General features: G+C 38.6%; 3 protein-coding genes across 7 annotated transcripts; 2 read left to right on the top strand and 1 right to left on the bottom strand.

The window, feature by feature from the left end:
* The first annotated feature begins 22,822 nt into the window (after nt 1-22,822).
* Nucleotides 22,823-23,626, top strand: LOC108319135 (uncharacterized). The gene has a single exon (XM_017550166.1). It carries the CDS (start codon nt 22,823-22,825, stop codon nt 23,624-23,626), a length of 804 nt encoding a protein of 267 aa, XP_017405655.1.
* A 9,106-nt stretch (nt 23,627-32,732) lies between these two features.
* On the bottom strand, nt 32,733-71,676 carry LOC108319142 (peptidyl-prolyl cis-trans isomerase CYP59). 5 transcript variants are annotated; one of them, XR_001831242.2, is made up of 19 exons: nt 71,526-71,676; nt 71,379-71,445; nt 71,102-71,164; nt 70,917-71,001; nt 68,440-68,630; nt 67,590-67,694; nt 67,349-67,466; nt 67,194-67,244; nt 53,804-53,895; nt 53,595-53,694; nt 42,158-42,280; nt 42,004-42,081; nt 41,824-41,870; nt 41,672-41,727; nt 35,759-35,799; nt 35,342-35,444; nt 33,981-34,113; nt 33,061-33,893; nt 32,733-32,927 (listed from the first exon to the last, which is right to left on the bottom strand). XR_001831242.2 is itself a non-coding variant. In XM_017550173.2 (18 exons), the coding sequence occupies exons 5-18, from the start codon at nt 68,535-68,537 to the stop codon at nt 33,116-33,118; spliced, it is 1,923 nt and encodes a 640-aa protein (XP_017405662.1). In that variant the 5' UTR covers nt 68,538-68,630; nt 70,917-71,001; nt 71,102-71,164; nt 71,379-71,445; nt 71,526-71,676; the 3' UTR covers nt 32,948-33,115. The 5 variants fall into 5 exon arrangements, 4 of the variants coding, with proteins under 4 accessions (XP_017405662.1, XP_017405663.1, XP_017405664.1 ...); XM_017550173.2 differs by lacking the exon at nt 32,733-32,927 and having other exon boundaries at nt 32,948-33,893; XM_017550174.2 differs by lacking the exon at nt 32,733-32,927 and having other exon boundaries at nt 32,948-33,893; nt 71,384-71,445.
* LOC128196444 (uncharacterized) lies at nt 47,296-48,704 on the top strand. The gene is made up of 2 exons (XM_052877267.1): nt 47,296-48,065; nt 48,302-48,704. Exons 1-2 carry the CDS (start codon nt 47,537-47,539, stop codon nt 48,337-48,339), a joined length of 567 nt encoding a protein of 188 aa, XP_052733227.1. The 5' UTR covers nt 47,296-47,536; the 3' UTR covers nt 48,340-48,704.
* Nucleotides 71,677-72,089: the final 413 nt, after the last annotated feature.

Raw genomic sequence — 72,089 nt, 5'->3', positions numbered from 1 at the left:
TTAAAGGTTGCTTTTAGTATCAATTTTAAGGATGAAAATAACAGTTTTTCAACTGTTATCCAGTGTGGCGGAGAAAGAAACAACAAGGGAGATTTGGGAAGCCCTCATAAAATTATATGAGGTGAAGTCTCTTCACACAAGAATATTCTTGAAGAAGAAACTCTACACTCTTCGGATGAGTGAGTCTACAACGGTGACGGACCACATCAACCATCTGAACACTCTGTTTGCCCAACTATCAGCGGCAGATTTCAACATAGTTGAAAATGAACGCGCGGAGCTTCTACTGCAGAGTTTACCAGACTCGTATGATCAACTCATCATCAATATTATGAATAATAATACTAAAGGTTGTCTACACTTTGAGGATGTTGTCGAAGCAATTCTTGAAGAAGAATCTAGGCAGAGGAACAAAGAAGACATACTGGAAAGTTCAAAGGAAACACAAGCTTTGATGATGATGAGAGGAAGATCAACGAAATATGGGTCTAGTAGGAGTCAGTCCCATGATAGATCTCAAAGTAAGAAGCATCTCAAATGCTACAATTGTGGCAAAAGGGGGCATGTTGATGAACAAATTTATGAACACCAAAATATGATGTCACAACCTTGTTTTACAATCGGCAAGTATGACCGAATCGTTTCAAGTAATAAAACTCGGTAAGACCAAGTATCATTTTCCCAAAGGACTCACGGCCTAGTTAAGTTATGTGATTTGTTGATTAGCTAAGACTTAAGGACGAAATAAGTTGAATTTAATATGCAAAACAGAAAATAAACATGTATGCATGAATGTGATCAATGGCTAAAGCAAAATACAAATACATTCAATGGAATATATGGATGAGTATGTTGTTGGGGTTATCAATTTTATCTTATCCACTCTCATATACTTTAGGAATTCATCATTCTTTTCATCAATATTAATGCCACTCTCTAAATCACCTTGCAAGAAGGCCTATCCTTAATTACGAGTTCATACAATTCCTAGCATCCCTAATAATTAATTCTGAAGTGTAGAAGCTTAACGGCAACCAACCCTCATATTCCTATGTCTAGGCGATATTAATTTTGGGAGAAATTCCCCGGATCTAGATTTCCCCGTACGTTCCCATATCGACAAAATCAATAATCATGGAATTGAATGAGTTAAACAATGCAAGCTTTAAGCAAGGAGGAAAAACCCTAACTAATGCTGAAAGAAAGCATGTATCTTAAAATAAGATGTTAAAACACAAATTCCATATATGAGAGTTTCACAAGACTACATTGATTCCCCAACAACAATACAAGGTTTAGTTCACCATATTCATGGTGAAACTAGATGAACAATAATGAAAGAATGAAAGATAGAACCCTAGAAAGATGAGAAGCTAGCCTTAGCATCCAAGATCTTCCTCCAAGGGGTTGAAAGGTGTGTGTTTGCTTCGTCTCCAGCCAAAGATACAAACCCTAGGAAGACCTAAAGCATATATACTATTCGTAATATTACAGAAAAGTGGGCCTAAGCCCAAAAGACCACCGCTCAGCGGTAAGCTGCCGCTCAGCGGTACTAGCGCAACGTCAATTTTCCCCTCAGCTGCATTTTCACCCCTCAGCGGAGCCAACGGGTGTTCCTGAGTGCCGCTCAGCGGTAAACTGCCGCTGAGCGGTACTTGCGGCTTCTCCTTTTGGACTTTTTGAGTTCTTTTCTGATTCCATCTCTATCCTTCTTCACTTCTTTCACCAAATTCACCTTAAAACCTGCATAAAACACTAAAATCAAGCATAAACCTGTCCAGCTCTCTTATTTCTAAAAATATGAACAAAAGCATGATTCCAAGCTAGTTTCTACGTGTTAAAGGTTGCTTTTAGTATCAATTTTAAGGATGAAAATAACAGTTTTTCAACTGTTATCCAGTGTGGCGGAGAAAGAAACAACAAGGGAGATTTGGGAAGCCCTCATAAAATTATATGAGGTGAAGTCTCTTCACACAAGAATATTCTTGAAGAAGAAACTCTACACTCTTCGGATGAGTGAGTCTACAACGGTGACGGACCACATCAACCATCTGAACACTCTGTTTGCCCAACTATCAGCGGCAGATTTCAACATAGTTGAAAATGAACGCGCGGAGCTTCTACTGCAGAGTTTACCAGACTCGTATGATCAACTCATCATCAATATTATGAATAATAATACTAAAGGTTGTCTACACTTTGAGGATGTTGTCGAAGCAATTCTTGAAGAAGAATCTAGGCAGAGGAACAAAGAAGACATACTGGAAAGTTCAAAGGAAACACAAGCTTTGATGATGATGAGAGGAAGATCAACGAAATATGGGTATAGTAGGAGTCAGTCCCATGATAGATCTCAAAGTAAGAAGCATCTCAAATGCTACAATTGTGGCAAAAGGGGGCATGTTGATGAACAAATTTATGAACACCAAAATATGATGTCACAACCTTGTTTTACAATCGGCAAGTATGACCGAATCGTTTCAAGTAATAAAACTCGGTAAGACCAAGTATCATTTTCCCAAAGGACTCACGGCCTAGTTAAGTTATGTGATTTGTTGATTAGCTAAGACTTAAGGACGAAATAAGTTGAATTTAATATGCAAAACAGAAAATAAACATGTATGCATGAATGTGATCAATGGCTAAAGCAAAATACAAATACATTCAATGGAATATATGGATGAGTATGTTGTTGGGGTTATCAATTTTATCTTATCCACTCTCATATACTTTAGGAATTCATCATTCTTTTCATCAATATTAATGCCACTCTCTAAATCACCTTGCAAGAAGGCCTATCCTTAATTACGAGTTCATACAATTCCTAGCATCCCTAATAATTAGTTTATTTAGCACAGGAGCTTAAGGCAACGAATATACCTATTGGGAGAAATTCCCCAGATCTAGACTTCCCCGTACGTGTCCGTATCGACAAAACCAATAATCATGCATTGAATAAGTTAAACAAAGCAAGCATTAAGCAAAGAGGAAAAACCCTAACTAATGATGAAAGAAAGCATAAATCTTAGATTAAGATGCAAGCACAAATTCCATATATGAGTGCTTCAAAAGATTACATTGATTCCCCAACAAACATACAAGGTTTAGTTCACCATATTCATGGTAAACCTAGATGAACAATAATGAAAGAATGAAAGATAAAACCCTAAAAAGGTGAAGAGGTAGCCTGAGCATCCAAGATCCTCCTTCAAAGGGGTGGAAGAGAGCGTATTTGCTTCGTCCAAGCCAAAGATACAAACCCTAGGAAACCCTAAAGCGTATATATTATTCGTAAATTACAGAAAATTAGGCCCAAACCCAAAAATAGTGCCGCTCAGCGGTAAAGTACCGCTCAGCGGTGAGTGCGTGAGCTCGGTTCTTCCCCTCAGCGGCTATTTTGCCCCTCAGCGGACCTCCCGTGGGCTTCTGAGTGCCGCTCAGCAGTAAACTACCGCTGAGCGGTAGTTGCAGCTTCTCCATTTGCACTTTTTAATGTCTTTTCTGATTCCATCTCTCTCCTTCTTCACTTCTTTCACTAAATTCACCTTAAAACCTGCACAAAAACACTGAAATCAAGCATAAACCTGTCCAGCTCTCTTATTTCCTAAAATATGAGTAAAAGCATGATTTTAAGCTAGTTTCTAAGGATAAAGGTTGCTTTTAGTATCAATTTTAAGCATGAAAATAACAGTTTTTCAACTTTTATCACAACCCCAAACTTAAAACTTTGCTTGTCCTCAAGCAAACAAGATGTAACTCAATCTTCAACCAATGCATATGATGGTTCACTCATTCAAAAATCTTCTTTTTAAGATAAGTAAAAACTTCAATCAAACTTATGAGCAAGATTTCAATGAAGATGTGCACATGCTTTAGTGTTCACAAAGTTATTTAAATTCCAACAAATGTTATTTTTCATGAATGATCAATCAATTAAGCATGGATGTTCATGTGCTCATGGAATATTTCCTCACTAGGTAAAGTGTTTCACTCACACAAGTGTATAAGAGGTAATCACTCATTCACTCCACTATCACAATGTCACATGAATCAACTTTGCCTTTTATTTAACCACAATCAAAAACATTCACAAGCATGCATCATAACAAGGACTTTTCAATGGCTTATAACGTGGCTGGGCTAATAAGAAAATTGGTTTTTCTGGATAACAAAATCCTTGAGTTAAGAGAATCATAACAACACAATTATTCTTATTTTTCCCAACTTTCCTTTGCATTGAGCTTTGCTTCTTCTTTTCTTTTCTTTCTCTTTTTCTTTTCTTTTCACATTCTTCTTTCTTAGCTCTTAGCTCAATGCTTTTTCCTTTTCTTTTTCATGCTTTCCCAACAACCCCAAACTTGAACATTTAACACTACCACACAAGATCTTCTTCTTAACTCAAGGTAAAGATTTTCAACAAGGGTTTTCAATTTATGTTCAAGGCTAAGGGTTCAAAGGATGGAACACAAAGTGTTCTCTTTTCGTGGGCTAACTTTATGAATTTGGCCAATAAAAAGGGTTCCAACAAATGGCCTTGATCATATGATGCAAAACAAGCAATTGATTCAATCATAGAAAACCTGGGCAAAATCATTCATGTTTCCAAAGTAATAACATTCAATCAATAACAACTCTGGAGCTCAAAACCTCACATATAAGCTCATTCACATTTGACATACACATCCTGCTCAATATCACAATCACAATATCTTGCATTTGTTCACAAAGCTTGTGAATCACCTGTATAAGCATTTTAATGTGCACATCTATCTCAACATCAATCAATCAATAATCATCATCAAGCATTACTTATCACACAATCACAGTTAATAGCAAACCATCATAACAAACCAGGTTTCCAATAGAGTACATCAAACCCTAATCTAAACAAAAACAAATAAGTTCAGAAAACTTAAACCAACAAAAGCATAAGCATATGATAGCATTCATCAGTAAATGCTATCTCAGCTCCTCATCAATCTGAGTTGTCCTCTGTATCTTCCTCTTCTTCCTCATCTTCAAACGCATCATCATCATCAGCTTCATCTTCTTCCATCTCTCTAGCTGAAGCTTCAGCTGCTTCAGCTCCTCCTCCTTGCACTGGCTCCTCTGGCCAAGCTACCACATTATGGAATTCATCCATAGTCCACCTATGGGCTGGAGGTGTGTCATACATCCCCACAATCATCTCAGTAGTAGCCACCTGCCCTTTGTGAATGGACTGCAACTGAGCACCTATAAGAGACATGTACATGTCCCTCATCTGGAATGGTTCTGCTTCATGTGTCTCAGCAGATGTCTGGCTCTGTGCTGGCCCTCTCTCTCTACGAGCACGGCGTGGTGGAACTGGCTGAGCTGCCTCCTCACCTCCACAGTATTGTCTTTAATAAGCCTCATCAATGGCTTTTCTTGGCCTTTCAAATGGTGGAACAGAAGTGTCCACCCCAGCTAGCTTGCAAAGGTGAGTAATCAAGGAGGGATGTCCCAGGGGTGCTTTGTTGTTTGAGGTATTGGCGCACACACTAATCTCATCAGCTATCACCTGCCCAATGTTAACATTTAAGTTTCTGATAGCACAGTAGATGAATAGTGCCCTGCTGAGAGTAATATCCGACACATGTGAACATGGCTGAATGTTGGCATGAGAAAATACTTAGCAAGAGGAGTCAAATCCGTCCTCCTAATGTTAACCACTGAGCCAGATCTATTCCTTTGGAAGTGTCCTCCAGGTATGCATAGTACTCTCTCCACATCCTCATAATCAGCACCTTCCTCCATACAGAGAGCAAACTGGCACTGCTCACCAGCCCACACAGTGTCCAGGAAGTTATTGATAGAATCAGGATCATACCTGATAGCATGGCCTCTGACATATCCCAGATAGTTTTCAGCTGGATAGTCACCAATCTTCTTTGCGTTGGTGTAGAACTCTTTTACCACAGCTATGTTGGCAGGTGCAGGATAGGTGGCTAGCTTTCCCCAGTCATTCCCTAACACTTGCTCTCCAAATTGAGGAGCAAAGTTAGGTATCATTCCAACTTTTCTTTCCATCAGAAGTCTCCTGTCCTGAACCACCCTAAAGTGCTTCTCATGTTTCCTAGAGAGGAACCTGCTAGAGTGGGGTTGCTCTGGTTCCTTTTCCTTTCTCTTGGTTGCCATGGTTTTCAATCTCTTTCCTGAAGAGGATGCCATTCCTGCATTCAAACACAAATACAAAACCACAGAACATGATGATAATCATTAGTAAAACATAGAACACTACTCCTTTCGAAGCTAAACCACCGCTGAGGGCCAGAATTTCCCCTCAGCGCCACCAGTGCCATAGTCCAAAACGCAAAAATTCAAGAATACTCAGGTCTGGCAGAGTGCCGCTCAGCGGCAGTTTACCCCTGAGCGGTAACTCTGCAGAGTTTTGAAAAATCTCTTTTAAAGCTGTCCTAACTCCACCCAAATGCAATTTTCAGTTTTCCAGTTCATAATCATGCAGTTTAATCGGTTCAAACATCAAATATATCATCAAATCATGCATAGAAATCAAAACCCCTAAATAATCATGCTTTGACAATCACATTTAAAATCAAGAACCCTAGAATGAACAAAGTGCATTTTACTTACTTGGGTGGAGATACTAGATGCAATGAGAATGCTTCCAAGCTAAAATGCTCTCTTCCAACCCCAAACTTTGATGGCACACTAGTGAAAAAGTGAGTGGAAGAGAAGTTTTATTAAAAAGGGAAGAGTGAAAAGATATGGAAAACCTTGGAGAAGGTATGTGGGAGTGCTTGTGCAGAGAAGAGCCTGAAAGAATGAACAATTACACAGCTTAGGGTTTAAAAATACCCTAATGGGCTCGGGTTCCGCTAAGGGGAAACTAAAGCCCATCTGCGAGAGTACCGCTCAACGGTAAGTTGCCGCACAACGGCACTTTCGTGAAGTGCTCTTCTCCTTCTTTTCTTAACCTACGTGCCTCCTAGACATGCCCCTCACTGGTTCCCTGCAATTCAATGCTTAAAATACTTATGCAAACCCTATTATGCAACTAAAATGAAACAAACAAAAACAATCAATCAAATGGGTTGCCTCCCAGGTAGCGCTTGTTTAACGTCACGAGCCTGACCCAAAATCCACCAACACCCATCAGTAGGTGTTACAAACTTACCAGCACCCATCAGTTGGTGCAAAATTTTCTCACCAACACCCATCAGTAGGTGTTACAACTTAGCATCCTTCAGTAGATGCTATATCCAACTAGCATCCTTCAGTAGATGCTATGTCCAGCAAAATAATTACACAATAATGTTCAACAGATTTAAAAATTACAAACCAAAGTAAAATTTAAAAGTTCTAAAATCCACTGGGTTGCCTCCCAGCAAGCGCTCTTTTAACGTCATTAGCTTGACCCAGTAAAGCTCAAGTTCCTTCTTTATAGTTGATGTTGTCATCCCACCAACTCCTCAGCTGTTTCCTGTGAACTGTTTTGGTCCTTCTAGAATGTGGAGATTCTATCTCTATCATCTCCTTCTCCTTAAAGCCCTTCATAACCCACAATTTGTTTTTGATTCTCACAGGTGTACCAAGTTGGGGTCTTCTTTTCTCCCAGTCATCAGGAATTTCTCCTCCTCTTCCAATCTTTTCTTCCTTTTTCACCTGAAACAATAAACAATGGTTACCTGCAACCTTGGGATTTTCATCTTTATGGCTAGTCATGTGTGCATCTTGAAATGCAGCTTTATAACTAGCTTCTTCCTCCTTTGTTTGCGTCTCATCTTTAAAGACATCTACAACCACTATCTCCTCTCGGTCCTGGAGCACAACTATACCTTCATTTACATCAATGATAGCTCTGGCCGTTTTCATAAACGGTCTTCCAAGTATGATAGGTATCTTCTTTGTCTCCATCTTCATCACCACAAAGTCTGCCAAGAACTGAAGTTTGCCAACACAAACTATAATGTCCTCTGCAATCCCACATGGCTCCTTTGAAGATCCATCGGCCATTACTAGGTTAACCTTTACAGGTTTCACTTTGACACTGCCGATTTGCTCCAGTAAAGAGTAAGGTATCAAGTTAACACTTGAACCTAAATCAAGAAGAGCTTTTTTAATCTTTTTCTTCCCTATGGTACAAGGGATAGAAAAACTGCCTAGGTCTGTTGCTTTAGGAGGGAATGACTCTTTTTTAACAGTTATACACTCTTTTGCCTCATCATCTCTACGTCTCTTCTTTGTAGAGATTTCTTCATTAGATTTAGTGTAAACCGTAATCTGTTGCAGAATCTGTTCCCAAGGTGCATCATTATCCACCATGTTGAATAACTCTGTGAAGTCCAGTTGTTTCCCTTGATGGATTGGAAAAGGAAAAGTGCTATTGCTCTCTATTTCTCTTCTCTCTTTTGTATCTAACTCAACTTTCTCATCATCAACACTCTCTACCACCTTGCACTCTTCTTTGGGGTTAACCTCAGTATTAGCCCCAAAATTTCTACTTGGCCTTTCTTCCACCTGTTTGGTGATCTGCCCCATCTGAGTCTCCAAATTTTTGATAGCAGCTTCAATGCTCTTCTATGTAGACTCAGTCTTCTGTATGAAATTGTTGAGAGTTTCCTCCATCCTCATGGACCTTTCATTAAGCATAGATAATTGTTGCCATAAGGTAGGTTCCTGCTGTTGCTTATTATATTGACCAGCTTGCCCAGTTTGCCCTTGACCAATACTTGGGTGTGGTTTCCACCCCTGATTGTAGTTCCCTTGACGGTACGAAAACTGGTTGGCCATAAAGTTCACATCTTCCAATGCTTCTGTTGGAAAGGCACATTGACCATTGATATGGTCACCTCCACACAATTCGCACAACTGGGTTTGTACCTGTGCAGTAGTTTTCAACTCTTTGGGTAATTGTGCAAGAGTTTTAGTCAGAGTCTCCAGCTGTTGAGTTAGAATTTTGTTTTGAGCTAGCAGGGCATCATGTGTTTGTAATTGGAGGACTCCTTTTTGCATAGGAGCTCCTCTCTCACTCTGTAGCTCATTATCACTAGTAGCCATGTTTTCTATAATCTCTGTTGCTTCCTCTGGAGTTTTCCATTTAATATTGCCTCCTGTTGAGGCATCCAGCATCATCTTGGTTTGTGAACCAAGCCCTCCAAGGAAAGTTAAGACTACTTCCTGATCTTCAAAGCCATACGTGGGTGTTTTTCTTAGCAAGCTTTTGTATCTGTCCCATGCATGCCCCAGTGATTCTTCCATACCCTACTTAAATGAAGAAATCTCTTGCCTGCCTTTTGTCACCTTAGATTGTGGGAAGTACTTGTTTAAAAATTTTGTGACCATTGCTTCCCACTCTGTGAAACTTTCTTCTGGGAAAGAATTCAACCAAAGCTTAGCATTGCCTCCCAATGAGAAAGGAAACAAGCTAAGTTTGATAGCTTCGTCTGGCACCCCATTAATCTTGACTGTGTTGCAAATCTCATTGAAGGTAGTGAGGTGCTCATATGGGCTTTCATGAGATAACCCATTAAATTGGTTGCTTTTCACCAGTTGAATCAGTGCTGGTTTAACCTCCATATTAGCTGCATTGACTCTAGGTCTAGCTATACTGTTAAAGTGTTGAGGTTCAGTTATATTGGTGTAGTCAGCAAGAGTTCTTCTAACATTGTTGTTCTCCATATTTTCTGTGCTATGAACAGAACCTTGTGGTGATGGTTGCAACAAAATTTCCGGAGGAGGGAAAAGTTCTCTAGATGTTCGGATTCTTCTCCTCCGTCTACTCTCGTCTAAACCTTCAAGAAGAGGTTCTGCAGTTATCTTGCTCCTTGTTCGAATTGCCTCCTGCATGCACAAGAGAACAAAACTCTAGAATATTTGGTTAGTACAAAAAGATATAGGAGAAGATATAGGATTCAGAGAATAAAATAAAATAAAAATAAAAACAGAAAAAATAAAAACAGAAAATAAAATAAAATAAAATAAAATAAAAACCAAAAAATAAAAACAGAAAAATAAAAACAGAATTTCAAAATTAAAGTCAAAGATAATCAATAATCACACAAATTAACCAGTTAAACCACGAGTCCCCGGCAACGGCGCCAAAAACTTGATGAACAAATTTATGAACACCAAAATATGATGTCACAAACTTGTTTTACAATCGGCAAGTATGACCGAATCGTTTCAAGTAATAAAACTCGGTAAGACCAAGTATCGTTTTCCCAAAGGACTCACAGCCTAGTTTAGTTATGTGATTTGTTGATTAGCTAAGACTTAAGGACGAAATAAGTTGAATTTAATATGCAAAACAGAAAATAAACATGTATGCATGAATGTGATCAATGGCTAAAGCAAAATACAAATACTTTCAATGGAATATATGGATGAGTATGTTGTTGGGGTTATCAATTTCATCTTATTCACTCTCATATATTTAGGGAATTCAACATTCAATTCATCATTGTTAATGTCACTCTCTAAATTACCGTTCAAAGAAGGCTTCTCCCTAATTACGAGTTCATACGATTCCTAGCATCCCTAATAATTAGTTTATTTAGCACAGGAGCTTAAGGCAACCAATATACCTATTGGGAGAAATTCCCCAGATCTAGACTTCCTCGTACTTGTCCGTATCGACAAAACCAATAATCATGCATTGAATGAGTTAAACAAAGCAAGCATTAAGCAAAGAGGAAAAACCCTAACTAATGATGAAAGAAAGCATAAATCTTAGATTAAGATGCAAGAACAAATTCCATATATGAGAGCTTCAAAAGATTACATTGATTCCCCAACAAACATACAAGGTTTAGTTCACCATATTCATGGTGAACCTAGATGAACAATAATGAAAGAATGAAAGATAAAACCCTAAAAAGGTGAAGAGGTAGCCTGAGCATCCAAGATCCTCCTTCAAAGGGGTGGAAGAGAGAGTATTTGCTTCGTCCCAACCAAAGATACAAACCCTAGGAAACCCTAAAGCTTATATACTATTCGTAAATTACAGAAAATTAGGCCCAAGCCCAAAAATAGTGCTGCTCAGCGGTAAAGTACCGCTCAACGGTGAGTGCGTGAGCTCGGTTCTTCCCCTCAGCGGCCATTTTGCCCCTCAGCGAACCTCCCGTGAGCTTCTGAGTGCCGCTCAGCGGTAAACTGCCGCTGAGCGGTAGTTGCGACTTCTCCATTTGCACTTTTTAATGTCTTTTCTGATTCCATCTCTCTCCTTCTTCACTTCTTTCACTAAATTCACCTTAAAACCTGCACAAAAACACTGAAATCAAGCATAAACCTGTCCAGCTCTCTTATTTCTGAAAATATGAGTAAAAGCATGATTTTAAGCTAGTTTCTAAGGATAAAGGTTACTTTTAGTATCAATTTTAAGCATGAAAATAGCAGTTTTTCAACTGTTATCACATGTCAAGAAAGAATGTTGGCACGAGAAGAGTGGAAGAAAGAACTCTGATGCATCAACCTCACAAGGTTGTATGGCAAATACATCAAAGGATGAAGATATTCTGTGAGAAAGAGGGGAGATATGGTAAGTCTTAAAAGCTCAGAAGATCATGACATGTGCTTATGGGAGATACGTTGTAGAAAGCTAATGCAATGGTTGCATTGACAAGTCAAGAAGAAACGGTGTTGACGTGACATCGTACTTGGACATATGTCAAAGTGAAGTTTGCAAGGCGGAACGTAATCTGTACTCGGGCTTAAGAAGGTTATTTTACCTTTATGCGAGCACTGTGTGATAAGCCAACAACATAAATCGAATTTTGCAAGTTTGACTACCAGAAAAGAAAACACAAGAAGACTTGGTTCATTCTGATGTAAGGGAATCACCGGAGTTATTCCTAGGAAGAGCAAAGTTTATTCCAAGAGTTTGTGGGTGTATTACATCAAGAGGAAGTCAAATGTGTTGTTATTACTAGTTCAAGAAAACCAAAGCACGAGTAGGGCTTGAAACTTGGAAAGAATGAAGTGCTTTGGCTATGCTAACAATGTGAAGGGGTATTGTCTGTGAGTTCCATCGCTCACAAGGTTATTGTTAAGCAAGAATGAAATGATGCTCCAACCAGAAGTCTTTGAATAGCAACAAAACTTGGTTTACAGGTTGAACAAATCTCTATACGATTTAAAGCAGGCGCCGAGGTGTTGGTATAAGAGATTTGATTCCTTTATCATTAGCCTCGGATACAACAAACTAAGTTCAGACCATTGTACATACTACAAGAGGTTTGAGGATAATGATTTATCATTTTGTTGTTGTATGTGGATGACATGTTGGTGGTAGGCCCCAACAAAGCTCTAATCCAAGAACTGAAGGCACAATTGGCTAGGGAGTTTGATATTAAAGAACTTGGAACCGGTAAACAAGATTTTAGGGATGCAAATTCACCGAGATAGAAAAAGATAGGAAGATTTGGCTTTCTCAGAAGTAAAACTTACTGAAAGTCTTGCGGCGCTTCAACATGCGAGAGTGCAAGCCAGTTTTACCCCATCTCCTATCAACTATCCTCAAGTATGAGTCCTAGTAATGAAGTGGAGAGGATGGAAAAGTCTCGAGTACCGTATGCATCGGTGGTGGACAACCTTATAATTGCTATGATGTGTATAAGACCAAACATTGCACAAGTAGTGGGAATGGTTAGTAGGTTCGTGGCAGGTTTAGGTGAAGAGCAGTGAAATATTGATCAGGTGTTGCATTGCGTTTCGGAGAATCAGAATTTAGTGTCAAAGGTTATTGGCAGATTTATGTAAATTCGATTCTACTGAAGTCTATCAGAAGAACAAGCAACACGAAGGCAAAAATGGTGTGAAGATTTGATTTGTTTCATCAAAATCTTCAAGTGGGAGATTGTGAGGAATGAAGTCCCACATTGGTGGGAACTTGTAAAGGGGTATGGCTTGGTGGCTATAAAGGAAACCCCTTGCCCCTTTTGTTAAACATCCCATTCTCTCCTATTCTCTCATTTCTTGTATTCTCATAATTTTGAGAAGTTTTGTATTGAAAGAGAGAGGTGCTGTAAATTTCTTCCACCAGTATAAAATTTCTATTTTTGCTTATTGTCAGTATTTTCTCTTCTCTATTTAAGTTGTGTGTGCTTGTGTTGTATGACTGATACCCAACATGGCTCTTGTTAAAGGTCCTATGTTAAGCTTAGATGGTCCTCCATCACTAGCGGTAAGGTGGTACAAGGAATGGAGGAATCTATATCATTCTGAAAAGTCTGAATCAAAATTTTGCATAGTCAAACAACATCGTAAAAAGGAATATGATGTGCACTGAAAGTATTCCAATTAGAATATTCAAGCATAAAAATGAACGTTCTCTTAGGAACAAAGACTCAACAATAGCTAAAATCTATTTAAATCTTATATAACAATTAATTGAACCTACACCCATAGTAACCAAGGTTATACCGAGGGGTGTGGTCAATAAAGAAACTAAATATACAACTATATCACCTTGAACAAATGGATCAGCGCCCCACTTAGGGTGCCCGGGCGTGCTGCGATACTAAAACTGGCTCTTAGCTTCACTTAGGGGGTAAGCAGACGTGGTTCATCAGGGAAAGTGGCGCTTAGCGCCCCAAAAGGGGAGCCCAAGCGTGGAGCGGCAAGCTTTGGTGTTGAGGGCCCCCAAAAGGGGGCTCAGGCATTGTGCATTCCTCCTTTCTGATGCTTTTCCAGGTCTTTCTGAGTTCCATCTCCTTGGCACTTCAGCTCTACTTCCCATATTATCTAATTTCCTGCCAAAACAAGGAAATTTAATCATAAAATCCTTAAGTTCAACCTCAACTCTCTTATTCACACAACTTAATAGAAAAACATGATTTCAAGCAAGTTTCTAAGTAGAAAAGGGTGCATTTAGTATCAAAATCACATAACTAGATAACGATATTTTCAACTGTTATTATAACCCCAAACTTAGAACTTTGCTTGTCCTCAAGCAAAACAAAATGTAACTCAGCTTTTATAAACAGTTACTACAATGGCTCATCATATTTCAAAACTTTTTCTTTCAGGACAAGTAATCACTTTTATCAGCTCATCATAAAGATGTCAGTCAAGATGTACATATGCCTTAATTCAATCAAACTCAATGTGATGCTCGTGTACTTCAACAGATGTTATCCTTAAGAATGATTAATCAACCAAGCAAAGATGAAATCATGAATTCAAAGAACTACTCCTCACTAAGGAAAGTGTTTCACTCAAGTACTCAAAAGTGTATCACTCAAGCACTCGAAAGTGTATCACTCAAACTCACAAGTGTATAGTGAGGTGTTGGTGTCTCTTTCACTCTATTATCACAATGTCACACAAATTAACTTTGCTTTTCATTTAACCACAATCAATCATACTCACAAGCAAGTTTTCATCATAAGGTCTTTTCTCGGCTTGTAGCTTGGTTGGGCTAAGAAGAAAATTGGTTTTTCTGGACAATAAAATCCTTGAGTTAAGAGAGACATCTATGATTTCATCATTCAAACATAACCTCTCTTTCCCAGAACCATCTTCACTTATTCCCAACTTTCCCTTGCATTGAGATTTTCTTTTCTTTCTTTTCATTTTTCCTTTCTTTTACTTTTTATTTTCATTTGTTCACTGCTTAGCTTAACGCTTTTTCTTTTGATCTCTTTTCTCAAATTTCCCAGCAACCCCAAACTTGAACCTTCATCAATACCTCACAAATGTTCTCAACTTAACTCAAGGCAAAGATTTTCAAACAAGGTTTTCAAAACATGCTTAAGGCTCAAGGTTCAAAGGTTAGAACAAATTGTTCTCTTTTCATTGGGCTAGAATCATGTGTAGGCTAAAAGAAGGGATAACAACAAATGGCCTTGATCATATGAAACCTGCAAGCAAGTAGTTCAATCATAGAAAATTTGGGCAAAATCATTCATGCTTTTAAAGTAATATCAATTATTCACAAAAAAAACTCTGAAGCCCAATCCTCAAACAGGTTACTTTCAAGTTCAAAATTCGGATAAACATCCTGCTCAGTATCTCAATCACATTTTATTCCATGCATCTGTTTCATACAAACTGTGAGCCATCACCTATATATAAGCACATCATGCATCACCTCAACATCAATCAATATAATAGAGCATCATAAAGCAATAATTATCACACAACAGATCATAATCAAACCATTATAGCACAGTTAATTCAAGCCAAGTACATACTACAATCAAAATAAAGCAATAAAAACAGAAGCAAAATATAGTTCAACAATAAAAACAATAAAAACAATAGACATAAAAATAAAAGAAATCTTGTTCCAAAGGCAAAATAGCATCCATTAGTAGACGCTATCATCTGAATCTTCTAGCATCCATCAGTAGACACCAACAATACACCCATCAATAATCTCATAGCATCCATCAGTAGATGCTTAATCACATAGCATCCAACAGTAGGTGCTATTATTGCTCATTCTTATCATAGCAACATCCATCAATAGATATTGTAGCAGCATCCATCAGTATATGCTATCATTCATCATCCTCATCATAACATCATCCATCAGTAAATATTGTTATCTGAGTCCTCCTAGCATCCATTAGTAGATGTTGTCATCACTGCCATCAGAAGCAACATATAACCTAAAAAAAACTCAAACACACAAAGAAAAATCAAATCCAAACCACACAAATAATCAAGAAAAAAGAAAAATCAGAAACTGGGTTGCCTCCTAGTAAGCGCTTCTTTAAAGTCATTAGCTAGACACCATCAAGCTCCCGTCACATCTTTAATCTTGGTGTTTTCGTGTCTTTCTCCACACCAACTTATCTTCAGCAGCTTCCTGTTCACCTTCTTGACTCTTCTTGAAATTGGAGATTCAATCTCTATCAGTCCATCAGCTTTAAGTTCTTTCACAACCAAAAATTTGTTGTTGAATCTCACTAGTATGCCTGGTTTGAGTTCTTCATGTTTGACCAAAGAGTCTTGATGAACACTTTTTCCTTTGCTGTCTTTTTCTTCTTCCTTCACTTGTGACAGGAAACAATTTTTAGCTTTCTTGCTTGGCTTAACAACTTTTGTACTAGTCCCTGGTGCATCTTCACATGCAGCTTCGAGACTAGTCTTCTTCACTTGGATCTGCTGCTCAACATTGAAGACGCTAAATATCACCTCCTCTTCTTGGTCTTTGAGTGCTATAGTTCCATCATCAATATTGTTGATAAGCTTGGCCATTTTCATGAATGGCCTTCCAAGAATAATAGGGATCTCATCTATACTATGCACCAATAATCCTCTTAATGAAACATGACTAGTTTTGGTCAAGAACTAGATTTAGTCTGCACTATTAGATGAATCAATACAAAAAATTCATGAGTAACTCATTTTCCCCTAATCTATTATATTGCATGTTATACTTGTTAAACTAATCTAAACAACATTCAGTCTTTAAAACTCATTTGCAAAAATATTTGTCAGATCATCTTACCCTCTATATTGTCTAAGTGTACAATACTCAAATGATATGCCCCAAACACTTTCACATATAAGGATTATTACACCCTATTTTTGTGTTATAATCTAGATTTACTCCTAGTTGATGTGAGATTTTCAATACACCTCTCATATTGAAAAATGAATATCTCAAGTGAGGAATTAGATATTAGTGAGTGATCTAACAAGAGTCTAATAATAATGACATAGTAACCCGAATAAACTTGATTAGGATAAACACTTAATGACGTTGATACATTTTCATCAAATTGGTTTATTCTAACTTAATAATGCAAAATTGACTTTTAAAATGATAATTACACCTAAATTATATATTATAATATGATCTTATTCTTATTCGATGTGAGATCTTCAACATACATAATTTTACTATATTCATGATTAGACACATTCATTCATGACAACTTATAACATAAATACAATTATTAATCTTCATCATCAAAATCTTGAAAAACCTTCTATAATCAACTTGATAATCACTAATAATTTGGATTGTGGTTCTACATGAGGAATTTTAGGCCCTTATGAAGAATGAAATTTATGATTTAATGGAATTGCCTTAAGGAACAAAGGTTGTAGGATGAAATTGGGTCTACAAAGAAAAAAGGTTGGAAATTTTAACTTGGAAATGTCTAATATTGAAGTTAAAATTTTTGGAGCATCTATTTGTGATGATGAATCTATCAAGTATAAGACTGATCTAGTGGGCAAAAGGTATAGAAAGAAAGGAATGTACTTAAATGACATCTTCTTACCTGTAGCCAGACACATGTTCATAGGGTTCTTCTTGCACTAATGACATTTATGAACATTGAGTTGGAGTAGATTGAAATGAAGACCGCCTTCCTCTTACCATTGCCAAAAGATTATATGTTAGGGTGATGGATGAAGATGTTTAATATAGTGAAACTTGAGTGCCAATATTCAGGGTTGGGTATAATTAACTTAAATACCTTATCTATATTGTTTTATACTTAAAAAACCTAAACTATTTTTACTAAAAACCAATTATATTATTTAGTAGTTCAGTTTAGAAAAAATGATCGTAGTAGATTTTCAGTGTAGTTAATTCTTGAACAGTGGCTTATGTTTCTTTTCAATTGGTTTCTCAGTCACAATTTTTTTTCAATCACCACCATCACCCATCACAATCCTTTCTCAATCACCACCATAGAAGGCTCTACCACTGTCGAAGGCTCTCCCTCGATGTTAAAGAGTTATATCTCTTTATTTTTCTTTCCAGCTAAAGGAGAAGTGTTCTCAGAACACCTAAAGATATGAATCTTTTTCCCTTTGCCTCTCAAAAGCGATAAATAAAATCGGAAAGCAATCAATTCACGTATGTGTTATTTAATGAAAAGGTGTTAGGAATTCTTGAATTGTAGCATCTAGTCTTTGAAATCCAACCACATTTTGGTGTAGTTGTAACCCAAAGGAAAGACCTCGTTATAGATTTTGGTGCCCTCTCATACAAGCAAAATGATAATATTTCTTTTATGTTATGTGACACTTTTTTTCCCATTCCACTGTACACTATCGATTAGATTAATCGTATTCATATTGCCATGTGGTTCCCATACATTGTTGATAGACTATCAGTTTATCAGAAGCTCCTCTGGAGTTGATAGTTTATAAAAAGGTTTTGGTCATCAGTGATAGTTAGGAGATGCCTCTGGGAAATAATAAGGTTTAAGATAATATAAAAGATTATGCTATGACAGTGTTATTGAGATTACAAACTTTATCTTCCCTATAGGACGAACTTCTAGCCGAAGTGATGAAAATAAATTCAATGCAATTCCTCTACTGTTCACTTTTGGATTTCCATAATAGACACCAATCTACAAAATTAAATAAAAAAAAATAATCATATTAACAAGAACTAGAGGTTTAAAAATATATAAACATTGAACTCCATTGATTGAGTAAGCAGTTGGAATAGTCATAATGAAATGTATGCGTTCATCCGAAAGAGAAGTTAGACTAATTAAGCACAAGTGCTTTATATCTTATTTGATTCAAAAATACAAGAGTACAACCAGCTTTAGATGTATTTCCAGACATCTAGTAATCCAATTTGTTGCATTCTGATTTCCCCTTGTGCATTTATATGAAAAAATGTAGTTAAAAAAATGCACTCCTTAAATTATAACCAGGAGTACATGAAATCAAGCAGTAGATGGATATTCTAATGATTTAGAATATGCAGGATCAAAAGCATGCTCTGCATCAACAAGCATCACATTGCCTCCCTAACTTCTGCACATCATAAAAAAAAAGCACATTGATCCAGATTTTTCTTTTATATTAAGTGATTCTTCATGATCAAGAGTTAATGATTTGAAAAACTCAAGACAGATAAGTTACCTGCACTTTTGCAGTGGCATGAAGATCTAAGGGTGGTTTTCCCATTACTTTTTGGTCCAAATATCTGGAAAAGAAAGCAGATAATATCAGCTTGACCCATGACATAACAAATAACTTAATAGTGTGTATGAATGGGAAATTTTAAGAAGGTAATACATTTGTATAGACAATTGAAGCTTCTTCCATTTCTGTTTCCCATTAATAGCAATGCTTGAAAATTTTAAATCTTAATTTCGGGTTATTACATGGATTTTATATTGCCAGAAACCGTAGAAACTCTCACACTAAATACTTTCGGAATTGATCATTTACCTTGTGTATCGATACGTCATCACTTGATAATAGTAAAGATGTGTGAACACATTTTACTAAACAAAAGTCTTATTATGAGAAGAAGGATAAATGCAATTATTAAGGTGATTTAATTAAATATTTAGTGGGATGAGAAATCATTTGACGATGAGAAATTATTTGACGATATGAAAAGAAAATTCTAATAGAGAAACATTCAAAAGGCAAAAACTTTCATTGTCAACTACAAAAGTTAATGTTGGTCCTTCACCAATTATTTCTAAATTTGACCAAAATTCATATAGAATGAAATTGGTAAAGAAGCTTGTGAAGTCTAAGTTTCCTTTTCAATTTGTGGAAAACGAAGACTTTCGTGACTTTGTATGGTTCTTTCAACCATGATTTGAAGTCTCATCCTGCACTACATTGAGGCATGAAATGTGGGAACTCTACGAAGAGAAAAAAGTAAAGATGAAAATCTTTCTAGCAAAGGAGTTTGAGAGGGTTTGCTTAACTACATACACATGGACTTCGATCCAAAACTTAAACTACATGAGTTTAACAGATCACTTTATTGATAATGATTGAAAACTTCAAACGAAAATTTTGAATTTTTCTCAGATAACGGGACATTTAGGAAGCTCATTACTAAACATTGTTGAGACTTGTTTGAATAATTGGTAGTTGAAACGAATCTTTAGTATCACCGTGGATAATGGTACAATAAATGATGTTGAGGTCGAGTACCTCAAAAGAAGGATATTATCGTGAAAGTAACCTTGCCAATCCTTTCAATAAATGAGAAAGGACCAAAGAACCTCAAACTTACTTTCTGGTTTTTCCTTAAAGCAACAGATATTGTCTATATATAAGGTTGCAACTTGACCAACACTTTATCTCCAACCTTAAACTCCACATCCATCCATTTATGATATGCATTTTTCTTCATTATTTATTGAGCTCGATGAATATTATGCTTAAGATGGTAGATAATGATCTCTCTCTACAACAATTGCTCTTGAACTGAAATCAAATTCGCTGGATCAGGCACATATTTGACTAGTTGCGGGAGGTCTCTTCCATATACATTCCTGAAAGGAGTCATGCCCATGCAATGGTGATAGAAAGTGTTATACCAGAATTCAGCCCAAGGCAAGAATTTGATCCACTTTTTAGGGTTTTGAAAAGTGAAGCATCTTAAATACATTTCCAAACACTTGTTCACAGTCTCAAATTGACATCAGATTACGGGTGGTAAGCAGTTGACATACTAAGTGTGCTACCACTCAACCCGAACAAATGTTGCCAAAATTGGCTAGTGAAAAAATTGTCCCTATCTGAGATTATAGTTTTTGGGAATCCATGTAGTTTAATCACCGTTGACACAAAATTCTCTGCCACCTGTCCAATGGTGTAATCTTTTTTCAAAGGAGAGAAATGGTCATACTTAGACACTCTATCAACTACTACCAAGATCACTGTAAAGCCATGAGATGGTGTAAGTCCAGTAATGAAATCCATACCTATGGCTTCCCAAAATTAGATCAGGAATTAGAAGTGGTTGTAATAACCCTGAGGGAAGAGTATTACAAGTCTTTGCTTGCCAACAAATCAAGCAATTTTGAACAAATTCTTTGACAACAGTATTCAACCCTTGCCACTAAAATTTAGAAGAAATTCTATCAAAAGTTCTGGAATAACCGAATGACCACATGTGGCAGAACTATGGAATGATCAGTTGGAATAACTAAACTACCAATGATCATGAAAAACAAAGTGTGGTCACAATGAGGTTTAGGAGGTTGGTTTTGCAAGCAAGCATCTATAATCTTTTTCAACTTGGAATAGACAAGTAATGCTTCTTTCAATAAGGCAATGAAGTGAAATTGAGGTTGGGATAGCGCCACATGAAAGGATCTAGAAACGGAATCAACAACAACATTATCTTTTCCCTGTTTGTATTCTATTGTGAAATCATACCCCAAAAGCTTGTGCAACCACTTTTGCTACTCCGGATTCTGATATGTTCTTATGATGAATTTATGATCCAGCAAATAATGCCTAAATTTAGCCACTGTTTCCGTAATGGCATAAAGGGCCAGTTATAGATGCATAACCTTTGATAAACCTTCTATAGTATCATGTAAGTCCCAAGAACCCCCTCAATTGCTTAAGATTTAGAGGAATAGGCTAGTTTATCACTGCTTGGATTTTGTCTTTCTCCATTGCCACAGCTTTGCCAGAAATAGTGTGACTGAAATATTCTATTTGTTGTAATTTGAATGAGCACTTGAACATTCTTGCAAACAACTAGTTCTGTTGTAATCATTTCAAAACCACTTCCAAATGTTGCAAGTGAGAAGACCACGAGGGACTATAGACAAGGATATCATAAAAAGAAAAACTAAGACAAATTTTTGGAGAATACCTTGGAATACTTCATTCATAAGGCTCTGAATGCAGGGGGATTAGACAATCCAAATGGCATAACAAGCTCCTAAATAAATCCTTGCGTTTTGGTTTGACATTGTGGGTAATATGTTCTGGGTTTGGGAATGTATTTTTCTTCATAGAGCTTAGCTAGGTTCCACCTGCGGGGACTGTTTCTACCATCTTTAGAAGTCTTTGACCTTAATTCAAGTTTAATTACCTTCCAAACAAATTTATTTGGTGTTAACATTGTTATTGGCTCAGCACAAATTTCTTTAACATGGTCACTTTTGTTTTGATTATCTAAATGCACTCATACAACATAATCTTCCTCTTTGACAACCTATTTTTACCACTTATATGGTTTTATAATTTACTTTGGTTCATAAATGTTGGGATCCTTGTTCAGGAAGTCACATTAATAATTTGTTTGATAATGATATAGTCACTCACGTATATATTAACAATATATTAACTCCAAACAAATTGTTTTGTGTACCAGTAGGGCCCGGACATCAGATAGGCCGGACGTCTACAGTGGACCAAACACGCTACTCTTTGGTTCGTCATCGAAGGTTCGACGCAATAAATCGGACGTCCATGCGTCCGAGATCACGCAACCTTACCTCGTCATCCGGATACACTAAAAGGTCGGCCGGACATGCCGTTTGCTACACATGCCGCTTATAGGGGTCGGCTGGTCCAAAAGCCGAACTTTAGGAGACCGGTCGGCCATATCGCTAATTAACCAGGTTTAAGGTAAGTTGAGGTTAAAAGCTATTGGGCTGAATTTGGGCCGTGATTAACTTTTCACTAATCCCAAGCCCATAGCGAAAACTATAAATACAGATCCAGAGTGAGTAGTAGATAGGTTGCATTTACTGCACATTTATTACTGTTCGATAGAAAAACGCCATTGCATCTCAACTGACTTTGACAACGGAGGACCGGACACACGAAGTACGAGCAGAGGAGGACGTGGAGACATTGGACGACACAGCCCCTCACATCCGAAACATTTGGCGCCCACCGTGGGGTCGTGTAGTTTTATAAACCCAATGGTGACCACGAGAAATATGAGCATGGATGACCCGATTGAGATGATCAGAGTTCTACAACAAAACATGGATGAGATGCAACAACGTATGAGAACGAGCTGGCGGCGGTTAAGGCTGATTGCGAGGCCCGGATAGCCCGGGAGATCGCGGGAAAGGACGGGGAGGACGAGCGGGCTAAGGAGAAAGGAAAGGCCGATGTGGAAGATCACATGGAACGCAACAGTGAACGGGACCAGACTTGGAGGCCGACAAAGTCCGAGGCCAAAGGAAGCAAGGCTAAATCAGTGCACGCGGAGAGCGCGACCGAGGATAGGCGGATGGTCGTGAAGCCGGAGCCTTCCTCCACACTATTGCTTCCCTTCGCCCAAAACATAATGGACGTTCAGATTTTGGAACAATTCATTGCACCGCAATTCAAAATGTATGACGGGACCACGAACCCCGAGGCCCAAATCAAAACGTTCTCAAACGCCATGGCGTTCAGAACAAGCAACGACGCTATTTGGTGTCGGGCGTTTTCGTTGTCTTTAGAAGACGAGGCACTGGAATGGTTTAACTCTCTACCCCCCAACTCCATAGAAAATTTCGCCAGCCTGACACGACTGTTCAACTGGCAATTCGCGGCCAAAAACACACAAGACCTGACCGTGTTCGAGTTGGTCACCCTCAAGCAGGGAAAGGAAGAAACGCTGAGAGCGTTCATGGACCGATACCAGAAGACCGTCCGGCGAGTGAAGGCGTTAAGCCCCGAGCTTGCCCTCCACTACATCCTCCCAACGCTTAAGCCGGGACCGTTTAAAGACAGCGTTTATCGACGGGCTCCCAAAACTATCGAAGAGTTGACAGAACGGGCGGCATACAAGATAAGGGTAGAGGAGATGAAATTGTCTTACAAGAAGGAGAGTCAGGAGCTTAGGGGGGAGAGGTCGGACGTTGGGAAGCCCGGTAGCTCGGCTGGAAAGTCGGGCGATCAAAGGCAGAAGGAACCAAGGCGGGGACCCCGTTTTCAATAGTATACCCCCCTGAACGCCCCTAGGGAGAAGATCCTCCGGGAGGCACTGAGCGCGGGGATTGGAGCCCGGAGTGTAGAAAGAGCTTAGGTCGCTGCTGTGGAAGAATAGGGACCTGTTCGCATGGACGGCGACCGACATGCTGGGGATACACCCCTCGATCATGTCCCATAAGTTGGCACTGTTCAAGGAGGCCCGTCCGGTGGCATAGAAGAAGCGGAGGATAGGAGAGGAGAAGAGGAAAGCCATTGAAGAGGAGGTCGGGAAGCTAAAGAAGGTAGGCTTCGTTAGAGAAGTCACCTACACCACTTGGCTAGCCAACGTGGTGATGGTAAAAAAGACTAGCGGGAAATGGCGTATGTGCACGGATTACACTGATCTGAACAAGGCCTGCCCAAAAGACTCTCATCTCCTACCAAGCATAGACGTGTTGCTAGACGACGCCTCCGGACATCGGATGCTAAGCTTCCTGGACGCATATTCTGGGTATAATCAGATATCGATGTATGGGCCTGACCGGGAGAAGACGACCTTCATCACTGAGAGGGCAAACTTCTACTACGAGGTGATGCCCTTCTGCCTAAAGAACGCCGGGCCTACTTGGCAGATGCATGGACGACATGGTCGTCCATTCGGCGGACGGTGGTGGCTACGTGAGGAACTTGGAGGAAGTTTTTCACCAAGTTAGGAAGTTCGGGATGCGCCTGAACCCAGCCAAATGCACATTCGGGGTAGTGGCCAGGAAATTCTTGGGCTTCATCTTTACGTCTAGAGGAATTGAAGCTAATCCCGACAAGTGTGAGGCAGTACTGCAGATGTAGAGCCCGACCACCCTTAAAGAAGTGCAAAGGCTCGTTGGACGCCTTACAACATTGTCACGGTTCATTCCAAAGTTAGTCGAACGAGTCAAACCCGTCCTACGGAAGATGAAGAAGGGAGCTGGCTCAGTATGGGACGCCGAGTGCAAACAAGCTTTTTAGGATGTCAAAACCATCTTGCTTAACCTGCCCGTGATGAACCGTCCTGTGCCAGGGGAGGACCTGCATGTCTTCCTGGGCATGTCAGAATCGGCCATCAACGTCGTGTTAACACAGGAACGGCCCCAACCAAGGCTGGTGTACTTTGTCAACCGCACCCTCCTGGACGCAGAAACCCGCTATCAATAAGTGAAAAAGGTAGCGCTTGCTTTACTAAACGCGTCAAGGCGTCTCCGACCATATTTCCAAAGCCATCAGGTCGTCGTCAGAACTGATTTCCCCATCTCAAAAATCCTTAGGAAACCAGACCTGGCGGGACGCATGGTGGCATGGGCAGTAGAACTGTCCGAGTTTAGCCTATGTTACGAACCGAGAGGGTTGGTCAAGGGCCAGCACCTAGCCGACTTCGCGGCCGAGTTACCTCCCACTAGCCGAGAGGAGTGGAATTTGTACGTGGATGGGGCGTCCGGCAGATCAATCAGTGGGGTCGGCATAGTGTTAGAAGGCCCCAACGGATTCCTATTGGAGCACTCCTTGATATTTAAGTTCAAGATCTCCAATAATCAAGCGGAATACGAAGCCTTGGTGGCCGGCCTAGAGTTGGCAAGAGACATGGGGGAAAAGAGAATCACTTGCCGGACGGACTCCTAACTGATCGTCGGCCAGATGAACGGTGACTTCCAGGTGAAGGAAGAACAGTTGATGCGATACTTCCATCGCACAACGGAATTGGCGAGAGCGTTCGACAAGGTTGACATCCAGCACATCCCGAGGGAAGAAAACACCCGAGCCGATATGTTGTCCAAGCTCAGCTCGGGAAAAGAAAAGGGACAGCTAACGACCATCGTACGTCAAGTGTTGTTTCAACCCTCAATCAAGTGCCTGGCCGTTTCAAATAAGGAGGAAGATTGGCGATCCGAAATTAGAGAGATAATGTCTTGGCAAGATGATGGACAACCCGTCAAGTCGTGCGAGGAAAGGAGGATCGCACTTTACCTAGTTGTGGGGGACAACCTGTACAGAAGAGGGTTCTCCACCCCCTTTCTCAAATGCTTAGGGAAGGAAGAAGCGCGTTACGTGATGGATGAACTCCACAATGGCATCTGTGGCTTTCATACCGGATGGAGGGCTCTAAAAGCCCGAGTGACAAGAGGAGGATACTATTGGCCGACCATGGAAGCAGACACGAAGACGTTTGTCCAAAGATGCCTCAGCTGCCAGGCACATGCCAATAACACCCCCCTGTACCCTCACACTTTGCATACGATCGTGTCGCCATGGTCGTTCGCCCAATGGGGAATGGACATTGTGGGACCGTTCCCCATTGGCCGAGCCCATAAGAAGTTCCTCCTGGTAGCCATAGACTACTTCATTAAGTGGGTGGAGGTCGAACCCTTAGCGACCATAACGGCCGCCCAGGTCCAGAAATTCTGCTGGAGGTTAGTATGCTGTTTCGGCCTCCCACAAACCATCATCACAAATAACGGCCGTCAATTCATCGACAACAAGCTAGCTGAATTCTTTAAAGGTTTGGGGATCAAACACGTCACCAGCTCTATAGAACATCCCCAGACTAACGGACAAGTAGAAGCGATGAACAAAACCGTGGTCGCCGAACTGAAGCGGCGGTTGGGGGAGAAAAAGGGAGCGTGGGTTGACGAGCTGCCTGAAGTGCTTTGGGCTTACCGATGCACGCCTCATGGGATGACCGGAGAAAATCCCTTTAACTTGACATATGGCACTAACGCCATGTTACCGGTCGAGCTGGGGGAGCCATCGTTGCGCCGACAGGTCGAGGACTTACAGCTGAACGACCAAGAGCTAAGAATCAAGCTGGACTCCCTAGACGAGTGTAGAAACCGAGCGGCCTTAAGAGCCGAAGCATGCAAGTGCATGGTGGAAAGGAAGTATAACTCCAAGGTGCGACCAAGGAGCTTTCAAGAGGGAGATCTGGTATGGAGGAAGGTTGGAGAAGCTCGTCGAGTTACTATGCACGGAAAACTGGCGGCAAAATGGGAAGGACCATTCCGGGTGGTCAAAGCACTAGCAATTGGGACATACAGGCTGCAACACTCGGATGGACGACCAATTCCCAACACTTGAAACGTCATGCATTTGAAGTTTCATTTCAGTTGAATTTTATTTGTTGAATTATCCAACTTGTATTCTTGTTTTCAATGATTAATTCAAATGACAGGACGTTCGCCTTATCTCATCCCTAGTCTCGTTGGACACAATGAAAGTACAAGTTGATGAACGAAGATTTCCCTCGGGAACCACTGTCAATTTGGCCGGACGATGAACGGAGAGTTCTTTTCGAAGAACCACTATCTTTGGTTTTCCAACTGGAGGTGCAAGGAGGCTTCCAAAACAATTTGACGCTGAGTCCTTTTGGTTTCAATTGTCTCAATCAAGCTCTTTTGTCTCATCTGATTCTAAGGAAGCAAATATTCAATACCCCTGTTTTAGATATGCTCACCGACTCATGGCTCATACGCTATTTGCTAGGGGTGACAATCATTCTGCAGTTCGAAAGTCAGAATTATTATTTTTGTGGGGTATGGTTAACGATGTTCCATTGGACTCAGGAGCTTGGTTGGCACGTCAGTTTCTCAAGGTAGGGAAAGCGTCATCTGGACAGATAGCAATTGGTGGGCTGATCACCATTATTGCTTTGCATCTCAACATTCCTTTGGAAAATGACAAGGCAATCTTAGGAAACTCCCGAATTGATTTGGAAATGTTAATCCATAATGAAATGCTGGTAAAAAGGGAAGATCAGTATTTCTTAGTCATGAGTGCTATCATTGGCTTGCAACCTCAACCTCTTCCAAATCAAGAGTTCACTACAGTGCGGGGTAAAGATAGGTGGACCTTCTCTGCTTCTCAATGTCAAAGTACCCCTCATCATGATCCTGATCCGTCCTCTCACATACCTCCCATTCCTTGACCTTCTGCGGTTGACACTCTTGCTCATCTCCAGTAGTCAGTTACAAAACTCCAAGCCCAACAACTCAAGCATTATCAAGAGTTCATCCAATTTCGGGACACTAAGATTCTTCATCAGCAAAAGGTGGAACAACTCTTGCAAGACGTTCTCACCATGATCCACTCTAGTCATCACTAATTTTGTGAGTTTCATCCCCTGTACTTTTGACTTTCCATACATTAGGGACCATGTAAATATTTTGTATGCATGACATCTTACATTGTATCTTACATTGTTCACATTTGCATGTTGCATCTAATGTTTCACTAGACTTAGCTCTGAGTTCTATGTTCTAAACAATGATATTTTCTAAGCACATGGTGAATATAGTTTTGATTGCTTGTTGGGAAACTTCACACACTACACAGGAGATTTGACACAGACACTTAAGGAAGATAATTTTTGAGGTTCAAGAAAGAAAATATTTTCCGTTAGGTTTCTATGGTGACACTCGCTGCACTTGGTTACTGGAGAATTGTCTGTCCAATTTTAAATAAAAACTAAAAAAAAAAAAACAAAACAAAACAAAAATATTGAGTGAATAATTTGACACCCCTTTGAGAATATATGTTACTGGGGAAAAGACACTCCTTTGAGACTGAATGTGGCAAGTAAAAGACAAAATGAGTGGAAGATCCATGCTTAGTTGGCAGGTAAGTGTTTTCTAAGTGAGGAACCTAATAGTAAATCTTTTTCAAGACACTAAAATGCCAAATATTATTTGCCTTGATGTCTAGTGTCATACCTCCACTAAATAATTGCACTTAGGGTCCCAATAAGTGAGTCGTCATGCTGAAAAGATTGTGAAGTGTGTGTTTGAGGAATATCATTGTTTGAACTGAACTTGAGATGAGAAGGTATGTTTCCATTTAGGTTTTATATCATTCTGTGTGCATAATCATTCTGTGTTAGTTGAATTCTCTTTGCTTGAGGACAAGCAAACTTCTAAGCATGGGGTATTTTGATGTGTGAGTAAATGTAATTGCATTCATGTCTTAGTTTAGGTCATTTGCATGCATAATTGCATTCATTGAAGGATTTAGTCATGGATTATCTTTGTTTCGGATCATACATGGGCATTTTGTGTTTTTATTGTAGATTGATGATTCTAAGTGCCAAAATCACAATTTGGGAAGAATTGATGTACAAGATACCAAGATGAAACCAGAGAGTTCAACAACCAAGCTGTGAACAGTCTCACAACCTGTGGAGTTACATGTGGATGTTGCTTCTAAATGGAGTTGCAAAACAGAAAGTTCAACAACTGTGCTGTGAAAGTTCCCACAACCTGTGGAGTAATCTGTGGATTCACGTAAGAAAACAGAATTAAAGCAGAGAAGAACACAGGCAGAGTGGGGAGTTTTCCATGGGCTGTGAAAGTTTCCAGGAGCAGTTATTGAGCAGTTATTGATCTCTTTTATGACTGATTTAAAGAGATTAAATTAAAGGAAAATTGGAGGAAGTTAGGGAAAAGGAAAACCACTCTCCTAAAAAGGAGGAATTTGTGGAAATGATGGGAGAGGAATGAAAACACGTGGAAGGGGGAGACAAAAAGGGTATTCACGCACAACAAAGGGGGTCTTCTTCTTGGTCTTCTTCTTGGAGCTTTGGGCTGCAACTTTTTGCGGAACTTTTTGCTTTTTAATTTTTCTTTTCCATTATGCAGAACTAAATTTCCTTTTGTTAGTGGATTGATGTAGTGCTTTGGATTATATTTTCTGAACCTTTCTCAATTGATGTTAAGTTCATTTTAATTATCCCAGTGTTCTATTTATGTTTTAATGTCTATTCTATGAGCAGTTTCACAGTTGGGAGATTGGGAATTGCTTGCGTTTATAAATAGAACAGATTAGATGCTGTCACAATTGGGAAATTGGGCAGGACTAGTTAGTTTGAATTGAGATATGATTGTTCTTCATGATCTTGTTGAATTTGTAATTGGCCTAAGGGATTGGGGATTCAAATTCAAGGGATACGTTTGCTTACTAAGGGATTAGGGGTAAACAAGCTCTAAATAAACTCAAGTGGATAATTATAATTTACACATCGATTGAAAAGGGGAGGAAATTATATGAAAAGGTATGAAATCAATTCTCTAACATTGTTTATATCATTTGAATTTCCATCACTTGTTTATGTTCATAATTTCACTGGATAAATTTCATCACTCAAAATTAAGTAAGTTAGTAAACTGGTACTCAACTCATTCAATCCCAGAGGACGATATTTTGTTACTACAATTACGATTGGTACACTTGCCAAACGTACATCAGCGATGCGAATCGCAAGGGATGTTAAGGAGTTCCAGAGAGTCACCGAACGATCCAAGGACAAGTGCTATAGCCCACGGCGATCGGGAGTGGTCGAGTGGTCCGAGGTCAATCACCTAGGCCAATCGGTAGCTGCTAAGAGTGAAGAATCTAGGGAAGCGAAAACGAGAGGACTGTCGGATCCGAACAGGAGAGGACTGCTGGACTCGAACGGAGAGAACAGTTGAATCCGAACAGGAGATGACGGTTGGAACCGAACAGTCTTACTGTTACAGTTATATGTCGAACGGTCTTACAGTCAAAACGGTCTCCCAGTCATTGGCCTGAGCGGTCCAAGGCCATAGAAGACCAGTCATCTGGGGACGAACGAGCAGTGAGGTGACAAGGTCCGAGGCTAAACGCTATAACCCAGGCCGATCGATTGTTGTCGAGCGGTCCGAGGCCTTGCACAACAGCCCAGGCCAATCAGGAGTTGCCGAGTGGTCCGAGGCTAATTACCCAGGTCGTTCGGGAGACGCCAAGAGTGTGGGGTCAATACGGAAGATGCACAGTCTGATAGGGGACCGAACGGTATTGGCCATTAAAGGACGAACGGTAGTAGAACGAAGAGGAGAAGTAACTCTAGATTGGGAAGATCTGGCATCAACTCTGTTCAGGGTTGTTAACGCGAGCCAAACAGTTGAGTGTAGGGGGAGGAGCCGAACGGCATAAAGATAGGAAGAAATGATCTGAACGACATAACGAAAGGGAGAAGAGAGTCGAATGGTATAAAGATAAGGAGAAGAGAGCCGAACGGTAGAGGAAGTTATTTTACCGGAAAAGATAAAAAGCTCCTCGCCTTCAAGGAAATAATACAAAGACGAAAATGGAGCCCTAATTTTTATCTCTCAATTCGACCACCACCCAAGCCTCCAGACCGGAAGTTGTAGGTAGTAGCCAACGGGTTCTCATCCTGTGATAAGACCATATCAAAATGCCATGGGCTCAAACTTCATTGTTCCAACCTTGAGGACAAGGTTGTTTTGCAACAGGATGTAATGATAGGATCTAAGGTAAGAGGATAGAAGACGGGAAAAAGAGAGAGCGGTTAGGAAAAACGGGATGGGAGATCTTATATAAATATAGTTTTATTCATTGTTAAAAGGCAACTAGCCATTTCTTACGTTTGTAAACAGGTTTTGAACCTCGTTGAGGAGGATTAGGCTCTCGAGTTGTTATGGTTTTCGTTTTACAGTTACAGTGAATACATACAACTACAGAGATTATACATCTTTCCTTGATTTTCTATTATTTATGGGTATTGCGAGAATAGTTAGATCTCTTACTCAGAAACCTAACACAGACCAACAAACTAGTTCAGCACTGAGTCAAGGAAAAAGCATTTACCAAGTCAAAACATAGTAGTTTCAATAATCAACACTTGGGCTGAAAGCAAAATTGCAGTCTTAGATAAAATCCTTTGCTGTCATGCTAGGAGAAGCAATAAAAAAATGGTCTTGATGCCAGGGAGTATGGTCAAAATATAGGAAAGCATGGACATCATAATTTGTACTGCATACAACATGGTTAAAAGAGAATTATGCAGAAACAGTGTAAAACCATTCTATCACAGCTCAGACAAAAATACATCTGGCCTTCCATTAAAAGGGAAAAGCCTATAATGCTAACCCAGAAACTGAAAATCTAGCCATTGAATATATAAAAACAATTTTTTTAACCCAGTTTCTCCATATACCCTTTTTAACCCCAGATTCAGGCTTATAACATTCAACCTATAAACTTATAACAAGTGGTCCAAAACAATTAACAACAATAAAAACAATAAAAGACAGTACATCATACAAATGGTCACTATGAACATTCAATTAAATACAATCTTATCCTCACTGTTTTCTTCTTATTCTTTTTAATTTTACTCCACTTATCTAATATAAGATTAATATTTCTATGATCATGTACACCATGTACCACCTTCTCATTGTTCATCCCAAACCCATCATCATCATTTGTCATTCTTTCTTTTTTATTGTCATCCACTTTATAAAACCTGATCTTTCTTCTTCTTCTTCTTCAGCTACATTTCCCTCTTCCTCAACTACATTTCCTTCTTCCTCAGCCACTTTGACATCTTCCTCAGTCACATTAACTTCTTCTTCGTCCATGGCCTCTACATATCGTGTCTCTGCCTCTTCACCTATGACTTTGTTCACCGCACCAAAAACAATGAAGTTAATTACTTGAACCTGACTAAAAACATGTTCCACATATACTTTAATCTCTTCGTGCTTCTTCCAACAATGATCATTTCGTGTTTGACAAATTCAGCAACCACACCTCTAATCCCTTGTCTCAAGTGATCTCAAGTAAATCATCTTAATTTAAACTTTGATTTTAAACGTTAAGAAAGGTAAGTTTCAATTTCAAAAAATCACTCTCACTGTTAACCACATCATAGAAAATTCATAACATTAGTGTTAGAAGATCAAATCTCCGAGTTTCTATAAAAAAATGAAATGAAAATGAACGAAAATTTGAAAAAATGACTAAAACCGAAATTGCATAGTTGAGAGAAAAAAAAATATATTTAACCCTAATTTTCATTTGTGACAGTAAAATCCACAAATTATTTGTAGAAGACTCAATCCAGAAATATAATTATAACTGTTAAATTACGCAATTTAAAATACATTTCAAGGTTATATAATTCATGGGTTTTGGAAGTTAGAAATGTATTACATATTATGTGCTGATAGAAAGAAAATTACACCTCATCCGTTTCAGAGATGTATTCCAAACTGAAAAAATCAAGAAATATAACAACCAAATCGATTGAATCATCCGAAATATATTTCAATGTTATGCAATCAAAAATATATTTTCTGGTTCATAAGTGCATTTTTAATGACGTAATCTACAAATGAATGCATAAACAATTTTGACTTTAACCCTAGCTCAGATCAGAAATCACGGATTACATAAATAAGCCCTCTCCAACATGCTTTTCTGCAGTCCTCTCCAATCCATGCGTGAACTGTTTTGTTATTACATCCCATGTAACACCAGTAATGCTGCGTTTAGTCAAACACCATTTAATAATTTATGAAACCCCAATATTTGTCAAAAAAACAAAGCCATTCAAAACCTTGTTCAAAAACATAAATAGCTAGCTTCACCAGAAAAACTGAAGCAAAAGGGACATACATAATAGTCGTTCAAAGGTTCTGTGCTTAGCATTAGGATATAGTGAGACCAATAATCATCTCCTGTCACCATGATGCCTCTTATGAGGATAATCATCAGCTTCAACATCTTGTCTTTTGTGTCCACGTTCCTCCCTTCTATGTCTGTAATCTCCGTCCTCCCTTCTACGTTTGTAATCCTCATCAGCTTCAATATCTTGCCTTTTATTCCCTCGTTCTTCCTTTCTATGTCTGTAATCTTCATCTTTCCTTCCATTTTTGTAATCATCACTTGGACTTCTCTTTCTTCGTCCAGAATCAATCTTCACATCTTGCTTTCCACTGTCTTCAGGTCTCTTCCTATAACCACTGTCATTCCTTCTCTCCAAATGGCTAGAATCTGTGTTTCTCCTATCATCTTCATCTCTTCTTCTAGGGCCTCGCTCATCTTTACGCTTGTAGTTATCATCTTCATATCTTCTTCTAGAGTCTCGCTCATCTTTACGCTTGTAGCCATCATCCTCTTCTTTTCTGGATTCATGATCAACTTTCCACCTGTAATCATCATTTCCATGTCTACCCTTGTGCCTATCTCTGTCTTTCTTGTCAGCATTCGAATCCAAATCTCTTGCACCTCTGTCATATCGTGCTTTGTTTTCTCCATTTCCCCCATGCTCTCTGCTTCTATCACCGTACCTATCTCTTACCGTATCCCGTTCCCTACTACTTCTATGATCTTTAAAATTTTCTTCCCTAACTTTTTTCTCAACTGGGTCATCCCTGTCATGCTTTCGGTGTTTTACATCTTGCCTTGGACTTTCTGGGTTATCATCTCCATCAAAAACCATTTCATATCTGCATGCACCATGAAATTGTTCTCACATATGGATATACAAAATCAGAGACAGTCAAAGAGTGACACATGCAACCAGAAGTACATACCTCGAATTATCTCCACCACGTTGGGTATTATCATCCTTTAAAATGTATTTTGTTTGTGGTTGTTTCATTGTAGCATCTCCAGTGCAGTCCTTGGCAATATGATCTGTAGAGCCACATTTGAAGCAACCACCACCTGCGGTAATAAATTATTTTAATAAAAGTTACATAGGAAAAGGAGCAGCTGTTTACAACCAAACATTGGCATTCAGCACAATGCTGTAAAAACGAAACAAGTAATAAACAAATTCTTACAAATTGTGATATTGGTAAGAAACTTGGTTGGGAGTAGTGTTGTCAAACTCAAGGATTGTAAGGGGTTCGGAAAGACAATAAAAGATCGTAACTCAAGGATCATAACTGACCAGTAAGAGTCACGATTATAAAAAAAAATATATCCATAAACAGGTGTATTATTAAAAATAATAAAAATAACTCATAATAGTAATAACTATAATAATAATAATTATAACTATTATTATAATAATAAGTTTAAGTAGTAAACTTTAGTAAATAAGTTGTTAGAATATTTATATTATATTGTGTCTAGTATATATATGATAGTACCTAGGTCTGCAATTAAGGTTATCCTATTTATAATATGCTTTTGTATTAGAATTTTCTTACATATAAAAATGAGGGTAGGAGGGATTTCAAGCAAAAATTATTTTACAGTTTCAATCTAAGTTAAGTCGTGAATAAAAGGAACCAATGAGTGTGGATGTCAGCAGAACAACCACTCGAGCTGCGAGCAGAACCACTTGAGCTGCCAGCAGAACAACCAACGCAACTACATCACTAAAAGGAAGCCTAAAATAAACAGAGGTGGAGAGCAAAATAAAAAGTAGAGAAACAGAGGCTGAGCATAGCTCTCTGCGAATGCGGCGAGTGAATGGGAGGGCAGCTAGTGCCAGCGACTCCAAGAGCAGTGTGTGTGGTGAACGTAACCCTAGTTGAAAAAGGTAACCCTAGTTGAAAAAGGTAACCCTAGTTGAAAAAGGTAACCCTAGTTGAAAAAGGTAACGGCGTTGGGCTTCTCATGGGTTGGGTCGATCATAGGACCAGAAGGATCGATGCGGCCCACGATCCCTCAATTCAGTGAGTATCCTCGCTTACTCACTCCCATCTGCACCACTTACTATCCACCTCCGCATCAACTCGCTTGATGCTCCAAACTGGCAGGATCGTGCGAGTTTTAGATCTTACTAGCAATTTTAACACTGATTGGGAGAACCACACCACAAAAGCTAAATGTTGTAGTTGGAAAGCCCAAGCTCTGATAAACTCACAAGAATCTCATATTTCTAATCTGAGACTTACATCCATACCTAGCAATTGATCCTAACAGATATCATTATCCTTACCTTTACCCTTTTGATCTTTACGCCTGTATTGGGACCACAATTTTGCCACACTTTGACTAAAATCCACATGTATCCTTCGATCATCAATCAAAGCATTATCCATCTGCAATTCAGCGAGCAATCAAGAAGAAAAAAATTCAGAATACGAGTTTTCTTTTCAAACCACAGCAATTTTTTTTTCTATATACTTATTTGAACTCAGAATTGCCAGAGAAAATAAGAACTCTTCAACCCACTGTCTAAAACTCAAATAAAAATTGAAACGCAAGATCACATAGGAAATGTAACCAAGGATAGAAAGAATAAATAAATAAATCTACAACAGTAATGTGCATGAAGCAAAACAGAGTAATTTACTACCAAGAAAAAGAAAGAAGAATCATTTGGTAAAAATATGCTTCAAAATTTTCATCATACCTTAAAATATGCTTCCTGACATGACCTTATGTCCTCAAATTCTGTCCAAATGAGTACATATAAGATGTGGTTAATTGCATGAAAACAAAAAGAGACCATTCATTTTCCAACTATAGAGTAGGTGTTGTAATTAGAGAAAATATCTTTAGAATCTTCCTAATTAGAGAAAATAGATATATATTCTTTTATTTTATTTTGTTTTCCTAGTTTCCCCATTTCTTTTTTTAGGAGAATTAGATTATTACAAATAGAGGATATGAGAATGTATTTTTCATGATTGAGAATAATAAAATCAGTCCTATTTTCAACTTGGGAGATTGTTGATAAGCCAAGAGACAAGAAGGCAGTAGGGTGTAGATGGATATTCACAGTGAAACATAAGGCAGATGGGACAATAGAAAGATATAAAGCTAGATTGGTGGCAAAAGGATATACCCAAACATATGGGATTGACTATAAGGAGACATTTGCCCCAGTGGCAAAAATGAATACAGTTCGAGTTATTCTCTCTTTGGCTGCCCATTTTGGATGGGACTTACACCAGCTAAATGTGAAGAATGTCTTTCTTCATGGAAATCTAGATGAGGAAGTGTACATGGAGATTCCCCCAGGTTTTGAAGTGAAAAATGAAAGAAACAAGGTATGCCTCCTGAAGAAAGCATTGTATGGTCTTAAGCAATCCCCTAGAGCATGGTTTGGAAGATTTACAAAAGCAATGGTTTCCTTGGGATACAGACAAAGCCAAGGAGATCATACTCTATTCATAAAGCACTCTTCTACAGGTAAACTCACTCTATTACTTGTCTATATGAATGATATGATTATTGCAGGAGACGATGAAACAAAACAATTGGCATTAAAAGATAAATTGGCTGCTCAGTTTGAAATGAAAGACCTAGGAAAAATCAAATATTTTCTTGGAACAGAGGTTGCCTACTCCAAGAACGGAATTTTTATCTCCCAAAGGAAATATGTACTTGATCTCCTCAAAGAATCAAGAAAGTTGGGATGTAGAACCTCAATAGTTCCTATAGAACACAATCACAGAATCACAGAACTGGAAGTGAAGAAAGTGCTCCTGTAGAAAAGGCCCAATATTAGAAATTGGTACGAAAATTGATTTATCTTTCACACACAAGACCAGACATTGCCAATTGACAAAATTCTCCAATACTTGAAGTCAAGTCCAGGAAAGGGGTTATTATTCAAAAGGGAAGACACATTGACTATGAAGATATATACTGATGCTGACTATGCAGGTTCTATTACTGACAGAAAATCTACTTCTGGGTATTGTGTATTTCTTGGAGATAGTCTAGTAACATGGAGAAGCAAAAAGCAAGATAGAGTATCCCGTTCTAGTGCAAAAGCTGAATTTCGAGCCCTTGCTCAAGGAATGTGTGAAGGACTCTGGATGAAAATCATTTTGGATGATCTTAAAGTCAAAGTAGAGAACCCGATGCAACTACACTGTGACAATAAGTCTGTTATGAGCATAGCCCATAATCCAGTACAACATGACAGAACCAAACACATTGAAATTGACAGACATTTCATCAAAGATAATCTTGATAGAGGATTTGTGATTACAACTCATGTTCCTACAGAACTTCAAATAGCATATATTTTTACAAAAGGGATTCCTCCGGGTAGATTTCAAGATCTTGTAGGCAAGTTGGGAATGATTGATATTCATTTACCAACTTGAGGGAGAATGTTGTAATTAGAGAAAATATCATTAGAATCTTCCTAATTAGAGGAAATAGATATATAATCTTTTATTTTATTTTGTTTTCCTAGTTTCCCTATTTCCCTTTTTAGGAGAATTAAATTATTACAAATATAAGATATGAGAATGTATTTTTCATGATTGAGAATAATAAAATCAATCCTATTTTCAACTGAAGGTTTATCTAGAAACTAAGAATCAGATCAATCCTAAGATTAGCCATTACAACTTCTAAATAAAATTGATAAAGTATTTGAAGGAAACCAATATAAAATGTTGAAAATGGTTGCTCAATTGGTGTGAAGCACAAATTTAATAGTACAAACATACATTATGCTTGGATAATGGAACATAACATTATAAAAAACTAATAATAGGTTAAATCTTCAGAGTTCACACTAAACAAAGCTCCTTAAATGTGATTTTATGGCTGATGTTCAAAAGGTGAGGTCCAGTCTTGCACCATACAACAACCACTTGTGATGAAAATAAATTTATTGGAGTTTTTATGAATTCTGGATGTTTTTTAAATCTAGGAAGAGTTCTTGACAATTAACACACAGGTTTAGAAAGGAGTAAGACAGGCAAGTTTATTGCTTTATGGTTTCATCAGTTCTTTAGCATATTTGGATGAAGTGGAATTTTGTCCATGACTTATTAAGGAAATGGGGAGAGAATGGGGTATGTATGCATTTAGCCAAACATGTCTGAACTTATAACACCAAATATAACCAAAAATACCGACAGAAACTTATTTAGTAGGATTTCAGTGAATCAAAACAGGTTGACGTAAATTTTATAACTGATCCTAAGATGCAATAGAAAAGGAAAAAATAGCTAAACTATTTTTTATATCAAGTTCAGGATGAAGGAACTGGAATTAGCAATCTGAAGATAATTTCTCAAATAAGAAAGGAAAAATAAATAATTTTTTGAAAAATTTATAAAAGAAATTCATTAAGACAAGGATAGTGTTAAGATATTTACCCTATTTATCATCATTATATTTGTCAAGGGTTACCCTATTTATCATGTATTCTTCTATCAATTTATTCTTATAAATAAAAGATTATGAGAGAGATCAATCAAGCCCTCAATAATTATTTTACCCAAGAATGTGAAAGAAACACTTTATCATTTTTAATGGCGACAAGCTATGATTGAGAAAGGTAGGCTCTTGACCACAGTAATACTTGGGAGCTGGTGCCCCTTCCCTCGGGTAAAAAGGCGGTTGGTTGCCGATGGATGTATGTAGTTAAAGTCGGCCCTGAAGGTGAAATTGATCGGCTCAAAGCCCGACTTGTTGCAAAAGGTTACACTCATGTTTAAGGTCTTGATTATTGTGACACTTTCTCTCCTGTAGCCAAAATGACTATTATTCGCCTCTTCTTTGCCATGGCAGTCATTCGTCATTGGCCACTTCATCAATTGGATATAAAGAATGTCATCCTACATGGTGATCTTGAGGAAGAAGTTTACATGGAGCAACCTCCTACGTTTGTTGCTCAGGAAGAGTCTAGTATGGCATGCATGGCCAGATGGTGAATTATTCTCCGATCTAGAGAGGTATCGGAGGTTGGTTGGAAAATTGATTTATCTCACTATTACAAGGTCAAATCTATCCTTTGCAGTTGGAGTGGTTAGTTAGTTCATGCAGGCTCCATGTGTTGACCATTGGAATGCTCTCATTCACATTATAGGGTATGTCAAAAAGGCTCCTGGGCAACGATTGTTATATGAAGATAAAGGAAGCATTCAGGTCTCTAGGTATTGTGATGCAGATTAGATAGGTTCGCCTATTGATAGACAGTCTACTACAGGATATTGTGTTTTTTTGGGAGGAAACATTATTTCATAGAAAAGTAAGAAACAGAATATAGTAGTTCGATCAACCGCCGAAACTGAGTATAGGGCAATGGCATCACTAACATGTGAACTTATATGGGTGAAACAATTCCTTCAAGAGCTTAACTTTTGTGACATCCATACTATGAAGATGTATTGCGACAATCAAATTGCTCTCTACATTGCATCAAATCCAATGTTTCACGAGAGGACTAAACATATAGAAATTGATTGTCATTTTGTTCGTGAAAAGTTATTGACTAAAGAAATATGTACTGAGTTTGTTGGGTCAAACGATCAACTCGCAGATGTGTTGACCAAGTCATTAAGGGGTCCTCGGATTGATTTTATTTGTTCCAAGCTTGGTATCAATTTATTCTTATAAATTGAAGATTATGAGTGGGATCAATCAAGCCCTAAGAAATATTTTACAGTTTCAATCTCGATTGATAGAAATACAAAGAGAATGGAAGGTATGGAACAATAAAAGAGTATAACACAGAAACATAACAGTTGAAAGAAGAAAAAGAAATGTATATTAATTGTGTACAATGTACAATCACTAATTGCCCTTTTAAAGAGTAAACATTAAAAAATGGAAATAATAGAAAACATGAAAACAATATTCCCAGGATTTCCAAAAATACAAACAATATCTCATTATATGCATCAATTTAAAAAATATCAATGACATCCAAAGATAAGTATTCCAGGATATCCTAAAGATATATCACGCACAGATTACAACAGAGAAAGGAAGAAAATTAGTAGAGCAAAGCTGGTCAATGCAGCAACATATATATTGAGGAATAACATTAGAACGGCTATGTACTTCAACCAAATAGAAGCCAAATTGGTGAGTGCATGATCAACAAGAAGAAAAAGGCCAGGACACTTCTAGAACCATCGTAAGGATCATGACAAGAAACAAGACCTCTTTACTTAAATAAAATAAAATAATTCTTTGTTTTCTTTCTTTGATATTTCACAGATTCAGTTTTTTGGAGATGTTTCTTTTCCTTTGATCGTAATTTCATTTCTTAATTATAATTGTAGTTTAGTACTTGTTGATGGGCTTCAATAAAAGCCCAAGAGGATATGAATTTTCGAACAAATGGACAGTACACATGAGAGGAATGTTCAAGAAGACCAAGCAATGGAGCAAACCAAGCCTTGGATGTGTGACAAGGCAAGGAAAACATGGGAAACATGACCTTGGTGAGCCACTTTAGGATTGTTCTAGAATCCTTTTTTGAATTTTGAAAAGTGAAGCCAAATGTCCAAGAACTATGCCTATATAAAGCACTATGTAGCTTTGCTTCACAGTTTTGAATGAATTTGTTTTCTTTGTGAAATTTGTGAGTTGTTCTACTGAGGAAGAAATTTGCTTACTCTGTTTCATCTTGAAGGTTTTAGGAATTCAAGCGATGATTCCTTCTATATCATATTTTAAGCCTAACAGAAGTGCCATGTTCTTCACTTCTTACCTTTCTCCATCTTTTACTCTTCACTTTTCCCATTCTCAGCACATGATGGTTAGCATGTTCTTATATTGTTACTATGTTCATGTGTTCTTATGTTTTTTGAATCCATGGCTTAAACTTATACATGAGTTTATATCGTGGAACATAAGAAAAAAGGAGATCGATTATGTTGGTTGCGATCTTACAATGAAATCAAACTAATTTATTAGGAAGTGAGTTTAAGCCTAACCACCTTATAAAGGGAGAATTTCCTTCCCTTAAACTTACATATTGTATATTGACCTTATCATTAATCGATGTAAGATCTCCAACGGCCTTCCATTGCCAATTAGATTTGATGGATTGTGATGATCCACTTATATGGAAGATCACCCTTCTATTATTTTTGGAGGATTCAAAGTCAAGTATTGTGCTATGGAACAATTTTAAAAACATGTGAAACACTCCAACCAAATGCACCACACAAACAAAGTGTTGGACAAATCTATCAGATTTCATATGTACATGAGTGCTTGTGCTTGCATTCTTATATACATACCACTAAACACAACAACGAAAAAGACCAAAAGGAAAAATTTACAAACACAAGGAAACTTTGATTTGGGAACAGAAAACTTATTTGTAGTACACATGTTAAGCATATCTTCCTTTTATTGCCTTTTGTTATTCCTAGATGGAAATGCTACACTAAAGATATCCTGAATAAAAAAGGTGGTAGACACAAATCGACTCAAAGAATTACATAGGAAAGAACCAGGCAACTGCTGTAGAAATTGGAAAGAAAATGAGGAAGAACTACTTTAACACAATTAAAAAGCACAAATTTTACACAAATGACAAAGTGTACATACTGACCTATGAAAGCGTAGCATAAACTGTCACCAGTTTTGTGATCACGGATGATTTCTGCCCTACAATTTAAAATATCAAGTAAGAACAATATATACAAAATGATATCACTATTAGTAAATGTCATGACAGGTAAACTGCCTAATATTAATACTCACGATGATACAGTTCCAAAGCGAGAAAATATAGTATTCAAGTCCTCATCCTAAAATTTAAAAGAAAAAATATTAATAGTCAAGTACTGATTTTGACCTCAGTATAAATTGGGGGATGGTAGGGGGAGGGGAGAAGAGAATATGATAACTACATACGTAACACTACAGAAAGGGATTACTCACCTCAGTAACTGGGTTCAATTTACAGACAAACAATACATTTTCAGGAGGTTTAATCTCAGCATCAGGAATATCCCCAATCTAAAATAACAAAAAAAAGAAACTTTACAAGGGATCACATTCACAAATGAAGTACCAAACTATTTAGTATACTTACACTCTCAAGTACAACTGCCCTAGAATGTGCTTCCTTTGATCTGATAACCTCCTCAAGTTCTGCTGGATTTAATTGTTCATCCATGGGCACCCAATCATCTTCAAGTCGTACTTCATCATCAACCTAGTAAAATTTCATTAAGTCATGCCTTAGATGTTTGAACATGTATGCTATTGAATTTTTCATTATTATAATGCTTGAATTGATTTGTAATCACAAGAATCCAATCATCCATATGTAGTCAAACAGTTACAGCCAGAAACTCTTTTACACTGAATGCTGAACAAATATACCATCGCATAACAAGTAAAATCCAATATAATCATCAATCTATAGCTATAGAGTGACAGCTAGAGACAAATTAATAATCCATTCATCATGTAATCAATTCTTTATTAATTGTTATAACTTGAAAAAAGTGGGAAACAAATCTCATTCTTCATCTCACCTCATAATAGGGGAGGAAACAAGGTTGTCAAACTCAAGAGTTTACGTAAACTTGTGAGAGCCTTCAGAGTTTACTTTGACATGAATCTTTTTTTTATATGAATAACATCCTAATTCAAATAAGTCCTTAGAATTATATAACATAAATTCAAATGTGAAGTGTCTATGTGTAATCCTCTAATGACATTATCATCTCCATCATCATCTTCATCCAACTCTTCCCATGCATGATGAGCGTTATGCATCCTCATTGGCATCAAAAGCTATGTTATTGTTAGATATATTATTTTTATCTTTTATCTTTATTAGTTAGTTTGTTATTATTTCTTATTTGTATTTTGGGCTTAGTCAATATTTGTTCTATTATAAATAGAGGACCCTATGTGCATATTGAACACAAGGGAATTTTCACTATATTCAACTTGGCATCAGAGCGGGGCCCGCTTTGGTTTTTGTCTCACATTTGTCAGGTGTTGTTGTCCGCCACCGCCCGCCGCCGGCCGTCTATCACTGTCTGCCATCCTTCGGTCGTCCACTATCGCCGACCACCTTCGTCAGTCGTCCACCACCGCTACCGTTCGCCGTCGTCGATCGTCCACCACCGGCCATCATCACAGTTTTGTTCGTCTAAACCCTTAGGGTTTTCTTGTTCCTCACTGGTGCAATTCGTCTTCTTCGAAGATGGCGTCTAGCAATACTCTTTATTCTTCGAAAGTCCATCCATTACCTCCAAGAAGCTAAATGGAAAAAATTATCTATCATGGTATGCTGCTGGTGAAATGTGGTTTCTTGGCCAAGGACATTATGAACACCTTGAGCGAGATGGAAGCCATGTGCCTGGAGAAAAAGCTTATCAGTGGAAACAAGCAGATTTCCAGTTGTGTGCCCTATTATGGCAATCAGTGGAACCCAAACTTCTTATATCTGTAAGGGATTTCAAAACTTGTCACTCCTTTTGGAAGAAAGCTCAAAGCATCTATTCCCACGATATTCAACGTCTCTATGATGCTACAAACAAGCTCAAAACTGATTTACCTCACTATTACAAGGCCACATCTAACCTTTGTAGTTGGAGTGGTTAGTCAGTTCATGCAGGCTCCTTGTGTTTTGACCATTGGAATGCTCTCATTCGCATTCTATGGTATATCAAAAAGGCTACTTGGGCAAGGATTGTTATATGAAGATAAAGGAAGCATTCAGGTCTCTAGGTATTGTGATGCAAATTGGGCAGGTTCACCTATTGATAGATGGTCTACTACATCATATTGTGTTTTTCTGGGAGGAAACATTATTTCATGGAAAAGTAAGAAACAAAATGTAGTAGCTCGATGAACAGCTGAAGCCAAGTATAGGGCAATGGCGTCACTCACATGTGAACTTATATGGGTGAAACAATTCCTTCAAGAGCTTAACTTCTGTGACATCCATACTGTTGAAATGTAATATGTTTTAGATATAGACTCCTTAGGAGTCTTCTATGTTTTTCCTTTGTTTTCACTGTTCCTACTTTCACTGTTGATTATGTTTGTATAAGTATCATTAGTGATGTATTAGGAAAGAAGAAATAATAGAGGTTTTGTTTTAATCTCTTTCTCTCTAAATCTTCAATAAGCTCAATTGGAGAAATTATTTATCATGGTCTTCTGCTGTGGAATTGTGGTTTCTTGGTCAAGGACACCATGATCATCTTGAACAAGACATTTCTATGATTCAAGACGACGAAAAATCCCAATGGCAAAAATTGGATTTTCAGTTATGTGCAATTTTGTGGCAGTCAGTTGAGCAAGAAGTTCTAGATATATTAAGACCCTATAAGACTTGTTCATCCTTTTGGAAAAGGGCACAAGACATATTTGCTAATGATGTACAACGTCTGTTTGATGCAACTCAAAGAGCAGCATCTCTAAAGCAAGTCAATCATGACATGGTTTCTCATATAGCAAAGGCTAGGGCTGCTGTAGAAGAATTAAAGAACTTCTTTATAGCTGATTTGTTAGATGTTAAGGTTTTATTTTCTATTAGTTGGGCTTAGCCCATTCTGTATTAAGGGCATTGGCCCTTATGTTTCACTATAAATAAAATTACCCTTAGTGTATTCAAAACACAAGGGGATATTTTCTCCTAATCCTCTCCATTTCTCACATGGTATCTAGAGCATAGGATTAGGTCCAGCCAACTCTAGTTTCCGGCACAACTCATCGCCGCCGCCGCCACTGTGGCCGCCGCTGTCGCCGCCATGCCGCCGCCACCGCCGCCGGAGTTCCAGAATTGACCGACGACCACATCATCGGCATCGTCTTGCCCGGGCGACCACCGTGGTACAAATATCGCATCCAACGGACCAGTCACGCGCCTCCACGCGCCGCCGCCAGAATCGCCGGAGCCGCCGCTTCCCACCGCGCGTGACGGCGCGTCGCCGGAGAGTTCCGTCGCCGATCTGGACCGCCGTGATCGCCTCCTCGTCCTCTTTCTGGATCTGTGATCGTTGCGTCAATCGGAGCACTTTGGATTTTTAGGGTTTCTCCTTCTCCATTCTCCATGGCATCTTCCTCTTCTACGAACACTTATGTTGGTGGCTCTTCTTCTGATCCTTCAATATACACCAATTATGTGAATGTACACTTGTCTATTGACAAGTTAGATGGCACAAATCATGCAACATGGGCGTCTGACATCAAACTTTGGTTGAAGAGTCAAGGGTACTTAGATCACCTTACTCAAGATGTGACTACTGCTACAACGGATGACACTTCCCGCTGGATGAAAATTGATGCTCAGCTATGCATTGTCATAAAATCCACCATTCACTCCTCGTTGAAACAAATGTTTCGATCATATGAAACATGTTCAGAAGTTTGGGCACAGGCGAAGTTGTTGTACACAAATGACACTCAACGCCTGTATGGTGTTTGTCAGGACCTATTAACTGTTATTGGTCCACGCAATCATGGTCCCATGGCCGAATATTTGGGTAAAATTCATACCCTTCTTCATGATTTTAATGATATATTACCTCCTGCTCCCACTCCTGCTGAAGAACTGGAACAACGATCAAAGTTCTTCATGTTGTTGGCTTTATACGGACTCTCTGATGATATCTCTCATGTCCGTGATCAGATTTTGGGTTCTCCTGTCATACCCAACTTTACTTCTACTTGTTCAGCTCTTCTGCGTATACCGAGCAAACCAGTCACTGAGACATCTCCTCATATTGATGACTCCTCAGTTATGGCTATCCAACGTAATGATCGAAGTCGGCCTCGCAGACAAAATAAAGGACGTGTTACAAAATGTGACCACTGTGGCAAGTTAGGCCACAAAATTGATCAATGTTATGCACTTCATGGACGACCTCCTCGACCTGTAGCAATGGCCAATTCTGAACCATCTGGAGACCCTCCTACTTCATCTAATACCGTAGAAAAACCTGCAATCTTTAACGAATTTCTCAGATGGTATGAGGATCGTCAGCACTCTAGTTCCACTACATCTGCATCTGTTGCACGTACAGGTACACCTTTTGTTGGTCTGACTCACTTTCACTCCCCCTTATACTGTTCTTAGTTACCACAGATTGTCACCATCTTTTTATACATGTCTCTCATCCATTTCTTCTGTGTCCATTCCCCACTCTGTGGGTGACGCCTTAACTCATCCTGGCTGGCGTCAAGCTATGCTGGATGAATTAAGTGCTTTACAGAAAAGTGGAACTTGGGAGCTTGTCCAATTACCATCTGGAAAGTCTGTTGTTGGTTGCAGGTGGGTGTATGCTATCAAGGTTGGTCCTGATGGCACTATTGATCGTCTCAAAGCTCGATTGGTTGCCAAAGGTTACACACAGATTTTTGGTTTGGATTATGGTGATACCTTTTCTCCAGTGGCAAAAATGACCTCTGTTCGCCTATTCATTGCCATGGCCGCTCTTCGCCAATGGCCTCTTCACCAACTTGATGTCAAAAATGCTTTCCTTAATGGTGATTTGCATGAAGAAATTTATATGGAGCAACCGCCTGGCTTTGTTGCTCAGGGGGAGTCATCTGGATTGGTATGTCGTCTTCGCAAATCCTTATATGGCCTAAAACAATCTCCTCGGGCCTGGTTTGGTAAATTTAGCTGTGTTGTTCAACAATTTGGTATGTCTCGCAGTGAAGCGGTCATTCAGTGTTCTATCGCCACTCAAATGCTGGATGTATCTACTTAATAGTGTATGTCGATGATATTGTTCTCACAGGAAGTGACTATCTTGGCATCTCTAAGATGAAACAACACCTTTGCCATCATTTTCAAACCAAAGATCTTGGCAAACTCCGGTATTTTTTGGGTATTGAAGTAGCACAATCCAACACCGGTATTGTCATATCTCAGAGGAAGTATGCGTTAGACATCTTGGAGGAAACAGGGTTAATGAACTCTAAATCTGTTGAGACACCTATGGATCCTAACATCAAACTCCTACCAAATCAGGGGGAGCCTTTCTCAGATCCTGAACGGTACAGAAGACTAGTTGGCAAATTAAACTATCTTACTGTTACATGTCCTGACATTTCCTTCGCAGTTAGCGTTGTGAGTCAATTCCTAAACTCCCCATGTGAAGACCATTGGGATGCGGTTGTTCGCATACTGAAGTATATTAAAGGATCACCTGGAAAAGGTTTGCTATATGGTCCTAACCTAGAATTGATTATCTTTGTAACAAGCTTGGAACATATGATTTATATACTCCAGCTTGAGGGGGAGTGTTAGATGTTAAGGTTTTATTTTCTATTAGTTGGGCTTAGCCCATTCTGTATTAAGGGCATTGGCCCTTATGTTTCACTATAAATAAAACTACCCTTAGTGTATTCAAAACACAAGGGGATATTTTCTCCTAATCCTCTCCATTTCTCACATGATTCATTAGAAGGGATCAATAAAAAGCTTGACAAGTTTTACATGGTCCTAATTCTAAGAAGTTTACACTCAGATTATGATCATGTACGTGATCAGATTTTAGCTGGTGATCAAATCCCATCAATGGATGGCTTAGTTACTCGACTTCTTCGAGTACCTACATCAGTGAAAAATGAGAATCCAATTGAGGTTATTGAAACATCAGCCATGACAATACCCCAAGGAAGAGGAGTGCCACAAGGGAGAGGAGGAGGCAGAAGCAACCGAGGACGTGGTGGTCGTAGTATACGTCCTCAATGCACATATTGTAACAAAATAGGTCATACTCGGGACAAATGTTATATTTTACATGGATATCCAGACAAAGTTGCTCATGTTTCTAAAGTTGGTGATCTAGAATCCAGAATTTCAAATGAAGAATATGAAGAATTTCTCAGATACAAGTCTGGAAAATCATTTAATCCTGGTCAATTTTCTGCCATGACCAGTGTGCCTACAACCAACCTATCTAAATCTGTGGAAGGTCATAATCCATGGATTCTTGACTCCGGTGCCTCTGACCATATCTCTGGTAACATTTCTTCATTTTCTTCTATGTCTTCTCCAAAAATTCACCATCTTATTACTGTTGCCGATGGATCGAAAGTGACATCTCAAGGAATTGGCAAAGTTTCCTTATCTCCTTCACTAAATTTAAATTCAGTTTTATATGTTCCCCATTGTCCATACAATTTAATCTCCTTAAGTCAGTTGACTCGTTCCTTAAATTGTTCCATAACCTTTACTGCTAATTCCTTTGTTATACAGGAACATGGGACAGGTCGTCTGATTGGAGAAGGACATGAGTCTCAAGGACTTTATTTCTTAAAATCTTGTTCTTCAGTTTCCTGCTTTACTTCTTCATCCCCAAAACTTTTGCATGATCGTTTAGGCCATCCAAGTTTGCTCAAGTTGAAGATGATGGTTCCAAGTCTCAGAAATATTCAAGTCTTAGATTGTGAGTCTTGTCAATTAGGAAAACATGTTAGATCTTCCTATCCTAAAAGATCTGAGACACATTGTAATTCTCCTTTTTCAATTATTCACTCAGACATTTGGGGACCTAGTCGTGTTACGTCATTTGGTTTTAATTATTTTGTAACTTTCATTGATGAATTCTCTCGGTGTACTTGGGTTTATTTAATGAAAGAGAGATCTGAACTTTTGTCTATTTTTAAGTCTTTTCTTAATGAAATTAAGAACCAATTTGGGAAGACAATTAAAATTCTTCGAAGTGATAATGCTAAGGAATATTTCTCTGCAGCATTTTCTTCTCTCTTATCTTCCCAAGGAATTTTACACCAGTCAACCTGTCCTCATACTCCACAACAAAATGGCATTGCAGAGAGAAAGAATAGACATCTCATTGAAACTGCACGTTCCTTGACGTTGAATACTAATGTTCCTGTACATCATTGGGGCGATGCAGTCCTTACTGCCTGTTTTCTTATCAATAGGATGCCTTCTTCCTCTCTTAACAATAAAATTCCTCACTCTGTCATTTTTCCCAATGACACTTTGTATCATGTTTCCCCACGAGTATTTGGGTGTACGTGTTTTGTTCATAATGTTTCTCCAGGTCTTGATAAACTCTCAGCAAAAGCTATCAAGTGTGTTTTCTTAGGATACTCTCGTCTTCAGAAAGGGTATAAATGTTATTCTCCCTCCACCGGGAGATATTATATGTCAGCAGATGTCACATTCTTTGAGGATAAACCATTTTTTCCTTCCTCCATGGAGGATCGTTCTTATGTTCAACAAATGTTTCCTTTGCCAACATGTGATCCTTTAGTTATGCCTGATTCTATACCTCAAACTCAAAATCCAAATGACATTGTTCCTCCACCTCTTATCACATATCAGCGTCGGACACAATCTTCAACTCCAAACACTGAAGATCCTCGAGACTCAGTTCCTCCTCCATCAGATCATCATACCATGGATCCTTCATCCTCTTCACCTTCTACTGATTCAGATGATAACTGGCCCATTGCCCTTCGGAAAGGTATTCGGTCTACTCGTAATCCATATCCTATTTATAATTTTGTGAGTTATCATCAATTGTCTCCTTCATATTTCTCTTTTGTTTCCTCATTATCTTCCACTAAAGTTCCTAATAATGTTCATGAGGCACTTGGTCATTCTGGTTGGCGACAAGCCATGGTTGATGAAATGATGGCACTTGAACACAATAACACTTGGGATCTTGTCCCTCTTCCTCCTGATAAGAAGGTTGTTGGTTGTAGATGGATATATACTATTAAAGTTGGTCCTACTGGTAAAATTGATCGTCTTAAAGCTCGGCTAGTAGCTAAGGGCTATACTCAAGTTTATGGCCTTGACTATAGTGATACTTTCTCTCCTGTGGCTAAAACCAGTACAGTTCGTATTTTGCTTGCTATGGCTGCTATTCGTCAATGGCCTCTTTATCAGTTAGACATTAAAAATGCCTTTCTTCATGGTGATCTGGAAGAGGAAATATACATGGAGCAACCTCCTGGATTTATTGCTCTGGGGGAGTCTGGCTTGGTTTGTAAGTTACGTCGTTCTCTCTATGGCTTGAAGCAATCACCTCGAGCTTGGTTTGGTAAATTTAGTCAGGTAGTGCAAAGGTTTGGATTGAAACGATGTGAGGCAGATCATTCAGTGTTTTATGGTCACTCTTCTCCTGACAAATGTGTTTATCTCATGGTGTATGTTGATGATATTGTTATTACAGGAAATGACATATCCAGAATTACTCAGTTAAAGAATCATCTGTTCAACCACTTTCAAACTAAAGATCTGGGTCGTCTAAAATATTTTCTTGGTATTGAAGTGGCACAGTCAAAAGATGGTGTCATCATTTCACAAAGGAAATATGCTCTTGACATTTTAGAAGAAACAGGTCTAACAAATTGCAAGCCCATTGATAGTCCTATGGATCCAAATCAAAAGTTAATGAGAGATCAGGGTGAACTCTTCTCAGACCCAGAGAGATATAGAAGGCTAGTTGGAAAACTCATCTATCTCACCATAACAAGACCCGGCCTTTCTTATTCAGTTGGAATTGTGAGTCAATTTATGCAAAATCCACATGTTGATCATTGGAATGCAGTGCTTCGCATTCTCAGATACATAAAAGGAAGCCCAGGACAGGGACTATTGTATGAGAACAAGGGAAACACTCGAATCGAAGGATATTGTGATGCAGATTGGGCTGGTAGTCCAATTGATCGAAGATCGACTACAGGATATTGTGTTTTACTCGGTGGGAACCTTGTATCTTGGAAAAGTAAGAAACAAAATGTTGTTGCCCGATCTAGTGCTGAAGCTGAATACCGATCTATGGCTCTAACTACATGCGAACTTGTGTGGATTAGACAACTTCTTCAAGAATTAAAATTTTGTGAAAATGAGCAAATGAAACTGTACTGTGACAATCAAGCAGCTCTTCACATTTCTTCCAATTTTGTGTTTCATGAGAGAACGAAACACATAGAAATTGACTGTCATTTTATTAGGGAGAAGTTATTATCCAAGGAACTAGTTACTGAATTTGTCAATTCTAATGAACAACTTGGAGACATTCTGACCAAATCTCTAAGGGGGCCTAGAATTCAATTCATATGTTCCAAGCTTGGTGCATATGATTTATATGCTCCAGCTTGAGGGGGAGTGTTGAAATGTAATATGTTTTAGATATAGACTCCTTAGGAGTCTTCTATGTTTTTCCTTTGTTTTCACTGTTCCTACTTTCACTGTTGATTATGTTTGTATAAGTATCATTAGTGATGTATTAGGAAAGAAGAAATAATAGAGGTTTTGTTTTAATCTCTTTCTCTCTAAATCTTCAAGTCATACTATGAAGATGTATTGTGATAATCAGCTGCTCTCCAAATTGCATCAAATCCAGTGTTTCACGAAAGAACTAAACATATAGAAATTGATTGTCATTTTGTTCGTGAAAAGTTGTTGACTAAAGAAATATGTACTAAGTTTGTTGGGTCAAAGAATCAACTCGCAGATGTGTTGACCAAGTCATTAAGAGGGGATTGAGTTTATTTGTTCAAAGCTTGGTACATATAATTTGTATGCTCCAGCTTGAGGGGAAGTGTTAGATATGTTATCTTTATCTTTTATCTTTATTAGTTAGTTTGTTATTATTTCTTATTTGTATTTTGAGCTTAGTCCATATTTGTTCTATTATAAATAGAGAACTCTGTGTGTATATTGAACACAAGGGAGTTTTCACTATATTCAACTGTTATCAAGATCATCTAAAGCTGGATATGTTGTTGCTCCATCTAAGTGAACATTTTCATTATCATTTCAAATGAGCTAAATTACGCTTCCATCCCAAAGAACTACAAGTCAAGCTTAGAATTCAAATGGCAAATCTTTTCAACTCAGGAGTTCCATCCTCAAACATATCGCACCATTCCACAATTTTAATGCTTTCCTGCACTTACAATCTTTGAGCAATAATTACATTTCACTTTTCTACCATTACCATTGATATCTATCCCATCTTTCCATCAAATATCACGCATGTTCCATGGGGCATGTTCCATGGGGCACTTTTACTTCTACTTCAGATATCAGAAAGTGCGCACTATGAGTGCAACGAAAACAAGGACTGCGATCGAAACAATGAGCTAGGTGACAACGAACGAGGCGGCGATGAGGGACAATGTCAACGGCAAACGCGAGGGTGAGACACAGTGAAGCGATGTGATGCAATTGCAAGAGAGGGCTTGTGCGACAAAAGAGTTCTAAGAACAAAGACAAAGCTTAATCTTGAACCCTAATCTGGTTAGTTTTCTTCAAAAATGGCCCTCCATACAAAGTTGTTTTGCATTTAAAACTTTTTCTCGTCGAACTTGCCAAATCGAAACCAAACTAGCGAGTTCAACCGATTCCACATCCAACCCCACGATTCTACTCCAAAAACCGAGTTTGCTTTCAAGTTAACTAGGAAGTACTGAGTGAACACGTAAACTAGTCTGAGTTAATGAGTTAAGTCGCGAGTTTGATAACCATGGGAGGAAGAGATATTCTCCAAAACCAAAAAAAATAAAGCACTTATATTAAAGAAATATATCAATGCAAAATAAGCTAATTAACTCTTCTATTCTGTTAGGGAAACAAAACAACACATTGAAAAACAATGAAAAAAACAGTAAAAAAACCTTGCTTAAGAAAAGCAACCACACCATACATAGCACAGAAGGATAAATGTCATTCCAAGTATTCTATTGATCATATAACCTCTAAAATCTGCATTTTTTAATTTTAATAAGGCAGTATTTCAATGAAGCATCACAAGGGGCAAAGATTCATGTTATCACGTATTGAATTGGCTTGAAATATGGCCTATACACTCCTCAAGGCTTAAGCAATCCTCCTCCATTATGTTAGCTTTGGGGATTTAGGCTTGGACCTTTTCCACTGTATGACAAAAATGTGCATTTGATATCTGCCCCGCCATTCTTTTAATAAAATCAAATTTCAGTTTAAGTATGAGCATTACTCAAACTTCCATCCCAAAAGGCTCTTCCGTGAGGGGCATGTCATAAATATAAATATATCCACACATCTTCACTTAAGAACTTAACCTTTTGTGATAGTTGGTTCATGACAAACCATGCACTATGCAGGCTTGTCGTAGGGCCACCTATAAATGTCAACTTGTAAACTTCACATTTCAATACTCTAGATTTAAGCATGGCGGGTGGGTATTTAGATGGCTCATGCAATCTTCCAGCCTTGAGATAGGCCCAGTGCATTTCCAATAATTCAAAACAGAGATACCTCTTGTTGTAATATTTCTATAAGTGAATTAAAGCAAAATAAAGATACACATTAAAGTTGTCTGTCCCAAGTACCAAATGAATTTTCCCAATTTTAGGTTGAGAAAAATAAGGTGAATGAAATAGCTTCATTTTTTGAATCAATTGGACACATTTCCATGATAAATAGTTTTATATTATAAAGGACAATTGCAATGCTAATAAATAACCAATGGCATAATCTTCTGCATTTTCAATTAATGCAATACAGTGTGGCAATCAATCATTACCTCATCTTTAGGTTTTCCTTCTGGAGAAGCTTCAGGAATGAACTCCGATAGTTCAGAAGGATCGTCGTAAGGATCCACTAGGATGTATGTGTGCTTGATTCTATTCAAGTAATTCAAGAAGATGAATACATTTTCTTCATCTCAAAATTACAAATAAGAAATATTTGTTTTCAATTCATATTTTTTAGTGGAGAAGAATGAGCATAAACCTTATATTTTTAAGTGGTCTTCCTTTGTCGTCCACGTAAGCCTCATTTATTTTAGTTAAAATCTCAAATCCTTCAGCTACCTCACCAAAGACCTGTAACAATGAACAAATCGCAGGAAAAACAAAAGGGTAACTTCTATGGTATAAAAGTTAAATGTAAGCTATCCAACCTACAATTTGGTCCACTACAGCCACAACACTAAATTACCACACTACAGCAGCCCTGTAAAGAGCAAAGGGCCTTTGCACTGCTAAACTGTTATAGCAACACTATAGGGCTCTAGTAAACCCTCATTAAAATAAAACCTCCCAAATTCATCTTTGTAATGACAATGATAGGATATAATGTGATAGGTTATAATAGGTAATGGATGCGAGACAGAGGAAACAGTTTAGGAATTAGTTGTTAGTTGGTTAGTTGGTTGGGTGGCCTTTATCAGAAGGCAGGGAGCTCTTGTGTCAAGACACTTTTGGATAATCTTGTAGACTGAGCTTTGGCTCTTTGTGAAGGGGAAACTGTTAGGTTCCTTCCTTTACCCAAGGACCGTAACAGGTGAACATCTTCTCACACACTCAACAAAAAGAAACAATTGTATCAATATGAACTTTATTAATTTTGTAAAGTAAGAAAGAACATAATAACAAGCAAGTATTTCCCCAAGGAAGCATCCCTTCCTCCACTGGAAACGATCCAATCTCTACCCAAAGGTAAGAAAATTCTCTGATACCCCTCTCCCCCTATTCGGTTTATTATTTATACCTTCTCTCTCTTCTAACGAGCTCACTCCATCACCGTCAACAGATCGCTTGGGTCATGCGGCCTCACCAGATTTCGTAGTCCTTCCTGCAACCCAGCGAAAAAATATCCCAATAATTGCTCCTCATTCACTCCTACTGCCTGCGCCACCAAACATTTGAACTCCTAGATGTACGCTTCGACGCTTGTCGTCTGTCACACGGCGGCCAATTTCTCAAAAATAGTGCCTCGGCTCAGTCCGCTGAACCTCCGTGTCAGCGCCTCTGTAGACAGCTTCCCCGTTGGGTGTTTGGTTTTCTTTCTCCAGAAGCGGAACTAGTAGCTCGCGCCTCCCTCCATACATATATAAACCAACTTCATCTTCTCCTTCTCCGCACGAAGAACTTTTCAGCCTTTGCGATCCAACCCGTGGGGTCAGTACCTTCAAAAGTTGGTAGCTCAACACGCTTCCTCCAACTGCGTTGTACTTCGCTTCGGTCATCTTCCGATTCCTCCTCCGAACTCTCCGATAATCGTTGTACTCGATCACCATTGATGGAATTACGACTCCCTTCAGAGCTCCGATCTCGGTTCCTGGAGCGTCGCCCGAAAGCTCGTCGGAACTCAAGAGTCATCGCTCGCATCCCACCTTCAATTCCTCCATGGTCGACTATATCACCACCATTCGTCCCTCTATCCTTCCTTCTAGTGCGTTTAGTTTCCCCTCCATTCTCCTTCGCTGTCGATCCTCCTCGCTCGTTCTTCTTCCCTCCGAAACAGATCCGACAGGTCGGACCAAATCTGTTAGGTTCCTTTACTCAGGGACCATAACAAGTGAACATCTTCTCACACAATCAACAAAAAGAAACAATTGTATCAATATGAACTTTATTAATTCTGTAAAAGTAAGAAAGAACAAAATAACAAGCAAGTATTTCCCCAAGGAAGTCTCCCTTCCTCCATTGGAAACAATCCAGTCTCTACCCAAAGGTAAGAAAATTCTCTGATACCCCTCTCCCCCTATTCGGTTTATTATTTATACCTTCTCTCTCTTCTAACAAACTATAACATACTACCCTCCTCACGTGTCTAACTTACTCTCTTTTTATTCTTCCTTACGTAAACTTTAATGGTCTAACAGAAACCCTTGGAGAAGAGAGTGTTCTCCTATTCTTTGTGTTCTATACAATCTATACAATAAAGAATATTACTCTTTTATCTCTTTTCAATTCTAGCTTCCTATCAATTGGTCTGACCTGCCAGATCAAAGGTTGTGGATCAAGAAGTGATCAAGAAAGGATGGAAGCATGGAAGGAAGAGACAATGCCTTGGAGAGGAGGACCAGCAAACAAAAAATGAGCAGGGCAAAACCGAAAATAAACATGGCAGAATGGAGAAGAAATATGCAACAAATGCAACAAGAAATTAGGATTCTCAAAAAGGGCTCCAAAAGAAGTGAGAAACCTGTCATGAAACGAAAGAAAGAGGGAAAAATAGGTAGGTATGTTGTGAAAGATAGTCTACTAGACCATCAAGAAAGCCAAGAAAAGAGAAACGAATATCAGTGAAGAGGAGAATGTTGTTACCATTACAATAGGGAGTAGAGTGTCAGAAGCTACTGTTTTGAGTGTTGATGGTTTAGAATAAATTAGAGGGCAAAATAGGAGAGAAGAAAATATATGTGAAAAGGAAGGTAATGACGAAAACTGTGATGGAGACATTGGTGTGGCTGCTGTTGATAAAGTTGCATAAGTCGTTGCTACTGTAAGGGTGGATAACGTGACTGTTAAGAAGTGGACTTTAAACCTAACTCAACCCCGCAAAATCGGCTTGTAAGGTGCGGGTTGCACCCATTTATATTCTATAAATTGGCCTTATCTCTGGTCGATGTGGGACTTCCAACACACTCCCCTCACATCGAGGTACATACATCTCGAGCGTGAGACTAAACATGAATGGGTGGTCCGATAGTGGTCGGACAAGAAATGGAACAACATGCCCAACAAAAATCGCTAGGATAGGCTCTAACCCTAACTCTGATACCATGTTAAGAAGTGGACTTTACGTCTAACTCAACCACACAAAACCAGCTTGTAAGCTAAGGTTTAACACACTTATATACTATAAATTGGCCTTATCTCTAATCGATGTGGGACTTCCAACATAGTGACAAATGTTGGTAGTGAAAATACATCAGGTGAAGACCATGATGGGAATGTTGTGACTCTTGCTTGTAAAATTGCAAAAGGTGTTGTTTTTATTGGAGATAGAGTGGTAGGGTGTGGTGTGTATGTCACAATAGTGAAGGTGGAAGAATTGTTGAGGCCTAGGGTTAAAACAATGGTGTCAGGGAGCAACCCAGTTGAGTCTGTTTACAGAGCCAGAGAGGAAAGAAGAGAGGAACTTCTGCAAGAGATCAAGAAAGCAAAGAAATACTCAAGTGGAGGAGAAAATTCAATCAATTGGGGGCAAAAAGGAGAAGAGGATGCCATTTACAATAAAGATGCTAGGAAGGGTGAGGGAAAAAACTAGTTTTTCCATGGGAGAAAAGAGAAGAGTTGACCACTTATAAAGGGACTGACACCCAAGGTCAAACAACAGGTGCAAGAAATGCTTCTGAAGTTCAGAACACCAAATGATCAACAAAAGTACACCCAAACAGCAAAGAAAATGTAGTCCAAGAGTTCAAGACCTGGCATAAAAAATCCAAGAACCTTTCTTGGAAAAATCTGGTAACAACTCTACTAAAGATAGTTAAAGGGAACAGGAGAAGCATGCTATGTGAGAGTTGGGCAGCAGTAACACAGATGGGGAGTGCGGAAATTTTACATTAGAGTTTGCAAGTAGATGGAGGTAACCCCATGTATCATTCAAATCTGGTTGGATCTTCATTTAATTATCCTAGAATTGGATTTAGTAATGATACCTGGTTGAAGAGAGATTTTTGCTTTCAGCCACTCTAGTTATACTGTCAAATCTAGTTTTGTTGGAAATAAGGGAGTAGCGGCTGCCGAAAGTGTTGTTGCTACAAGAGCCGATGAAGTCAAAGATGTGATTTTGAGGATTTCACAAAATTGGGCTAAAAGAATCCAGGAAGAGTGGAAGTCATTGGAGGAGGATCTCTCATATTGACCAGCACCCAAGCCTCTAAATTTAAAATTGCAAACAGTAGCAAGTGGGTTCCCTTCATATGATAACACGATGAAGATGACCTATGATATCAAGTTTCACTGTTCCAACCTTGAGGACAAGGTTGTTTTGAAGTGGGGTGTAATGATAGAATATAATGTGATAGATTATAATGGGTAATGGGTGCAGGACCGAGGAAACTGTTAGATGTTAAGATGTGTGTTTCTGTTATTTGGGCTTAGTCTATTCTGTATTAAGGGCATTGGCCCATATCTTATAATATAAATAAACTACCCTATGTGTATGCTAAACACACAAGGGATATTTTCTCCCAATCTTCTCTATTTCTCATATGGTATCTAGAGCACAGGAATAGTTCCAGTCAACTCCACGGTCTCCAGCACCCATCACTGCCGTTGTCGTCGCAGTCGCCGCCGCTGCCGTCGCCGCAGCTGCCGTCGCCGGAGTTTTAGAATCGATCGGCGACCACACCATCGGAATCGTCTCGATCGGGCGACCACCGTGGTACGAAGATCGCGGCGAACGGACCACCCACGCGCCGCCGCAAGAGTCACCGCTGCCGCTGCTGCCGAAGCGCGTGCCGACGCGTCACCGGAGCTTTCCGCAGCTGATCAGCACCGCCGTGATCGCCTCCTCGCCCTCTTTCTGGATTTGTGGTCGTTGCGTCAATCGGAGCACTTTGAATTTTTAGGGTTTCTCCCTCTCTATGGCGTCTTCCTCGTCTACAAACACCTCTATTGGTGGCTCATCTTCTGATCCCTCAATATATACCAATTATGTGAATGTACACTTGTCCATTGACAAGTTAGATGGCACAAATTATGCAACATGGGCGTTCGACATCAAACTTTGGTTGAAGAGTCAGGGGTACTTAGATCATCTTACACAAAATGTGACTACTGCTCCCATAGATGACACTTCTCGCTGGATGAAAATTGATGCTCAGTTATGCATTGTTATAAAGTCCACCATTCACTCCTCACTAAAACAAATGTTTCGATCCTATGAAACATGTTCAGAAGTATGGGCACAAGCAAAGTTGTTATACACAAATGACACTCAGCGTCTTTATGGTGTTTGTCAGGACTTATTAACTGTTATTGGTCCGCGCAATCCTGGTCACATGGCAGAATATTTGGGTAAAATTCATGCCCTTCTTCATGACTTTAGTGATATATTACCTCCTGCTTCCACTCCTGCTGAAGAATTCGAACAACAATCAAAAGTTCTTCATGTTGTTGGCATTATACGAACTCTCTGATGATGTTTCTCATGTTCGTGATCAGATTTTGGGTTCTCCTGTCATACCCAACTTTACTTCTACTTGTTCTGCTCTTTTGTGTATACCGAGCAAACCCGTCACTGAGACATCCCCTCATACTGATGATTCCTCTGTTATGGCTGCTCAACGTGATGATCGAAGTCGGTCTCGCAAGCCAAGTAAAGGACGTCCAAAATGTAACTATTGTGGCAAGTTAGGCCACAAGATTGATAGATGTTATGCTCTCCATGGACGTCCTCCTCGACCTGTAGCAATGGCAAATTCTGATCCACCTCCCCGATCACCGTCTGCAGACCATCCTACTTCATCTAATACTGTAGACAAACCTGCAATCTTTACGAATTTCTCAGATGGTATGAGGATCATCATCACTCTGGTTCCACTACATCTGCATCTGTTGCACGTACAGGTACAACTTTTGTTGGTCTAACTCACTCCCTCGGACCTTGGGTCCTTGACTCAGGCGCCACCGATCATAACACTGGTAACAAGTCCTTGTTTTCTTCTTTGTCATGTCCGGATAATTTACCCTCGATAACAATGGCTGATGGGTCTAGAGTCTCATCTCATGGTATTGGTACTGTTAATATTTTTCCATCCATATCAATTGATCATGTATGTTATGTCCCTAGGTCTTCCTTCAACTTATTGTCCATTAGTCGTTTAACTCGTACTCTTAATTGTGTTATTTCATTTACTAAAGATTTTGTTTGGTTGTAGGACCGGAGTTCGAAACACATGATTGGCACACGACGTGAGTCTCATGGCCTTTATCATCTCCGCCCTTCTCCACATGTTGGCGTAGTCATGGAGTCACCATCCCTTCTTCATGCACATTTCGGTCATCCTAGTCTTGCCAAACTACAACAACTTGTCCCGAGGTTGTCCACATTATCAAGTTTGTCGTGTGAGTCTTGTCAGTTAGGGAAGCATACTCGTAGTTTCTTTCCTCGTAGTGTCTCACAACGGGTGTCGTCCCCGTTTTCATTGGTTCATTCTGACATTTGGGGACCTAGTCGTGTTAAGTCCATTTTAGGTTTTCAGTATTTTGTTACCTTTATTGATGACTATTCCAGATGTACTTGGTTGTTTTTAATGAAGAATCGTTCTGAGTTGTTTTCTATTTTCCAATCTTTTTTCAATGAAATAAAAACAAAGTTTGGAGTTTCTATTCGAAATTTACGTAGTGATAATGGCCGTGAATACCTTTCTCAACCGTTTAAACAGTTTATGGCTTCTCATGGCATTCTTCACCAAACCTCATGTGCTTATACCCCTCAACAAAATAGGGTGGCTGAGCGCAAGAATAGACACCTTATTGAAACAACTCGTACACTTCTGATTCATGGTCAAGTACCCTCACGTTTTCGGGGTGATGCAGTTCTCACAGCATGTTATCTTATCAACCGCATGCCATCTTCCTTCCTAGATAACAAAATCATTCATTCTATCTTATTTCCTCAAGACCCTCTGCATCCATTACCTCTTCGAGTTTTTGGGTCTACATGTTTTGTTCATGATTTTAGTCCTGCACTTGATAAGTTATCTCCTAGGTCTCACAAATGTGTCTTCTTAGGATTTTCACGGTCACAAAAGGGCTATAAGTGTTTTTCCCCTTCCCTCAATCGTCATTTTATCTCTGCTGATGTCACTTTTGATGAGTCTTCTTTTTACTTTTCACATCTATCTTCTAGTTCTGTACCTCTCCCTGTTACTGTTGATATTCCTCTTATCTGTGATCCTCCTGGTGATGCTCCACCCATTTTGTCTTCTCCTTCTTTAGACTCTCATTCACCACAGGATCATCCTTCACCTCCACCCCTTCAGGTTTATAGTCGCCGTAATTGTCTCCCTCATGACTCACTTCCGGTGCCGCCTCATGTGTCTCCTCCGACTCCAGCAACTGAGTCTGACTTGCCTATTGCCCTCCGTAAAGATATACACTCTACCCGTAAACCTTCCCCCCATTGTACTGTTCTTATTACCACAGATTATCTCCATCTTTTTATATTTGTCTCTCATCCATTTCTTCTGTGTCAATTCCCAAATCGGTGGGTGATGCCTTAACTCATCCTGGTTGGCGTCAAGCTATGATAGATGAATTAAGTGCTTTACAGGAAAGTGGAACTTGGGAGCTTGTCCAATTACCATCTGGAAAGTCTGTTGTTGGTTGCAGGTGGGTGTAAGCTATCCAAGTTGGCCCTAATGATACAATTGATTATTTGAAGGCTCGACTGGTTGCCAAAGGCTACACGCAGATTTTTGGTTTGGATTATGGTGATACTTTTTCTCTAGTGGCAAAAATGACCTCTGTTCGCCTATTCATTGCCATGGCCGATCTTCGACAATGGCCTCTTTACCAACTTGATGTCAAATGTTTTCCTCAATGGTGATTTGCAAGAAGAAATTTATATGGAGCAACCGCCTGGCTTTGTTGCTCAGGGGGAGTCATCTGGATTGGTATGTCGTCTTCGCAAATCCTTATATGGCCTAAAACAGTCTCCTCGGGCCTGGTTTGGAAAATTCAGTTGTGTTGTTCAACAATTTGGTATGTCTCGCAGTGAAGCGGATCATTCAGTGTTCTATCGCCACTCGAGTGCTGAACGTATCTACTTAATAGTGTATGTCGATGATATTGTTCTCACAGGAAGCGACTATCTTGGCATCTCTCAGATGAAACAACACCTTTGTCATCATTTTCAAACCAAAGATCTTGGCAAACTCTGGTACTTTTTGGGTATTGAAGTAGCACAATCCAATGATGGTAGTGTCATATCTCAGAGGAAGTATGCATTAAACATCTTGGAGGAAACAGGGTTAATGAACTGTAAATCTGTTGAGACACCTATGGACCCTAACATCAAACTCCTACCAAATCAGGTGGAGCCTTTATTAGATCCTGAACGGTACAGAAGACTAGTTGGTAAATTAAACTATCTTACTGTTACGCGTCCTGACATTTCCTTCGCAGTTAGTGTGGTGAGTCAATTTCTAAACTCCCCATGTGAAGACCATTGGGATGCAGTTGTTCGCATACTGAAGTATATTAAAAGATCACCTGGAAAAGGTTTGCTATATGGCCCTAACAACGATACAAAAATCGTTTGTTATTCAGATGATGATTGGGCTGGTTCCCCTTCTGATAGGAGGTCTACTTCTGGATATTGTGTCTCTATTGGTAGCAGCCTGATATCTTGGAAAAGTAAGAAGCAAAGTGTTGTGGCAAGGTCCAGTGCAGAAGCAGAATATAGAGCTATGGCATCAGCTACTTGCGAGCTTGTGTGCCTTAAACAATTACTTAGTGAATTGAAATTTGGAGATGTCACTCACATGATACTTATATGTGATAATCAAGTTGTTCTCCATATTAGCTCTAATCCTGTCTTCCATGAGAGAACCAAACACATTGAAGTTGATTGTCATTTCATTCGAGAAAAAATCATATCCGGAGATATCAAGACTAAGTTTGTTAACTCAAGCAACCAGTTGGCAACATATTCACTAAGTCCTTACGAGGACCTAGAATTGATTATCTTTGTAAAAAGCTTGGAACATATGATTTATATGCTCCAGCTTAAGGGGGAGTGTTAGATGTTAAGATGTTTGTTTCTGTTATTTGGGCTTAGTCTATTCTGTATTAAGGGCATTGGCCCATATCTTACAATATAAATAAACTACTCTATGTGTATGCTAAACACACAAGGGATATTTTCTCCCAATCTTCTCTATTTCTCATAGAAACAATTTAGGAATTAGTTGTTAGTTGGTTACTTGGTATGGAGGGCCTGTATAAGAAGGCAGGGAGCTCTTGTGTCAAGACCCTTTTGGATAATCTTGTAGATTGAACTTTGGCTATTTGTGAAGGGGAAACCCTTGTTGGAGAGAGTGCTCTCCTATTCTTTGTGTTCTATACAATCTATACAATAAAGAATATTAATCTTTTGTCTCTTTTCAATTCTGGGTTCCTATCAGACAACATAACAAATGAAAAGTATTTTGAGCATGAAAAGTTGAACCACCTATGATCAATTGATCCAAATCCATAAAAAAATTAAATACTTCCACGTTTTAAAATATAGAAGTGTTAGATGTTAAGTTGTGTGTTTATGTTAATTGGACTTAGCCCATTCTGTATTTAGGGTTTAACCCTTATCTTACATTATAAATAAACTACACTGTGTATATGCTAAATACATAAGGGAGATTTCTCCTAATCTTCTGTACTATATCATATGATATCTAGAGCTTAGGTCTTATTCCAGCCAGTTCCACAGTCTCCGGTACCCATCGCAGCCGCAGTCGCCGCAACCGTCGCCGCCTCCGCCGTCGCCGCTGTCGTCGCCGAAGTTCTAGAATCGACCGACGACCATACCATCCAGATCGTCTCAGCCAGGCGACCACCGTGGTGCAAAGATCGCGGCGAACGGACCATCCCATGCCTCCACGCGCCGCAGCAACTGTCACCAAATCCGCCGCTTCCCGTCGCGCGTGCCAGCGCGTTGCCGGTGAGATCCGCCGCCGACCAGGACCATCGTGATCGCCTCCTCGTCCTCTTTCTGGATTTGTTGTCGTTGCGTCAATCGGAACACTTTGGATTTTTAGGATTTCTCCCTTCCATGGCTGCCAAACATGATGATCAAAGTCGGTCTCACCAGCCAGATAAAGGACGTCCAAAATGTGACCACTGTGGCAAGCTAGGCCACAAAATTGATAGATGTTATGCGCTTCATGGACGTCCTTCTCGACCTATAGCAATGGCTAATTCTGATCCACCTCCCCGATCACCGTCTGTAGACCATCCTACTTCATCAAATACCATAAATAACCCTGCACTCTTTCAAGAATTTCTCAGATGGTACAAGGACCGTCATCACTCTAGTTCCACTACATCTGCTTCTGTTATACACACAGGTACTCCTTTTGTTAGTCTGACTCACTCTCTCGGATCTTGGGTCCTTGACTCAGGCGCCACCGATCATATCACTGGTAACAAGTCCTTGTTTTCTTCTTTGTCATGTCCGGATAATTTACCCTCGGTAACGATGGCCGATGGGTCTAGAGTCTCATCTCATGGTATTGGTATTGGTCATATTTTTCCGTCCATATCCATTGATAATGTACTTTATGTCCCTGGGTCTCCTTTTAACTTGTCCGTAAGTCGTCTAACTCGTTCCCTTAATTGTGTTATTTCATTTACCAAAGATTCTGTTTGGTTGCAGGACCGGAGTTCGAAACACATGATTGACACAGGATGTGAGTCTCATGGCCTATATCATCTCAGCCATTCTCCACATGCTGGTGTAATCATGGAGTCACCATCCCTTCTTCATGCTCAGTTAGGTCATCCCAGTCTTGCCAAACTGCAGCAACTTGTTTTGAGTCTGTCGAAATTATCAAGTTTGTCGTGTGAGTCTTATCAGTTAGGTAAACATACTCGTAGTTCCTTTCCTCGTAGTGTTTCACAACGAGCGTCATCCCCCTTTTCACTGGTTCATTCTGATATTTGGGGACTTAGTCGTGTTAAGTCAACTTTAGGATTTTAGTATTTTGTTACCTTTATTAATGATTATTCCAGATGTACTTGGTTATTTCTCATGAAGAATCGTTCTAAGTTGTTTTCTATTTTCCAATCATTTTTCAATGAAATAAAAACTCAGTTTGGGGTTTCTATTCGCACTTTACGCAGTGATAATGGTCGTGAATACCTTTCTCAACCGTTTAAACATTTTATGGCTTCTCATGGCTGAGCGCAAGTATAGACACCTTATTGAAACAACTCGTACACTTCTAATCCATGGTCAAGTACTCTCGCGTTTTTTGGGTGATGCAGTTCTCACTGCATGTTATCTCATAAACCGCATGTCGTCTTCTGTCCTAGATAACAAAATCCCTCACTCTATCTTATTTCCTCAAGACCCTTTACATCCATTACCTCTTAGAGTTTTTGGGTCTACATGTTTTGTTCATGATTTTAGTCCCGGTCTTTAAGTTATCTCCTAGGTCTCACAAATGTTTCTTCTTAGGATTTCCACAGCCACAAAAAGGCTATAAGTGTTTTTCCCCTTCCCTCAATCGTCATTTTATCTTTGCTGATGTCACTTTTGATGAATCTTCTTTTTACTTTACACATCTATCTTCTAGTTTTGTACCTCCACCTGCTACTGTTGATATTCCTATTTTCTGTGATCCTCTTGGTGATGCTCCACCTATTTTGTCTCCTCCTTCTTTAGACTCTCATTCACCATAGGATCGTCCTTCACCACCACCCCTTCAGGTTTATAGTCACCGCAATGGTCTCCCTCATGACTCACTTCCAGTGCCGCCTCCTGTGTCTCCTCCGGCTCCAGCAAATGAGTTTGACCTGCCCATTGCCCTCCGTAAAGGTATACACTCAACTCATAACCTTTCCCCCCATTATATTGTTCTTAGTTACCACAGATTATCTCCATCTTTTTACACATGTCTCTCATCCATTTCTTCTGTGTCAATTCCCAAGTCTGTGGGTGATGCCTTAACTCATCCTGGCTGGCGTCAAGCCATGCTGGATGAATTAAGTGCTTTACAGAAAAGTGGAACTTGGGAGCTTGTCCAATTACCATCGCGAAAGTCTGTTGTTGGTTGCAGGTGGGTGTATGCTATCCAAGTTGGACCTGATGGTACAATTGATTGTTTGAAGGCTCGACTGGTTGCCAAAGGCTACACGCAGATTTTTGGTTTGGATTATGGTAATACTTTTTCTCCCGTGGCAAAAATGACCTATGTTCGTCTATTCATTGCCATGGCCGCTCTTTGACAATAGCCTTTTTACCAACTTGATGTCAAAAATGCTTTCCTTAATGGTGATTTGCATGAAGAAATTTATATGGAGCAACCGCCCGGCTTTGTTGCTCAGGGGGAGTCATCTGGATTGGTATGTCGTCTTCGCAAATCCCTATATGGTCTAAAACAGTCTCCTCGGGCCTGGTTTGGTAAATTCAGCAATGTTGTTCAACAATTTGGTATGTCTCGCAGTGAAGCGGATCATTCAGTGTTCTATCGCCACTCAAGTGCTGGATGTATCTACTTAATAGTGTATGTCGAGGACATTGTTCTCACAGGAAGCGACTATCTTGGCATCTCTCAGATGAAACAGCACCTTTGTCACCATTTTCAAACCAAAGATCTTAGCAAACTCCGGTACTTTTTGGGTATTGAAGTAGCACAATCCAATGCTGGTATTGTCATATCTCAGAGGAAGTATGCGTTAGACATCTTGGAGGAAATAGAGTTAATAAACTGTAAATCTGTTGAGACACCTATGGACCCTAACATCAAACTCCTACCAAATCAGGGGGAGCCTTTCTCAGATTTCGAACGGTACAGAAGATTAGTTGGTAAATTAAACTATCTTACTGTCACGCATCCTGACATTTCCTTCACAGTTAGTGTGGTGAGTCAATTTCTAAACTCCCCATGTGAAGACCATTGAGATGCAGTTGTTCACATACTGAAGTATATTAAAGGATCACCTGAGAAAAGGTTTGCTATATGGTCCTAACAACGATACAAAAATCGTTTGCTATTCAGATGCTGATTGGGTTGGTTCCCCTTCTGATAGGAGATCTACTTCTGGATATTGTGTCTCTATTGGTGGCAACCTGATATCTTGGAGTGGCAAGGTCCAGCGCAGAAGCAGAATATAGAGCTATGGCATCTACTACTTGCGAGCTTCTGTGGCTTAAACAATTACTTAGTGAATTGAAATTTGGAGATGTCACTCACATGACACTGATATGTGATAATCAAGTTGCTCTTCATATTAGCTTTAACACTGTCTTCCATGAGGGAAACCAAGCACATTGAAGTTGATTGTCATTTTATTAGAGAAAAAATCATATCCGGAGATATCAAGACTGAGTTCGTTAACTCAAGCAACCAGTTGGCAGACATATTCACCAAGTCCTTACGAGGACCTAGAATTGACTATCTTTGTAACAAGCTTGGAACATATGATTTATATGCTTCAGCTTGAGAGGGAGTGTTAGATGTTAAGTTGTGTGTTTATGTTAATTGGGCTCAGCCCATTCTGTATTTAGGATTTAACCCTTATCTTACATTTTTAATAAACTACCCTATGTGTATGCTAAATACATAAGGGAGATTTCTCCTAATCTTCTCTACTATTTCATAAGAAGCATCCATACCCGGTGAAACAAGTAAAGCAAGGAGGCATGGAATACTTACTGTGTGCTTGCCATCGAGGTAGTCAAGGTCATCTCGCAGTGTGATATAGAACTGAAAACAGAAACAACAAAGCAATAGTAATTTAAAAGTTATTTTACATAACTATTCTTAAATAACAGGAAAGGAACCCTCAACCTGCTCCAACCATGCCGTACCTGTGAAGCATTTAAATTCTCCCCAGCACTTGCCATGGCAACCGTTCCAGTTTTCGAATGCTTAAGATCAATATGAATTTCATCACTGAAAAATCGAGCTTGATCGCCGTAAAGAAACCTTAAAAAGAGAAAGCCATTGCATAAACGAGAATGCAATGTCAGAAGCTTCACATTTTATATAAAAAAAAAATCAGTGAATCTTAAACAGTAACTAAATGCACAAGCAGTTCCATTTACGTACTTATAAACAGAATCACCACCAGTTCCTGTGCCAGTTGGATCGCCAGTTTGAGCTGTAAAATCCTTTTGAACAGTGTGAAATAAACACCCATTATAGTACTTAATCCTGGTGCAACAATTCCAAACCCAGAGACATTATGATTTGACAAAAACCCATATATGAAAATATCACACCAGTACATAACATTTTCCAAAACAAAGTAATAACAATAAGGACTAATTTGGGAAAACAACTTAAACAAGGACTTATTCAATAAGTACTTAATATGCAAAGACTTGTTTGTACATAAGTTATACTTAATATGCAAAGACATGTTTGTACATAAGTTATTTTTTATAGTCAAATAGAAAACAGGGTTTGCTTGTTGACAAATAAATAGGCTGCTGTTTTCATAAGCTACCCTAAAGAACTTAGTTATAAGAAAAACAACTTAAGAGATCATAAGCTATTTTCATACACTCTCACAATCACTTACTTAAGTTCTTAAGTTATAAATAATTTCAAAAAATATGCAAATAAACTATTCCAAATGGAACCTAACTCCATCAAACAATTCATTTATGCAACTAGCACAACAATAGTACATTAAATAAAACAACACGTACATAGCATAACAAACTCATAGCAACAAAGAGCATGTGATTTCCATCAAGCACCCATATATGCAAATACCACACAGTGCATTAAAAAAGACCAAGTTTGGTGCTTTATATCTGAAGAACAAGGACCCAGAAAGGGTATTTGTTTCAGAAGAACCGAGAAATTTATCAAAATCAGTAGAGGGCCCAAAAACAAAATTGCAAAATTGTTACAATCCACAGTCCGGGGATGAGAAATTTCGAGAGCTTACTTGCAAAGCTTCAAGAAATTTTTGCAGGTCAAGGGGCATTTGTTGGTGTGCAAATCGACCACAAGGTCCCCTAAGCTCGTCACGATCAGCACCGACATTTTGGCGTTGTTCTCTAAGGCACAAACTATTCTTCTTTGTTATGCTTTCACTCAAAAACTTCTTTGTTCTTTGAAAATGATCAAGTTCGATTTCTGCTCAAGTCCAGAGTGAGATTGCAAAATGTTCAAATTTCACAGCAAAGAAAAAATATTCTGAGCAGATTTATTCGAACAATAAAAAATTTAAGAGACACTCAAAATGGGTAAGGGCTATTTCAATTTACCATTTTCACTATTTCAATTTTAAAATTTTAATAGTGGTAGTTAAGTACTGATAAATTTTAAAGGTTATTTTTAATATTACATTTTATATAATACTGAAAATATTTTTTAATATTATAATAGATAAACAATTTGTTTTAATATTATAATAGATAAACAATTTGTTTTAATATTAAGAATCTTGTCATTCATGTGTCTGCTATTATAAGATTTTAATATTATAAGACTTTTCAAAAACCTTGCTCACTTTCTTTTTTTACCCAAACTAAGAAATTTATTTTTTTATTGTAATTTTTTTTGTTACATTTATATAAATACATGTTTTTATATAAAAATAAAAAGAGAAGGAAAATGTATTTAATAAATTGAAATGTGTAAATTGAAAAAGCCTTATTTCAGGCCCGGTAGCACATCTGTTCCTGCATGCCAATCCAACATCTCTCAAACATTAAAAAAAAAACCCTCATTATTAACAAGATTTTTTATAATCATCACTAAAAATTCTCGGCTAAAGTTTGTCTTTGTAATTGTATCACAAGACAATTCAGATGCAGAGATATTATATCCATGGCTATAGAACTAGCTTAAATTAATGCAACATGAATTGATCATTTTAGCTTCCTTTTAACTAAAAATCATGAAAATATGAAACCAGTGGTATTCATCCATATCACACTAGTAAACCAGCAGCACACAGCTATTTTTATTGAGAACTTGGGACAAACACATTCTGCCAGAGAAGATTTTCTTAAGGCACGTAAACATGCCCCTCAAGACAAAGCAATTGCAAGAGAACTGAGACTGCTTGCTGAATATGATAAGGCTGTTTACCAAAAGCAGAAAGAGATATATAAAGGAACATTTGGACCAAGGTCTGATCCAGTTCCTAAGTCAAGAAACTGGCTCATACTTATTTGGCAGTGGTTGCTTTTAGTATTCAATGGATTTGTAGTTTACCTTTGAATGATGATTGGGGTTAACTCTAGTTCATGGATATTTTAATCTACCATGCGATTCTTCTATCCTAATCTACTTCAAGATCAAGTCTTCACAATTAACCTATAGCCTGTTTTATTTAATTTTCCTAGCATTTCAATATAAAAATATTAAAACATTAAGTAGGATTACTCTGCAGCCCCTCCTTCTTGAACAGAGAAAATCTCAAGCATCCTCTTATGGCCATCACATTCTTTCCCAATTAATCAATATAAAGAGAATCACGAAGCTTTCATTAATCACAAAGATGATATTCACATAGCAAAGGAAAAATATTGATCTAAAAATGGTATTCCGCAGCCATCATCTCTTACCATTGACCAATAAATAGAAGTTTAAACAACATCTTTTCAAAAAGGGACCATAACATCAATCAGCAATAGTATTTGATGGCGTTTAGTCTCTATCACATCAACACCCCTCTCATATATTTACTCCTTTTCAATCTCCACTCTCTGCTACCCTTTTTTTGATCTTGACAATGCTAGACTAAGCAATGGTCTCCAATCACGAAAAGAAGAGAGAATAGTGGCACCTTCCCAAGGTTTTAGTGGTTTCTCTAACACAAGATAAAGCACTAAGCCTAGGATCATGTTTATGGAGTTCAAACCTGTGGCCAGTACAATGTAAAATGGCAGCAAAAGAGGCAGCTACAGTTAGTAGAACTGTTAAGCCTTGTGTTTTCAAGAAAGACCTCAGTGGATTGAGATGAACTTGGGCAAGCAGTTCTGGGATAGAAGAACTAATATGGGAAAACTTCTACAAAATTGACTTGTGAATAAACTAATCTTAGTTTATGAAGAAACTGATTTCTTCTCCTAGAAGGGTTTAAGGAAAATTTTGTCTAAACAAGTCCACAGCTGATGATTTGTCCATAAGTTCTTGAGTTCATTTCAATAAGCTATCCAATCTCTATGACCACTCATGAAAAATACCTTACAATTTATATAAAAATACTAATCATATTTCCTATTCTCATTTCCCAAAAAAAGTATACATAACAGTTCACAATATAAATAGTTATCTAATTAGCACTTGATTAAGTTGTCTAAACCAAACGCACACCCCAAAACCATCATTTTGACTTTAACGGTTAAGAGGTAGACAATCAGAAACTTCTGACAAAGCGGCCTTAAAAACCAATGTTAAGATGTCACTTACTTGACAAAGATAAAATATAATTGTGAAGCCTGTGTTATGCGACAGCTGAAGAGTAAACCAAACCCTAGTGGACCTTCACCCCAGGCTGAAAATAAACAGGAGAAACATGATTATACATACAAGTGTTCCTCTTTTCAATAAGTAAACATAAAAAAGTAAGAAAAGATGGCAAAAAGAAAGATAACCTTCCCATAGGTAGCATGACCGCAACCAATGCCTTTCTCCAAGTTTCAAAAAAAATTCGATATCTACATAAAAAACAAATATACAATCACTAAGCTTGAGAACAAGGCAATGCTGAGTTGATACTGCAGTACCACCAAGCTACTAGACAAGTTGGGATTGCTTAATTTGTAACAGAAAATAAATAACAGAGACATAAAGAACTAATTTCTAGAAAAATCCCACAAAAATCCACAACAACAAAAATCCAATAATACAACGGTGGGAATCAAGACGAACCGCACCAAATCCACCAGCGCAGTGGTGGCACCACCGTGCAACGTATCGCGAGCAACTGTAGGAATCTCTGCGCAAACGAAATCCAGAATGAAAGAAAAGAGAAATGTACACCAGAAACAAAATTCAATGTATTACCAATTAAACTACCTTTGGTTGCTCACTGAAAGTTTAGCGTGAATCGCAAAGAAGAAAGAGGAAAGATGTTTTAGGGTTTATGTTAAAATTTTCGAATCAACGTAGAAGAGAAGAGGTTTCAGATTTATTTTGATCTGAATGCATCTGATTGAATATTTAGATTTTTCAGATTTTAAAATCTGTATTTAAACGGAAATCTGTCTTGGAAATATTATAAAATATGAATCTAAAATAAAAAGCAGATTTAAGTAAATGGATATTAAATGGACAGAGCAGATTAAAAATGGAGCAGTTTAGCCGAAACGGAATTTTTAATTAACTGGTTCCTATTTTTACCAATAGTAATTAATAATATAAACCTATAGTAATTAATAATATAAACCTATATCATAGCTCACTTCTAACTTATTTTTGGAAAAGTTCATTTTTTAAGAAAGCTTAATAGCTTACTTCTTCGTGAGTTTTTTCAGTTTAGTATCATGTTTTAAAAGTGTATAAATTGGATCTCAAACTTATTAAAATTATATAAATCAAGTTCCTTTCGTTATATTGTCAGAAACAGAGTTGTGTACTTTT

This window comes from Vigna angularis, chromosome 5, assembly GCF_016808095.1.
Source record: "Vigna angularis cultivar LongXiaoDou No.4 chromosome 5, ASM1680809v1, whole genome shotgun sequence".
Classification (NCBI taxonomy): Eukaryota; Viridiplantae; Streptophyta; class Magnoliopsida; order Fabales; family Fabaceae; genus Vigna; species Vigna angularis.
Note: the sequence above shows the minus strand (reverse complement) of the source record. Positions and strands in the feature narration are given on the sequence as shown.

Bases quoted from the DNA above. Each gene is read 5' to 3' on its own strand.
- LOC108319135 (XM_017550166.1), top strand. From the start codon at position 22,823: ATGGAACGCAACAGTGAACGGGACCAGACTTGGAGGCCGACAAAGTCC.
- LOC128196444 (XM_052877267.1), top strand. From the start codon at position 47,537: ATGGTCCTAATTCTAAGAAGTTTACACTCAGATTATGATCATGTACGT. The intron at 48,066-48,301 runs GTAACATTTCTT...TTTGTTATACAG, and splicing joins TGCCTCTGACCATATCTCTG to GAACATGGGACAGGTCGTCT.
- LOC108319142 (XM_017550173.2), bottom strand. From the start codon at position 68,537: ATGTCGGTGCTGATCGTGACGAGCTTAGGGGACCTTGTGGTCGATTTG. The intron at 67,695-68,439 runs GTAAGCTCTCGA...TTGTTGCACCAG, and splicing joins AATTTCTTGAAGCTTTGCAA to GATTAAGTACTATAATGGGT. The intron at 41,728-41,823 runs GTGAGTATTAAT...TTTAAATTGTAG, and splicing joins CGCTTTGGAACTGTATCATC to GGCAGAAATCATCCGTGATC.